A 72089-nucleotide genomic window follows, 5' to 3' on the forward strand; every position below is an offset into this window, starting at 1 on the left:
TAATGAAGCTATTTCTGGGGTTCATAGTATCTCCCCCATGTCAGGATATAGCTTATTTTATTACTAAAAATGAAAATCTTTTGTTTTTCCCACAAGGTTGAGGAAGCCCTTAAAGATTGATTTGTGTCATCCAAATTTCCCTTCTTGCCCCTTCCTCCAGTGTCAATTTACATTATTACCCAACTTGCACGACTGTTTCTTACCTGGTATAGCAGTATTTGGAAGAGGCCTTAAAAGCTGAGGGCCCTGGCAAGGAGGAAATGAGTGAGCCTTATTCTCCGAAACATCTTTTGCAACCTCCTGTGGTGAGCTCAGGGGTTGCTCTGTGCTTCTCAGTTCTCCTCGGGCCACTCTTGGCCAATGGGAAGCTGACTGTGCCCATGGTCACTAATGGTCCTTGACACGGTGTTTGTGATGAACTCTCCAGTGTACGCATGCATTGTTGGCTGTTATTGCTTGCGATGCACAGGTGCAGGAAATACCCAGGGGGCTTCCCCACAGATCTGTGCTATGCACATCTTCCATTCAATGACACCCTATACTCTTTCACACCCCGCCCGCCCCCTCAAGTCTTCCCTGATAATGCCAGGGCAGGGACATTCTGTTCTGAGCTCATTAGTCAAGAATATCACCAGACTGTCCTGAAGAGGGTTTTCTCTGGTGTGAGCTTTCTGTCATTTGGAAAGAAAATCTGAAAATCATGCTGTCTTTCCATGAGTCCACCTCAGGGTTGCATTCCCTTACCTGTGTCCAGCCACTAGAGAGATCCCCTTCAATTCACAAAAATGCCCAAATTAGTGGCTCCCTGACAGACAGAAGAGTTTAACTGGTCCCTGGAATAGTGATCCTTGAATTCATTTCTCCGAATGGTTCATGATTTCGCTTCATTTTTCTGGGAAATGTAGCCCTTCTAGTGCACTCATTTGGAGGAGGGTAACATTCATGCCTGCCTGCAGCCTGTTTTCAAGAATCTCTGGGAAAGCTATAGGGTCAAGCATTTGATTCATAAATATTTATCAAGTGTCTACCCTTTGCGCTGTTCTTCAGATAAGTGACTCTCAAATTTTGCTGCATTTTAGAATGCCTTGGGAGCTTAACAAAAATCCTGATGTCCAAGTTACAGTCCACACCAAGTAAGCCTCTGGGGATGGGACCCAGGCATCTGGATTTTTTGAAGCTCTCCAGGTGATTTCAATGTATACCCACACTTGGAACCTATGCTTTTTGACAGTGCTCCTCAACTTTAATATGAAAACAAGTTACCTGGGGATCTTGTTAAAATGCAAATTTTGATTCATTTGGTCTGGGATGTGGCCTGGGATTCAGCATTTCTCTAAAGCTCCCAGGGAATCCTGATGCTGCTGCTCTACAGACCACATTTTGAGTAACAAGCAATAAAGTTCCTTTATTCCCAGATGTGTCCAACTTTCCCAGCTCAGAGCCTCCAGACATGCTATTCTTTTTTCCCTGGAACTACCTCCCTGGAACTCCCAGCCAAGATGGCTCTCCATCCTTTTGTCCAGTTTTACCTCGCCACCCAATATAATCTCCACCTTCTTTCTCTATAATTCTGTATCACTATGTGCTTACTTGCTAGAATTATCACAACTCATAATTATTTATTCATTTTCTTATTTCCTTGTTTTCTCAATGATCTCTCCCACTAGTGCAAGTGCCAAGAAGCCAGGAACCATGTCTATTTTCTTCTCTACAAGTTCTGCTCAGTACCTAATTCAGTGACTAATACAGAGCAGGAATTTGACAGATGCCTGTTGAATGAATGACAATAGGGGATTGTGGACAGTTGGATTAATTTTTCCATTTAAGGTAAGACAAGTAAGGTAAGACAAGAAATCACCTGGAGAGCTTCAAAAAATCCTGATGCCTAGGTCCCATCCCCAGAGGCTTATTCGGTATGGACTGTAACTTGGTAATAAAAATAATAAAAGTAACAGAAGAGAGAATCTTTGAGCATGTCTTACCTGGCCCTTTTCCTGACATGAATGTTGACAGAAGTATGGTATAGCTCAAGAAGCTCAGACCCCTTTCTAAAAACAGAGCTTCAAGAAGAACACTAGTAAAATCTACTGCATTGCCTAGGGAAGGTGCCCTGTTCTTACGAAAGGATGAATCATTGGTTTCCCAGTGTTATCTTTTCAGGTCATTGCAGCTCACTCAAATAGCACCCAAGGTAAATAATCAACAGAAAAGTACCATAAATGTCTCAGCAATTGAGTTAACCTTGGAGCTGCTTCTCTACTAACCTGATACCATATCTGAGGCCTTAGCTCCCAAGGGCAGGATCTTATCCTTTGCCAAATCTGGGACTTAGATGTCAAGCACACCAAGAATCTTGTTTAACACTTCATTTTAAATTTAACTGGTGAAAATACACATACACAAAAAGTCGTACTGATTTTCCATGGTCAGTGCAGAGGTCAGATGTGATAGTCTAAGGCTTTGTGCATTACTGGCAAGGGACCACGACGAAGCCAACTGAAGTAATCTAGTGGGATTAAGAGAAGAGATACAACCTTTGTCAAGTCTCACAAAAGCCCAGAATGGGAGACAAGGTGCTATTCATGTGTGCCTTATTTTCGAGAAAACGAAGGCACAGAAGGACAGACCCATTGCCTAAAGTCACCCAGCGAGTTCAGGCTGGGAAGCTGGGAAGAATAGCACCAGAGCATCTCTGTCCCCATCAGAGGCTTCAAGCCACTCAGCCATACAGTTACCCTCTTCCTAAATTCAGCAAGCAATTTATGTATTATATTGTTTTTAATTTTTCTAAATGGGGTGTGATAGAATAACAGGTCTGTTTCAAACATATACATCCTGAAGATAAAGAATGTTTGCGTTTGCCTTGTGTATTTATTTAGTTTTCATTTAGAAAAATCGGCTGTTACCATTGACCTTCTCCTTGGTGCTGGGATGCCCACGGGCTGTGAATACTGATGTGTGCATGTTAGTGATGCCTCCCTTTGCACCTTGTAGTACAGTAAACAGAAAAATGGCCAGAAGGCATTGGGGTGGTATTTAGGGACAAGACACATGCCGTCTATGTGTTTGGTGATGCCATGTGTATCAGTGCCACAACATTATTTAATCTGATCCACACATGTCTAAGGAAACTTTTGGTGAGATTATCCATCTCTTGGTCACATTCCAGGGTCTGGAAGTCTCTATAATGTCTAGGGTGTAGATAAGCAAAAATATAAATCAGTAAGAGTAGATGAGTGCTGGAGAAAGTTTCACTTTGGCCAATCAGTTCTAACCCTAAGAAACGGGGATAAAATCCATTCTGTTGTGGGCTTCAGAAGAATCTATGAGGAACAGGAGTTTGATCAGGGTATAATATCTCACAGAGCTGGCAGAACTGAAGAAGCTGCCCTGAGAAATCACAGAAATCATAGGATCTCAGCTTTAGATACCACACGGGGGTTCTTCTCACCTAACACAGGTGTCCTTGGAGAGCATTCCTATAGCACTGTGATTGAGGGAGAGCTCAGACCTCTGGGAAGAGTTGTCCTTTGTTGGTTCTAATTTTAAAGTAGATCTTTCTTAATTTGAGCCTATGTCAGCATCACTGTAACCTCCACACATTTGTCTTAGTTCTCACCTCTAAAAGCAATCCTCCTTCTGGCCATTGCATGTTCCTTACAGCAGTAGAGCTGAATTAATAAGTTTAAAAAGAAAAGGCTCCTTCTTCGCAACAACAGTCCTCTGGAAGCTTAGACATAGATATTAAGAATGGATTTATTTAGTATGCTCTTCAATACTTGAAATATGAACATAACTGCTTGTTTCTCGTATGATATGGTTCTAGACCCCTCATGCTAGCTGTCCTTCATTCATTCACTTATTCATCACAAATTCATTGATTCACACAAAGCTTAGCGGATTTTCTGAAATATACAGAACATGGGAGGACTGTTACCTTCCTTGTGCCATCAACAAAGCTGGCTTATTGTGAGTTAGCTTCTTTATTAACAGCTGCATCACACAGTCCTGATCTGCTTCTAGCTGAGCCCACCTTTTGCTGGCTGTCAGCAGGAAGACATCTGCCAAAATACAGTTTTATAGTTATCTCCAAATACAGTTTAAGACTGTCTGGAAAGAGAGTGGCAGTAGATCCAATAGTAGCTGCTGGAAAGAAGCAGATTAACTCTGAGGAAACAGGCAAGGAGGTAGAGTTTGAAACAGGCAGTGGATTGTGCTGTGGGGTAGCAGGTTTCCCTTCACTGGAATTTTTCAGATGTTCAGGGTCTTTCCCCACTGGCAGCATGAACTACAAGATTTGATTCAATTCTTAAGAGTTTGTGGTTTTAGTGGTCCTTCTGTCTTTAGACTTGTACATTTTTTCCCCCGATAATTTGGTCTTGTTTTCACTAGGTGTAGGGAATAAGCCCTTCTATCTGCTACACCTCTAGGTAAAGTAAGCAGCCCATTCTTTGCCCCATGGAGCCATCCATGTATGACTGAGGCAGGGATTTTACTCAGTTCCATGTTCTAAGAGCTTCACGTGTCTTTAGTCTTGCTGTTCTTCTAATAGTTTTAGAGCTTTATGTCTTACGTTTATTTATTTGTTTAGAGACAAGATCTCACTCTCTCACCCAGACTGGAGTGCAGTGGCATGATGATGGCTCACTGCAGCATCAACCTCCTGAGCTCAAGCAATCCTCCCACCTCAGCCTGTTGAGTAGCTGGGACTATAGGTGCACTACACCTGGCTAATTTTTGTATGTTTTTTGGAGACGGGGTCCCACTATGTTGCCTAGGCTGGTCTCCAACTCCTGGGCTCAAGGGATCCTCTCACCTTGGCCTCCCAAAGTGCTGGGATTATAGGTACAAGCAACTGCATGCAGCCCATCTCCTGTGTTTAGGTCTTTGGTGCATTTGAGTTAATTTTTGCATGTGGTGTAAGGTAAGGGTCCTACTTCATTCTTTTGCACATGGATATCGAGTTTTTCTGATATTAATTGCTAAAGAGACTGTCCTTTACTGAATGGCCTTGGCATCCTTGTCAAAAATCATTCAACCCAATAGACAAAAGTTTGTTTCTGGGCCCTCTATTCCATTCCATTGGTCTATACATCTATTTTTATGCCAGTGCCACACTGTTTTTAGTACTGTAGCTTTGTGGTAAAATTTGAAATCAGGAAGTATGAGATTGCCAATATTGTTCTTTTTCAACATTGTTTTGGCTACTCAAAGTCCAGTGAGATTCCATATGAATTTTAGAATGAATTTTTCTAATTTTGCAAAAAAAATGCTACTGGGATTTTGTTAAGGTTTGCACTGAATCTATAGATTGCTTTGGGTGGTAGTGAGACTTTAACAATGTTAAATCTTCCAATCCATAAATATGGATATCTTTCCAATCCATTTGTGTCTTTAATTTCTTTCAGCATTTTTTTAAAAAATCATTTTCATTTTTTATAGAGATGGGATCTCACTATGTTGCCTAGGTTGGTCTTAAACTTCTGGCCTCAAGCAATCTTCCCACTTTGGCCTCTCAAAGTGCTAGGATCACAGGCGTGAGCTATTGTGCCAGGCCCTCACCAATATTTTGTAGAATTCAGTGTATTAGTCTTTTATCTCCTTGGTTAAGTTTATTCCTATTTTATTATTTTTGATGCTATTGTAATTCGAATTTTTTTCTAATATTGCTATTAATCCTCTTTTTTATAGATGAGCATACTGAAGCCCAGAGACATTAAGTAACTAGGCTCATTAGTAGTGACAGTGATGTTGCCACCAAACTGTAAAACCAGGATTTGGACTCAGGCACATGATCCCACAGTTGTATTTTTGAGTGCTCCACCGCAACATCACTACAGGAAGTTCACTAGATTCTCATGGGCCTTCAGGATGATGAAGAATTCTAGACGATTTACAGTGGAAAATCAGGATTACTGTGGTTTTTGCCTGCTCCTCCCTGTTCTTCCTTCTTTGTCGTTTAGACAAATTCTGAACGACAGACCTTCAGCTCTCAAATGCTAGAACCTTGACGAAGATTTATAGCCTATTCTCTTTAGAGTGCCGCTTTTCCTTCCTTTCTTAACTGGACTATGAATGGCTCTTATCTGCTTTTGTTCTTTTATTTTTTTCACATTTTACTCCAATTTCCTAGAATAATTTCATAAATAATTGGAAGCTGGTTTGGAGACACAGCAATAAATTTTTTTTAAATGATGCTTTGTAGCAGCAACTTAGGCATTTTCCTTATTATGGATATGTCTGGACTGTACAAGGATCCCTTTGTATAACTAACCTCAATAAACTGATGGATGAAACAGAGGCTTCATTTGTCTTTGGCACAGTGGCACTAACCTGCTTCAGAATTTTGACATCAATTGTTAGACATTAAGTAACTTGCCTCTTTCTCATGAGCCCAGTCATCAAAAAGGGACATGGAAATATCCTAATGTTTCACCTGTTTTATTACAGGGTTTTAATAACTTAGAGAACCTCCAAATGAGAGTACTGAAAAAATATCTATAGTGTAACACCCTCTGTGCAACCAGATGAAGAAATAATAGAGGAAAAAAACCAGTGTTTCTTCATTTCTCTTTCTCTCTCTTTCTCCATCCATCCACCCATCCATCTGAATAATGACTAAACTCTACTCATCCTTATCCCTACATGTCCCTACAATCCATTCATTTTTCATCTCTACTGCATTGCCTCCATTCAGATGTCATTATCATTTGTCTACGTTGCTACTGCAGCCTCCCAACTGGACCCTCTTCCTCCAGTCTTTCCCTTTCTATTCCATTCAACACTCTGCTACTAGGGTCACCCTCCTGAAAAAATTCTCATCAATGGATGTCCTCACCTGAAAACACTTGATTTTGAATCATTTTGCTTCCCCTTTCTCTCACCTCCTTCCACCATATTTCCTCCAGGTAGACTTACTTTTAGGACATTCTATTTTCCCTTCTTGGAGCACTAATCCTTTTTATCTGGTATATTAGTCTGCTCAAGTTTACTCCAAAAAATGGAAATGACTGTAGTTTCAGACAGTAAGAAATTTAATACAGGGAAGTGGTCACATAGATAATAGAAAAGCTGAGAAAGCAAGCAAGAGAACTGATGGGACTCAGAGACTGCCAAGAAGAATAAATCATTGCTACCCTTAGTCCTGGAGGGATGAAGGGAGGAGATGATGTTATTTAATCCCAGGAACCAGATACTAAAATCAGAGCAGGAGCCATGGACCAGCGAGAAAGGAGCTGTCCTGTGAGTTCTGGAGCCATGGAGGAGATTCAGCCATTGCTTGGGACCTCCTGAAACAAAAAGGAATGAGGGAGTGAAATATCCAGCTTTTCCCCTCCCCTTACCAGCCATTCTCCCACTGTGCTTTCCTTTGGCTGGATTGCATTGAAACTGGAGGATAAGGGGCCCATGAAATGCAGTCCCCTCTGATACATGGCAGGACAGAGCAAGGTAGGAAAGTGATCTGCATAGCCAACTAATTCCCTCTTTTCAGGATTCAGCTTAAATGATACTTCTGGAAAGCTTTTCCTGATGTTGCCATAGTATCCAGTAACAGCCCTCACTTTAAATGTATCACCTTTTGTCACAGATGCTCATTGAATTGTTGTGTTCTCAGCGCACCTGTAAGATTCCACAGAACATCATGGCCTCTATCACATAGTGACATGATAATAAATATTTGTTGAATGGGAAACTGATCTTGGTAATTGTCCCTTATAGAAAGTGTATCAGTTTACACTTGCTGAAGTGAAAAAAGTGCTTATTTCTCAACATCTTCACCATTGTTTATAAGTAAACTGCCTAATTCTTGTGAATCTGATAGTTGCAATTGGTATCTCAGGGAAATTTTTATTTGCATTCCTCTTATTGTGAGTGAGGTCTTTTCATATGTTTAAGAATCTGCAGTGACTAATTATATCATTTGTCCATTTCTTCCATTTGGTTGTTGATCTTGGTCATATTGATTTATAGGAACTTGTTGTATATCAAGAAAATTAACTCTTTGCTGAGTATGAGTTACAAATATTTTTTCTTAATTTGTTGTTCATTTGAGACTTAGATTATCATGCTTTACCAGGCAAAATTTTTCAGATTTGTCAATATTTTCTTTTATGATTTCTAATTCAATATGGGCTTTGATTTATTCTTAGGCATTTCTCACTCTAGTGATTGTATATATAAAAAAACCCCTGCTTTCTTTTGAGTATTTTATAGTTTTTGTTTTTTTTTATGTTTAGATCTGTATCAATCAAGAATGTATTTTGATAACAAGGAAAAAGGCATGGATGATATATTTTTTTTTTGAGACGGAGTTTCGCTCTCGTCACCCAGGCTGCAGTGCTATAGTGCAATCTCGACTCACTGCAACCTGCGCCTCCCGGATTCAAGAGATTCTCTTGCCTCAGCCTGCCGAGTAACTGGGATTACAGGTGCCCACCACTACGCCCAGCTAATTTTGGTATTGCTTAGTAGAGACGGGGTTTTGCCATGTTGTTCAGGCTGGTCTCGAACTCCTGACCTCAGGTGATCCACCTGCCTCAGCCTCCCAAAGTGCTGGGATTACAGGCATGAGCCAACATGCTTGGCCAGATGATACTTTTTTGTTTCCCTAGAGAGCCCCTCAGTTCTCCTGGTACTACTTACTTAATATGCATATTTTTTTCTACAAATTAAAAATGCTAATTTTATTATGTACTAAATGTGAATATCTCTTTGGGGTTATTTCTGGAATTCTATTATGTTCCACTGATTTGCCCCTAGATGCAGCAGTTCCTTAATGATTTAATGCTTATAATGATGAATTTTGATTACAGTGTTCAGAAGTTCTGGTTTAATGCCTATTGAAAATAAATGACAAATGATAAATTAGAAATAATAGCAGTAACAAAGTTTCATATTTGTGACTCCAAACTAAACCATGAAGACCTCTATAAAATTAAGTAAGATTGCTGCTTCCAGGCTGCATATGGTAGGTTGTTATAGGCTAACACTTTCACCAAAATAAAAACCTGAGTAAATTATAAAAACTGTGTTTTTAATAGTACCAAGGATTGTGTAAACAAGGAGAATTGAAAGTACTACTTTCCAGTGAGGGGAGGCAAAATGTTTCTGAGGGCCACTTATGATGTCCAGCCATTTTTCTGTTTTACACTAGGGGTGTTTTGCTAATTCTGGGCATAGATTAAAGATTGGGCTTAGATAGGCAGAGAGACTCTACTGAGAGAAAGAAAACCAGCAAAACTGTAGCAACCATGCAGAGCTGGTGTGACCGGGTAGGAAGTCACAGGGACATAAATACACCACTGGATTTCCCCCATGGGGCTTTTGATAACAAGGAAAAAGGCATGGATGATACTTTTTTTTTTTGAGATGGAGTTTTACTCTTGTCACCCAGGCTGGAGTGCAATGGCACAATCTCGGCTCACTGCAACCTGCACCTCCTGGATTCAAGAGATTCTCCTGCCTCAGCCTGCCAAGTAGCTGGGATTACAAGCGCCCACCACTATGCCCAGCTAATTTTTGTATTTTTTAGTAGAGACGGGGTTTTGCCATGTTGTTCAGGCTGGTCTCGAACTCCTGACCTCAGGTGATCCACATACCTCGGTCTGCCAAAGTGCTGGGATGGAGAAGACTGATGAACTAAGATGAAAGATTCCAAAAGGCAGAGTAAAATCTCTCACAGGCTTGTGCTTGGGAAACAAAGTGAGCAACTGACCTCACTACAAAGCCACTCTTCTCAAGATCTCAGATTTTGAAGACACATGGCACGGAAAGCTAGAGATCTAGGATGGAACTTGATGGGTCACAGAGCTAGGTCTCAAATCTTTTGGTACCAAGGACATGGAGATTCTTCAGGCTTTCAGTCAAAAAGCCAGAGGTCAGTGCTGTAGGGGCACAGGCAAACCAGAGAGGAACTGGTTCTCACCACACTGCAACTCAGCAGCAATCCAGCTCAATTTCTGACTAAATCGAATTGATCAAAACCTTGGTTTGTCTTCCTAACAGGACAGGAGGAATACTTTCTATTGGAAGGTAACATCGTCTAGAGTGACTACAGTTCTTTAGTACACACTATCTGGAAAACATTTTTTAAATTATTGTTCATGTAAGGAAGCAATATGACTAATAAGCAACAGAAAAATCATAAAATAGAGGCAGACCCGCAGGTGTTACCAAACCAGAGCTTTAGTAAAATTATGATTATTCTACTCAAGTAAATAGAACAAGAAGGACAAAGTAGATGAAAGCATGGATAATTTTAATAGATAATTCAAATTCATAAAAAGAAATTAGGTGGATATTTTGAAATAGAAAAATGTAGCAAATCCCAAACAGGATAAACACAAAGAGGTGAATTATAGTCAAATTGCTTCAAGTCAAAACTTAAAATCGTTAAAGCAGCTGAGGGGAGGGGCATCTATTACTTTTAAAGAAACAATGTTAAGTAACACTGAGAGGTATATCTCATCTGAAGTGACAAAAGCTAGAAGGCAACTGAATGTTTTTCAGTGGTTGAAAGAAAACAACTGCCAATCTGGAATTCTATATCCAGTAAAAATACCTTCAAAAATGGAGAAACATACATGTTTTCAAACAAAGGCAGAGTGAGAGAATTAATCAAAAACAAACTACACTAAAGAAAAAGCTAAAGAACAATGAGCCCAATCCTTCAGACCTAAGGAAAATGATTCCAGATGGAAACATGGAAATATTGGAGGAAAGAAAGAATAGTATAATAAGAAAATATATGGAAATTTCAACAAATGCCAACTGTACAAAACAATAATTTTAATGTCTGGTGGAGTTTAAATTATATGCAGAACTGAAAATGTATGACAATAATAATGCAGCAGTGACTGTGGGTAAATGGAATGTAAAGATTTCTGGCAATGTAAGTAAACTGGTAAAAGCAATCATTTATGTTAGTACTATAAGAAGTTAAGAATGCCTGTTATAATCACTAAGGGAACAATAAAATAATTTAACACTAACAATAGAAGAAAAAATTAAATAAAAAATCGATTACTTCCAAAAACGATAAGAAAAAAGGAGAACCATAGTAAGTCAAATGGAAAACAAACAAAAAGGTAGTTAATATTAATTCAAACTTATCCATAATTATATAAAATATAAATGAATTAAATACTCTGTCTTGGTTTGTTTTCTGCTTCTATAAAAGAATACCACTGATTGAGTAATTTGTGAAGAAAAAAAATTACTTCTTACAGTTCTAGAGTCTGGGAAGTCCAAGAGCATAGCTCTGGCACCTGGCAGGCGCTTTCATGCTCCATCCTGACATGGCAGGAGGGCAAGCCGGCACATGCCAGATAGAGAGAGGAAATCAGGCCAAACTCTTATTTTGTTTGTGTAATCAGAAACCCACTCCCATGAAAATGGCATTAATCCACTCATGAATACAGAGTTCTCATGACCTAATCATCTCTTTAAGATCCAGCTCCCATTACCATTACATTGGTAGTTAAATTTCAGTATCAGTTTTGGTGGGAACATTCAAACCATACCATACTCTCAATAAAACAATACTGTTGTCAGACTCCATAAGAAAATCAAAATAAAGTATATAATACTTACAAGAGCATAAAGTTTCAACATAAAGGGATATGAAAAGATATACTGTGCAAACATCAATCAAAAGGAAGCTGGGGCCAGGTGCAAGGGCTCCCATCTATAATTCCAGCACTTTGGGAGGTGGAGGCAGGTGGACCACTTGAAGTCAGGAGTTCAAGACAAGCCTGGCCAGCATGGTGAAACCCCATCTCTACTAAAAATAGAAAAAAATTAGCCAGGTGTGGTGACAGGTCTGGGACCTGTAATCCCAGCTACTAGGGAGGCTGAGGCAGGAGAATTGCTTGAACCCAGGAGACGGAGGCTGCAGTGAGCTGAGATCGCCCCACTGCACTCCAGCCTGGGCAACAGAGCAAGACTCCATTTCAAAAAAACAAACAAACAAAAAATGGAAGCTGAGGAGTCTATATTAATATCAGAAAAATAATTAGTTAGAAAAACATTTTACCATGATAAAGTGGTAAGTCTAGCAAGAAGAAATTGTAACTCTGAATATTTATGTGTACCAAAAATGTAATTTAAAATACATAAAGAAAAAAATAAATGGTAAAATAAACAAATCCAAAATCGTAATAAAGACACTAACACTTCTTTCTTAATACCTTTGGTGTCATTATGCTAATTAGGCCTCTTTGGGCAGGAAGTAGCAAGAGCAAGAAGGTTATGAAGCAGGTTCATGCCATGTATTACAAGCTGTCCTGACACTTGGGTCTTATGTTCTACCAGATCCAATAGTATTGGGAATATCTGTGGTTCTTAGAAGTTTCTGGAAAACTCCAGGAGGATATTCACAGACAAGTTCTAGATTTTAGAGTAAGGGCATGTCCTCTTCAGCCAACAATTCTTTATTTGAAAAGCAGCTCCAGATTATGCCTGATTGTGGGATACTAAATGACTGTGCAACCCAGACTTCTCCTGAACTCGGTATTACCTGATCCATTGAATTGCAGCATTTCATTGTCAAATAAAAATGAATATAAAAAACTAGACCTGAGCAGGTAAGGAGGCACAAGTATACTTATAAGCCGGCATCTCAGACTCCTAGGATACCTGTTCCTACTGCTTTGTAGGAACCCATACCCGCGACCCATGGGAGTTCCTTAAAACCAGCCAATGGATGAGGAAACCAAGTAGGCTAGGTTTATAGATGAAGCTGCCTATTATCTGCATAGAATTTGCCTTATAGTCCTATGTGGGGTGATCCCTGAATGATAATAATGAAGGGAAAAGCTCCCAGAGGGTCTAACTTCATGCACTATATATAGTTGTCCACATCATGTGGAAAGAGTGATGATCACAATTATGGATCTACCTTAATATTATGGGAGGTAGCTGATGAGTTGACCTGCTAAATAAAGACTTGGAAAGTTGCAAGAAGTTCTAGGGGAAATAGTAGATGGGCAACTTTTGGAATGGGCAAAGAGTATATAGATATTTGTATCCCCCTTAAATGCCCAGACAGTATTGATGTCAGAGAATCTGCTTAATAATCCAGTCATCAGGATAAGTCACCCTTATCCTGGATCTCAGTCAGTCTCCTTCTTTCACCACCCTGTGTTACTATACAATGGGGCATGAAGGACCATGCTTAGGACTTAGCAGATTCCCTGGAATATCTCTGAGTACTTCTCTTTTGCCCAACAATTATGGTAAAAGAACTGTAGCAACCCAGTAATCACAGGATGACTAAGCACTCAGATCCTACAAAAATGAAGATTTAGTTACACCCTCATAGGGAACACAGGCCAAGCTGAATGTCAGGAAACAAGAGATGGGTAAAAGAAGGCAGGTATGATGATCAACTTGTTCTCATGACCAGCTGTGAAGATGGAGCTATGTTTTATATTGTTTCTTTATCCCCTGCTACTTTATAGCTTATAGGAAGAACACTGACAATAATGTTTTAAGTTTTCAATGGGAATATGACTGAATTTATCCTGGGTGGATACCACTGAAAGAGTTTTGTGTGTCCCCTGTGTGGAAATCACAATATTTTCACCCAAACAACAAGTGTAGATCCCAAGGGGCAAAAGAGGAGGACTGGATCTTTTATTTTGCTCATTGAATCCACTCTCCACATTTTCCCATCTCATTCTGTACCTAAAATGGCTTATTTTTATGGACTCTATTAATGTGTTAATTTCCTTCTGCCTTCTTGTTGGGTTTGACTAATAGGAGGCTCAGGTGGGAGTCAGGAAGCCATGAAGAGAGAGTGATGTTAGGGTATTTATGCCCCTACACCCTCCCAGAGGATGGTGGTGTTGTTCTTAGACAAGTTCCTATTAGAAGACCCTCTGGCTTCCAGTGAGGACTCTCTCTCTATCTCCTTCAGGCCCAGGAATGGTAATGGCACTGCGCTGTTGCCTTGGGCTAATGCACTACCCCTTGCTGGTTTCCCTAAACTCTGCAGCACTTTTGTAATTAGTCTCTCCACTAAATCCCCCTTAATTACTCATTTGGGTGCTCAAGTGAGAGATAGTTCTCAAATCAAGGGTTCTTAACACAATAAAATAATTAGAGGTGATCGTTGTCCAGAAAAGATAACGTAAGACTCAACTTTGCTGCTGAAATGCTGGAAAAGTCACTACTTTGCAAAGCAGGTTGCTAGCATTCAGCACAGCAGCGTGGGCACCCTGATGGCCAAACGAATGGGACAACATTGTAGGACCACGATTGGTGATTTCTGTCCTCACATTTTCAATTGCCATTTCTCAGGCAGGCTCTTGAATAGGACATATAAACTACTTGCTGAGTTACACTTCCAAAATGTGAAGCTGATGTCATTGTTCTCCTCTTGAGTACAGCTAGAGGATACCTTTACTCTAGAGATACCAGCTAGTCTCACTGTTCTTCTCCCCTGCGCAACCCAAGGCAACTTGGCATCTCTTTCATCAGTATTTCTCCTTTGTATTTAGCATGGAACCCTGTAAAAGAGGTAGGTGTGGCACCATGGCTCCATTCTTCTCTGGGACACTTGTCTTCTCTAGAACTAACATACAGAGTATTTTCAGTTTCTCTTAAATTTGCTACAGTGCCTAAAAACAGACTGTAAAGGAGCTGTTTAGATCGTTTACAAGCTGCCACAACATGGTGTCTGCATAGGACACAAAGAATTAAGTGTTGAAACGTCCAAGCCTTTCTCTCTCTCTGAGGGGGTCTTCATGAGTGTTTTTACTCCCTCCTGTGAGAAGACACAAAGAGGTCTATGTGTAAAGCATAACCAGCCTTCCATACATCTGGACTGCTTCCACAATCGTTTGCACAGGCAGCTGGAGGAGATCCAATGTACCTTGGCTCTGCACTCCCCCAAAATGGCACGTCGCAGGGACTTCCCCGGGAGAAGTGCTGAGCTACCCATGCCTGTGGCTGCAGCTTCCATCCATTCAGCTGACGGAGATTTGTACAGGACTGAGACATCCTTCTCCTCAGGCTGCTCACCAGGCTGTGAACTGGGCAGGTGGCAGCTGGGTCACCCTGGGAGTTAGGGCTCAGTGGCTCTCCACCCAGCCTCCAGTTTCCTTTCTGTCTCCAATTTCTGTGTCCAAATTCGGTAGCTGAAATGCAAGTCTGAATTATGTCATCTTCCTGGTCCTCAGTGTCACCGTCCTGTCTGACAGTTCCCTTGAGGACTCCTTTTACCAGTTTATTCAGATCAGAGTCATTTCTCAGGTGTTGAGCTAAAATAAGCAGCCCAATTAGGAAATCTCTGCACTTTCACAAAAGGCCTTCAATCAATTATACCTTCTCTTGAAGAAGAGTGGTGGCTGGGGTCAGACTTGTAATGGTGTTCATTATAAGGTATCTTCAATAGATATACAAGCAGTTTTGGTTGGGATGGCCTAGGCTATTTCTCCTGTGAATGTTATCAGATGCGATCTACAAACCACTCCTCACTTAAACCAGGTAGCATGAAGCATGGTGTGGCCATTTCCATTGTTGCAGTGCGTTTAAATTCCCTGAAGGTTGAGGATGGGTTGAGTGTTCTTTATTTTCCTTACCTGTTTGATCACTTTATGCATTTGTTACTCTCATAAGATTAATGGCAACCTCAAAAAAAACAGAAAAACAAGTCTATCCCATGGAGGCTTGTTGCCTCCAATTCCCACAGAATTATTTGGTCATTACACCAAGACCTGCAGCTTATTTGGGCTTTTATAATTAAGTAGTCTCTGTCTTCATAGGTAAGAACTGGGTCTTGGTGGAGATTGTTCCACATTTGTATAATCACTGGATGTAAAAGCATTGCTTTTAGGGAATGGCCTGTATCTGGAATCTTGAGCACTAATCACCCCTCCACCCCGGCATAAAGTGTTTTAGCATTATGGATGTCTCTCTATTCTTAGCAAAACTCAAGTTTAACAAAAACAAGTCATGTTTATGCTACAACTTAATTCCAACTAAAACCTTTATCAGTATTTTTTTAAAATGTTACAATTTCTTAAGAAAATATCTGCCAGTCTTCTCTTGTGTGTTTTTTCGGATCAAGAGATTACATCAGCATCTATATTAAGTGAACATTCCTGCCCACTTTTTTTTTTTCTGTGACTGGAGTTTTCATTTCTGACAACTGTGGGATTTGTTTTCCAAGCCCATATTTACTTTTTACTTCAAAAACTCTGAACCATTTCTTTTTTCTGTCAAAACATCAGCAGCTACCATTGGTAAGAGTGACAAATCAATATCACTATAAACAGAGCTGATATGATTTACTAACAAGAATTAATTGTTGATCTTAAGCCTTCTGAAATATTTTTCATTGGCTTCACATTTTTAATATGAATATTAATTAATAATTCTTTAGAAAGAAAGACCTGCATGAAAGCACCGTGATATGTTATTTTACTGAGTATCAGAAAAACAAGATAAGAGGAGTTGGGTTAAAAATATGCAATGACTATTTCTTCTTGAAGTTTTCTTTGGTGAGTTAATTTTCTATTTAACAAAAAGTTTTCTACTTTCTAGATGTCCATTTTCCTCTTGGATACAGTTGTTTTTCATGGGCAGAACTCAGTCGTCCAAAATGATGACACATACTGATTTCTTTGATTGTTCTTTTCTTTCTTCTCTGATATGGTAACTTTAATAGTTAGTATAGCAGCCACAAAGGCAAAATTATGCAATTTCCTATTCCTTAAAATACTTTCTTCTAATTATTAAGACATTTATCTTGGATTTCTGTGTATAATAGTATTAGGACAAGTTGTATATTATATTGTAACCTGTAATATAATAGCTAATATTTATATAGCATTGTGGTAGGTAGAATAATCATTTCCCAAAAGATGTCTACATCCTAATCCCTGAAACTTGTAAGTATGTTATCTGATATGGTGAAAAGAACTTTGCATATGTGACTAAGCAAAGTATCTTGACGGGAAGATTATCCTGGTTATCCCACTGTGCTCAGTGTAATCACAAGGGTCCTTACTCCTGCAAGAGTGGCTGTAATTAAAAAGTCAAAAAACAATAGATGTTGGTATGGATGTGGTGAAAAGGGAACACTTTTGCACTGTGGTCCTTGCAAAAGAGCCATCTCTGAATGTTTCAGTTACAGGGGTTGAAAAGAGGAGATGTATTTTAGAGGTCTCCCTTGAAGATGATTAGGTTAGACTGCTTAGTAGGCACAGTAGAAGATCTTGTGTTGTGTTCAGCACACACACAATCTTAGACTTCCAAAGTTCCTAACTCATTCTGTCTGCTTCATTCACTCTTTGGGGTTGCCCTTACTTAGCTCTGAATAGAATCTGATTGGCAATATTTGGAAATTTGCTCCTTATCTGGGCTGCTCCCTTTTATTTTTAATTTTTTTTTTTTTTTGAGATAAGGTCTCGCTCTGTCACCCAAGCTGGAGTGCAGTGGCATGCTCCCGGCTCACTGCAGCCTCCACCTCCTGGGTTCAAGCAATCCTCCCAACTCAGCCTCCCAAGTAGCTGGACCACAGGTGCATGCCACCAAGCCTGGCTAATTTTTGTATTTTTTGAACAGAAGGGCTTTTGCCATGTTGTCCAGGCTGGTCTCGAACTCTTGGGCTCAAGTGATACATCCACTTTGGCCGCTCAAAGTGCTGAAATTATAGGTGCGAGCTGCAGCCACAGGCCTGGGCTGCTCCGTTTTAATTACCAGCTCTCCATGTGCTTCAAAGGGTTAATATAGTAGGTATTCTGGAGGCATATTATCTTTTATTACTCCCAATTATTCTAAGAGGTATATAATGTTATGATTTCCTTTCTGCTGTTGAAGAAATTAAGGATTAGAGAGGTTACCTTTGCTGCTGTCTTAGGGTTAGTGAATAGCTTTGATCTTACATCCGTTGGACCTAGGGTACATTTTTCTAACCATTAATCAAGGTTTTGAAACCAAGTGTGGACTGCAGGTGCTATCTGTTCTCATAAAATTTAAATTAATAAAGGAAAGGAGGGCCACTTACCTGTTTATTAAGTTTGTCCACTAGCCTATCTTCCAGAATAGCCACAGCAACCCCCTGAACAGATATATTTACTCTAGAAGTTTCCTGAATCACAACAGCCTGAGGTGCAATGGGATCATGATAAATAACAGCAATAAAACATGCATCTATGTTTTGGCACACAGCAGAAGAATCACTGGAATCCCAAGCTCCTTAGTGAACCTTCCTTGTGTGTGGGGTGGGGGGAGGGTGAGGGGGCGTTTCTGTGTCTTCCCACCTCTCAAGATGGCGCTTTCCCTCTACCTCTCAAGATGGCACTCTTCTTCCCCTTCTGGGAGGGGTCTGGCTTTTCTGCTTTCCCCAGCACTCCCTGCCAACTTCCACCCCCTGAGTTGGCATTTCCATGCACTTTCTGCACTGGTGATGACATCATTGTGGTCTTAGCTGCCTTTCCGTTCTGCTCACTGAAGGGGATGGATAATACGCTCATACTTTTGTCCTAGATCATTGAGCTGAGCTGAGTTCTTGGTTTCTCTGCATTTTATTTCCCATTTCTTCATGATCCCCTAGTTCCCATTCACCAGGCTCATTCTTCTAAGGACATTCTTAAAGATAACGCCATGCTCTGACTCACACTGAATGTAGAGCCGCAAGGAAGCTCATTCATCCTTGCCTTTCTCTTTCCATTAGGAGCCAGGCCTGGCATGTCAAGGAGTGTCCTCTGTACCATTGCTGTGCTCTGTTTCTGGGCTGCAGCCCTCAGCCTTCGTGTTTCCAGCCACTGCGTCTTTCCTGAGACCGCTTGGTCCTTCAGAGATGCACAGACATGCCTGAATTCTTGATGCTCACATGATTTAGGCCCTGGGAACTTTGCCTCCTACTTTTCATGACTTTTCCTGCTGTGTTTTCCCTTCAACAATCATCTGTTAGATCTTCTTAACACTCTGAAAGCCCTTCCCTTCACTCACCCAACTCCCATCCAATATGGTACCCTTATTTTTCTCTCTTTCATGACTAGTCTTTCTACACTATTACCCTTTCCTCAGTCACAGTACCATATCATGATGTCCAATAAAGTCGTCTACGTTCCTGAAATGAAGTCAAGCCAGTCTTCTGCCTCTGGAAGCTCTTTTGCTCTTATCAAAAGGGTTACAAATTGCGATATTCATACCCTCATGGATAAGCAGGGCAGTCTTTTGGTGGTAGAGGAAGAAACTATTGAGCTTCTGTTTATATTGATTTTTCATCTGAACAGTGGTAAAGAGTGCACTATATAGGTCTTTCCTCTGTGTCTTAACACGGTTGCAATGTGTCTGAATGACAAAAGGTGCTGCTGTATCACAGAGGGTCCCTGAGTGATTCTGAGGAAAAGATGTGCCGGGGCTTGGCAATCACTTGGCCGCTGGTTATCAGCAGAGTAGCACATACTGTAATGTGCGTTTGCCTGGTTACATGGATTACAGATTATACTCTCTGGCATTACTAAGTTAAATCTCATAAAATGTTTAAGTGGCATACAAAAATGGCTGCAAAGAGATCACTAAGGTGACGCTAATAATGATGACGAAGGGAAAGGGAAACAATGGCTCTCCTGTGCCCTGTAGAAACTCTCATCAACCAAGTTAGGAGCTAAAAACAATGAATATTTAATCCCATATGAGACAAGAAGTCCAAATAATCAAACAAAACTAACATATGGATTTAAAGTCATTATGGTTGAGAATAAATTGCATTTAAAGATATATACATATATCTGTGCTTTCAGATAGCAGCCATCACACAATTAGCAAGACATTTAAAAATTAAGAATCCAAAACATTAATAATATTTAAGTGGATTCTAAAAACTATTTTGCTACCATTAATAAATAGAAAATAAAACCATTAACAAAATGGTACCAATAAATAAAAATTCACTTTAAAAATATTTTTTACTTTTCTCTTATCCTTTTACACTTCAATTTTTCTGTGCATATCTTATATATATGATATAAACGTAAGTGTATTATTTATAAATAATGAACTGTTTTTATATATGTGTATTTCTCGAATATTTTTGAACACATGACCAAAAAAGATGCTGGAGTTAGTGTCTTTGAAAGGAAAAAGAAAGGCAGCACATTCTTAGATAAATGTGTATTCAGAACATTTTTAAATCATTACATGGGAATAAGAAAGAATTGATTTTCTTTGTATTTCCTCTCATTCTTTTCTAATTTCAATATCTCCTTTAAAATTGAAATGCCAGGCTGGGCATGGTAGCTCATGCCTATAATCCCAGCACTTTGGGAGGCCAAGGCAGGAGGATCACTTGAGCCCAGGAGTTCAAGATCAGGCAGGGCAACATAGTGAGACTCTATCTCTAAACAAACAAACAAACAAATAAAAATTAGCTGTGGTCCCAGCTACTCAGGAGGCTGAGGTGGGAGGATCACTTGAGCCAGGGAGGTTTAGGCTATAGTGAGCCATGATCTAAAAAAATTAAGAAAAAAAAAAAAATACAAGCCAAGCCAACTTCATTCTAACATTGTACTTCTGTGAAGTCCAACCATGTCACGCCTCCCTTTCACACCTTGTGCTGTCTTCCCATCTCAACATCCCTACCGCAGCCTTCAGAGCCCTGCAGGCTGTTCCTCACCCATCCCCTCCCAGCCTCCTCTCCTCCTCCTCCTTCAGCCTCCTCTTCCCAGCCTCCTCCTCAGGGCTTCAAGGACTCTGCTTCCTCTGCCTGTGCCCTTTGCTTTTCCAATATGTCAGGCCCCTCCTCTCTCAGTCTCCCAGATTTCCACAGGGTTGAAGCCCTGACCTACTTAAACCTTTTCTTAACAACTATTACTTCCTTGATGAGGCCTTCATTGGCCACCAAAACCACTTCTATCCTTTTCCCTTGCTTTATTTATCTTGTAAGCACTCATCCCCATGCAATATGCTCTCTATTTCTTTTGTCTGGTTTATGTCTGTCATCTTGCAGTAGAACATGAGTTCTATGAGGGCAGGCAATTTTGTTTATTTTCATTTCTAGTGCCTAAACACTGTCTGGCACATTACTCAGGCTTAATAAATAGTTATTAAATAAATGAACAAATGAATGGTCTGATATTATACTGTTATACAATTTAACTATTAATAGTTTTACAACATTTGAAAAGGGAGGTTTGGTTTACCCAAAGACTAGGACTTTTTGGAAGTGTTCAATATTATCATCTTGATGCACCTACATCAAGGGCAAAATACTTCAGGAGAAAAGAAGAGGGCAAAAGACCTCAGTAGAAATATTCTGGGCTTTCAACACATAAAGTATTTAATTTTGAAGACCTACGCATCTTTAAATTCCTAGGAAATGTATTTAGAGGAATTCTCTTTCGATAAATTTCTTTCTTAGATTATTAAAAGAACTCTATATAGAAAATGCATAGAAAGGGTAAGTTCAAGGATGTGGAATTAAAAATAGCATATTTAAGGAAGTGATTTCATTGACTCTATTGCATAGAAAAGTCACTAAAAGGGTCTATGGCCGTACTACCCTGAATGTACCCAATCTTGTCTGATCTTAGAAAAGTCACAAAAAGGAAATTCACCCATGGGATCTTCAAGGCTCCAGATCTTTGGAAAAATTAAGAGTCCATGGAATAATGCAGGGAGCAACATGACTGGGTGAGTTCATAGAGAAAAGAAGACAATTTTATGGGTAAGAGTGGAGAGGAGAAACAGCATTAGAATAACATCCACTTTTAGAAAGCAGTGAGTGTTGGGAATAATTTCCTTCTTACAAAACAGTCTGTCCATCTTTTGGAGGGGAGCTAACTGAGGGAATGACTGAAGAGCAGGGTTTAATTGGTAGAAGACAAATAACTTTTACAGAATTCTAATCAAAGTAATTACCAAACATCACAAAAATTTCTCACACTGAAGGGAATTGATGGCACAGGTCTTTTTCTTTCTTATGAATCTAAGTAATTCTGGCCTAAAGGTCATGGGGGAAATAAAAAGTCATGGTGCCTCTAAGTTATTTTATCCATTCCATTAGTAACACTCTTTTATCAGCAGGGCGGGCCTTCAGAAAAGGGGTCATGCACCAATTATCATCTGTTGCACACACAACTTGCAGGACATTCCTGACGTTCCACATTTCCAGGACAAAACTGAGATACTGCAAAAAACAAACCAGTTACTTTCCCTCTGCCATTAGAAGACCCCTTGCACAGCATCTTACTCTTCAACAGTTCCTATAGAAAATCAAGTTATCAATGAGCTACTAAATAATTGATATCACTTTTTATTGTTTCTGATTTTTCTCAGGTAGAGACACTAGTTATAGGATATACAATCTTTATTTTGATAGCATTGTTGGATTGACAGAAATTCAACTTGGTATTATGTCATGCATGTATTTGAATTTTTTTTAATTAAAAAAATTCTTAAATGTAATGATACCCTCATAATTCTGATGCAAGAGTCCTTTAAATTCTGTGTTAATGGAGAAGCATGACTGCCTTCTATGGTAATCCATCAATAATCAGTTGTTATATATCGAAATTTATTATGTGGAAAGAGTTTTCTTGCTAATTTTGATATCCTTGAAGGTAAGAGCTATGTTTAATTTCTCTTTCTTCCCTTACAACTTTGTGTTTGTACATGATAGATACTCAATAAATGTTTCTTAGTTAAATGATAGAATCAATCAATAAATGGAAGATTGAATTAGAGATGAGTATTAAAGACAGACTCTGTCTCTAAGAACTTTAGAATGTAAATGGGGAGACAAGGCATAGTTTAATAAAGACAGAAACATGGAATAATAAGTGTCAAGCAAGTGGTACAGATGATAACTTTTAATGAAGTCCAACAGAGGAAAGACCTCAGGGTAAAAGTTGAACTTGAACTATACATTAATAAATTAGTAGGAATTCAGTAACTGGAAAAGATGTTAGGATATTACTCACAGGTACTCCTAGTGATAGAAGAAAAAACCTAGAGATGAAGGAATATTAGATGTGTTCTTGGGATTGCGAAGAGATCGGTTTAGCAAAGGGAAGAAAAATAAAGGACTTGGATGAGAAAAAAGAGTGGAAGAAAAGACGAGTCAGACTGGGAAGTCTGCAACGCCAAAGGAGTCTGGACTTTATCCTATAGGCAAGGTTGAACTGTGTACAATTACAGAATTCATTCCATCATCAACAGATACTTAAGAATTCCAGGCAAGATGCTAGAGACACAAGTTAAGGACATACATAGACAGCGCATGACATGGAAGTGATAGGTCCAATGAATGTGTGATGAGAGTGTGGTAGTTGAATCTATCTATGCTGACTTAGCACGCAGGGCTGCTGGGACAAAGCCCTGCCTTTTGCTTTGGATATGCTCCACTGTGCCCAGATAAAGAAAATGATGGCAGCATGTAGACACTTTTTCCCCATTGGAGCTGAACTTCTACCAGAAAACCTTAGCAATGCTAATCATTAGTGTTTATGAAGGCTTCTAAATATACCATAAGACATGTAGGAAATTTCTAAATAATTTTCAAGTTCCTCAAAAATCACAGGGAAATGTTACCATATTCCTTAATACTTGACACATAGAACATTAATATTTTTTCTCCTTCAGTCAATACCTATGATAGAAACTAATTAAAGTTTCTTTATATCTTAGTGACTTAAAATGAAAATGAAAGTTTAACTGTTAAAATGAAAACATATACAGAAATTTCATTATTTTTACCCCATGTATGGCATGGCAAGAGCCAAAAAGTAACCAATTTAATTTTTGGCAATGTAAAGAATTATCACCGTATTTTAGTATATGTGCTGTTGAGGTGAGTACTATCACAGTATTTTAAATACACATAAAGACACATGCTTCTTCATAACTGTATGACCACAGTCTTTTAACTTTCAAGTAAGAGGAGACTAAATTCTACCGTGTTTGCAGAGGAGGTACCTTGGCCCTCACTAGAAATTTAATTTGCTTTAAACACGAACTTCAAGCAAACGAATCTATTCAGAATTTTAATTTGAGTGGTGGGGGGGTCCTTTGCTTTTGTAAGAGAGCTTGATAATCTTTCCCTGTTGAGCTCCTCAGTCTCCCAGGCTCTGTGGAGCAGCAGGATGTCATGCACCTGGACAGCAGCCACCTCAGAAAAATCTAAGCAGGCATAACTTGGTGTTAATGATTTTGGTAGCTTAGAGAAATAAAAACCAAGGAGCAGGTCCTCATGCGAGGCCTCCGGGGGCGAGGTGGTTTTCCTTTTTGCAGTAAGGTTTGCTCTTTGTAAGAATGCTCAGAGTTAGATTCCTGCTCCTGCTCCAACTGGTTCAGGCTGACAATTCTGAAATGCTTCCCTACCTGCCCTAATCGAAGGCCCACAACCAGGACCACAGAAGCAACCTCTGTTTGTGATGGACCCTTGTCTAAGGATCAGGTTTCCAGCATCATTTTCTACTTGCAGGTAGTTTTACCTGACTTTCTTCTTAGCTTTCCAGCATTTCCCGTGGTTGCGCCTCAGACACCTGTCTTCCCAATAACCTATGACTGACCTCCTTGGATCCCTGGTTTCTCCCTTGCTCTGAACTCTGCTAAATCCATATGCTGCAGATCTTTTACCTTGATTACCTGGCTCCTGACAGCTGGTTCATGCTTGCCTCAGCCAGGAGTGCAGGCTCATACAGTTGTCAGATTTGCTAGTTGGGATCTAGACTTTGATTTCCTTGCTGAGCTGCTCTCCACAGACACCATACAGCTGTAAGGCCTTATTCAGAAGGTTATGGAGTCACTTCCTTGGGAAGTTTTCATAAGAAAGGCTGAACAAACTTGCTTAGATAGTATGAGTCTAGCCTTAGACACAACAGCAGCCTTATAATTTTATGATCCTTACCAACACTCTTACTACAAACCATACCATGCCATACAAACAATTTCTGTGAGTTGCAAAAATTTCTGACAACCCTATCTCAGGTTCAATTCTAGGTCTCCCTCACATGAGATGTGTCATGTATGTATGGATATAGGTCTCACAAATACTAGAAGAAATGTCGATTTAGGGTAATATACAGAAGCCGAAGCAAAAGACACACAAACAATGAAGGACTTATATTCTTCTCTGTCAATATTTCTAGTTAGAAATCCCAATTGACAACCCTTATCATTCATTTTACCTTTGGAGAGATTTCTGAGTACTTCCAGTCACTTTTATTTAAATTATTTTGGCTTGCTTTTTATTTAAGGGATAGAAAAAAAAGGGGGGCATTCTGAATTAAGCCTTCCCACATACATCTGTGTGAGGGAGATAGGTATCAAACATTCCACAGGTGATTCTGTGGCCAAAAAGCTTCAAGAGGGGAGCATGTCTCAAAAACACAGACAAGATGAGTCAATATCAGACACGAGAGACCAGGAGGCCCCTGCTCATGAGCCCCAAGGCACTCCATGGTGGGATGTGAAGAAGCCCTCCCAGGTGAGGTGAGGCAGGCAGTGGGATTTGGCTGAAGGAAGCCTTTCTCTGTCTCCTAGTATGCTGACTTAGTGCACAGGGCTGCTGGGCCCAAGCCCTGCCTTTCATGTTGGACATTTTCCATTGTGCCCAGATAGAGAAAACAAACAATGGCGGCATGAAGAGGGGCCATCTGCAGGTAATTCATCTCACTTCCAACTGTCCAGGGTTCTCCCATCAGAGCTGAAATACTACCCGGCAGACTGGCCATCAGACAGCCGGACCTGGATATTTCCTTCAGCAGTGCTAATTCCTAGTGTCTTTACAGGAATCCTGACCCAGAAAGTCACCTCAATAGGTAAGAGGTTAAAAAAGCACAAACAGGGGAAACAAACTGGGTGATAAAAATTCTTGAGCCCTGGGGAGCTCAGAAAGGGGATTTGGAGCACAATTCACACTTGGGCCAGCCAACTCTGTTCACGCTGATAAGTCGTTTTTTGAGAAAAACAAATGAATTCATATCTGATAAACCAGCACACTGATAATACCGAATTCCTTTTGCCTTTCTAAGGCTCTGTCAGGGAGGAGGGATAGATTAGTTTTTGCTGTGCAGGGACAGAGGGTGGTAAGATTTACTGTAGATGCTACACAATGAAATATTTTTTGGTTTAATCAGTTTTGCAGGAATTGTACTGTTAAATGTCCCTTATTAAGAAATACCTTTATGTCCCCATAAGACTATTAGAATGACAGTTGATAAAATCTGTTTTAAAATGTTCATTGTTCCTAACACAAGTAAGAGCAGCTTGGTTGATCCCAGGAGAGTTTTGATAAATTTTTATGTTTTTGAGGGGGTAGACTAAGTGCTGATCCTCCTAAATGGTATTTTCTATTGTACACACATGTACATAAAAATTATTCTCCATGTCACCATCCTCAGACACCTAGCAACCAGTGATCCCCTCTCAAAAAACAAACAAACAAAAAAAAACCCCAAAAAAAACAGAGTCAATAAATTGGCCTGGAGCTGCATTCTGAATGGTAGCTCTCTAGGTTCTAGAACAACTTCTTCTGAAATCTGCACCTAGACTTAGCACCCACTTACACCCATCAGTACTTTACTACATTTGTTAAAAGGTAGAACACAAGTCAAAAATTCCTGAATAATCTACTGGCTGTAGCAGGACATATGGAGCAGAAAGAGAGACCAGTAGAATAATTTTTTCTTCTCTCTGGGTAATTTGAAAATTAGTTTCTATAAAAGATGATGTTTAAGCTGGGTCTTAAAAAGTGGATAGGAAATAGGCAAGTGGAAGTACTTTTCCAAATACACTTAGCACAGTGTCTGCGTGCTGAATTATTTAGTCATGCATTTATTCAGTCACTCATTAATTCATTCAGCGGAAAAGCTCAATACACACTGAAGATAGAATTCTTAGGCAGATAGACTTGATTGTTTTCATCACACAAGATGACGTAGTCACTTGGCTCCAGAGAAGTAGACAATTATAATACAGTGATCAATACTATTGAGGACAAAGAAAGAGGGGCAGGTGCTTCAGCAACAGAGAGTAGAAGGACAAAGAAAGGTAGGCTCTGTCTTCCACCCTGCCCCCTTTTTAGCCCTTCCTCTCTAAAACACAGAGGAATGTTCTCTTGTCATTGTTTTCATAGCCACATATCAACTTATTCCTTGGAGTCCCTTAGGAGACTATCTGATATGATTTTGGTCAAAATATTCAGAATCAAGGGTATATTAATCTACCTGTTTTATTCCCTTGAGTCTAAATTAATGGGTCTTTCTTAAAACATGAATTCGATTTTATTTCTACCACTGAATCCAGGCCCTGACACAGGCCCTGCTCAATCCTCATTGCTCAGGGCTGTGGGTTAATGACAGTTTTCAGAGTCCCAGGTACAGTCCTGCTGATTCGTGTTGGGATGTGGATGTCACCCCGTCTCACCTGCTGCCAGCCCATATAGAAATGAGGTGTCAGATGCCTCTCTGTGCCTCAGTTTCCCTTAATTTTAAATAAGAAGTTCAGATTAAAGGAACTCTAAGGTCCCTTCAATCCTTTTACGTTCAAAGTTTTCCCTTTCATTCATTTATTAAGAGATGAGTCTTTGAAATCAATGGTGCTTTTGCATCATTAGAGGGCAGACTTCCCTTGGAGTAGGAAATGAAGGAGAGTTTTAAGAAATTAAAATATTTGATATGAAGCATCGGATTCCTCTTCTGACTGGCGAGCACCAGAGAGATGAGGAATAGAGGAGCGAATGAAGATGATGAAGCAATTACCCACTAACCCTAGAGCAAATGTCCTCTACTAATCAAATTCTTATAGTATAGTGTGTTGAGCTACAAGTCCCATTGGAAGGTCGTGAAATCAGCATTAAAAAATCAAAGAAATTAAACAGAATAGAAAATAGGCTACATTTTACATGAGAAGAAGAGATACTGTTTCATGAAATTCTTTTTCTTATCCACTATGTGTGTGGGAGTGTGTTTACTAAATCACACTATAAAATTCATTTTTAAATGATTGTAGAGGTAACACACTTTAAAAATATTGAGCTAAGGGATTAAATGTTACTTTTAGGTTAAATATTCAAAATATTTATACGTTAATATGTAAATGGGAGATTTTGATCTTCTTGAAGCAAAGCAAGAATGCATAGATAAACCAGAGTAATAAGTATTGAAAACCTAGTAACCTTGAGTGAATAAAATACATTCTGTTTCATTGCAGATACCAACATCTACTGGGGAACTCCTAGCATGTTTCCTTAAAAGTCCTTTTTTAAAAAATAAATCTCATTAAACTGAGTATTGGCTTTGAAGACAGACAAGCCTGCATTTACAGCCCAATTTTACCATTCCCTAGACGTTTGACTTTGAGAAAATTACTTTGCCTCCTTCTATGCCTATCAGTTGCTTTATCTTTAAAATTATCGTAATCAGACTGGGTGCGGTGGCTCACGCCTGTAATATCAGCACTTTGAGAGGCTGCGGTGGGCGGATCACAAGGTCAAGAGTTCGAGACCAGCCTGGCAACAAAGTAAAACCCCATCTCTACTAAAAATACAGGCGTGGTGGTGCGCACCTATAATCCCAGCTACTCGAGAGGCTGAGGCAGGAGAATCACTTGAACCTGGGAGGTGAAGATTTCAGTGAGCCGAGATCGTGCCATTGCACTCCAGCCTGGGCAATAGAGTGAGACTCCGTCTCAAAAAAAAAAGAAATTTTTTGGTAATCATACTCTGCACAAATAGTTTTTTGGTTTTTTTTTTTTAAGGGGAACTGCTTCATGAAAATTGTCTGAGCAAGGATTTTTTTGGATAAGAACTGAAAAGCTCAGGCAACAAAAGCAAAAATAGACAAACAAGTTTATGTCAAACTAAAAAAGCTACACAGCAAAGAAAATAATTAACAGAGTGAAGAGACAACCTATAGAATGGGAGAAAATATTTGCAAATCATGCATCTGACAAAAGGTTAACGTCTAGAATATATAAGGAACTCAATTCAATAGAAAAAATATTCAGTTTAAAAATTGGCAAAAGATCTGAAGAGACATTTCTCAAAAGGAGACATACAAATTACCTACAGGTATGTATGAAAAAAATCTTCAACACTTCTAATCATCAGGGAAATGTAAATCAAAACCTCAATGAGATACTACTTTACTTCAGTGAGAATGGTTGTCATCAAAAAGACAAAAAATAACATATCCTGGTGAAGATGCAGAGAAAAGGGAACTCTTAAACACTGTTGTAGGAATGTAAATTAGTACAGAAAATACGGACAACCATATGGAGGTTCCTCAAAAAATTAAACATAGAACTACCATGTGAGCCAACAATCACACTATTGGGTTTATAGCCAAAGGAAATAAAATCAGTATGTTGAAGAGACATCTGCACTCCCATGTTTATTGCAGCTACGTACACAATAGCCAAGATATGGAATCAACCCACGTGTCCATCCATAGATGAATGAATTTAAAAATGTAGTACATTCACACAATGGAATATTGTTCACCATAAAGAACAATGAAATCCTATCATTTGCAACAACATGGATGAACCTAGAAGGACATTATGTTAAGTGACATAAGCCAAGCACAGAAGGACAAGTATCTAAAAAAGTTGATCTCAAAAAACTGGAGAGTAGAATACTGGTTACCAGAGGCTGGGGAGGGGGAAGAAAGACGGGGAAATGAAGAGAGGTTGGTCAATGGGTCCGAAGTTACAGTTAGAAAGGAGGAATAAGTTCTGGTGCTGTATATCACAGGAGAGCCATTGTAGTTAACAATAACGTCTTGTATATTTCAAAATAGCTAGAGGAGAATATTTTGAATGTTCCTACCACAAAGAAATGGCAAGTATTTTGAGGTGATGGATATGCTAATTACTCCAATTTTATTATCACATAAGGCATACATTACTCTGTACCCCATAAATATGTACAATTATTAGGTGTCAATTAAAAACACAATTTTACACATTTTATTTTATTTATAATTGACAACTGATACTTGTACATACACACAGTTGTTTTAACAATTAAATCAGCCCATGTATGTAAAGTGTTTAGCCCAGTCTCTTGCACATAGTACGCTCTCAATTAATGATAGTTTTCATGGTTGAAAGAAAGTTAAATAGTTTTTTACTCTCCTAATTAGGAAGCCCAAGCACAGGGCAAGCCGTGTGACAGCTGACAAAACGATGCAGAGCTCACCTCTGAGCAGGCTGAGTCTCTCTGCTCACCTGCCCCTGAGAAATGATGATGAATCAGGTGAGAATAATAAATTAGCACAGACAGCAAACAATAAAAGTTGATCTCAGCTCATATGCATTCCTTCAAACTGCCTCTTCAAGCTGGTTAAGAGACTACATCATTTATGGGCTATTTTCCAGTTGAAAAATCAAAGAACAGGCACTCTCTGTTCAGGGTGAGTAAGTGAACTGCTGACTTGGGACAATTTACTGCCCTAAGTGGGATCCTGCTTCTCACCTCTGTTTCTGGTCATGATCCTGAGGACTAACATAAAACATCATGTTTACATGCAGTAGCTTTTAGAATGTCCCATGACATAGGAGCAGCACATAGGTTATGCAGTTGTTTTTAAAATGAGTATCCAACAGCGACCAAGCTGAGAATCAAATCAAGAACTCAACCCCTTCTACAATAGCTGCAAAAACACACATACACACACACATCCGCACTCACACACACACACACACACACACACACACAAAACCCAAAAAAACAAACAAACAAAAAAACTTACAACTACCTAACCAAGGAGGCAAAAGACCTCTATAAGTGAAACTACAAAACACTGCTAAAAGAAATCATAGATGACACAAACGAATGGAAATACATCCCATGCTCATGGATTGGTAGAATCAATACTGAGAAAACGACCAGGCTGCCAAAAGCAATCTACAAATTCAATGCAATCCCTATCAAAATACCACCATCATTCTTCACAGAACTAGAGAAAACAATCCTAAAATTCACATGGAACCAAAAAAAAGCCTGCATAGCCAAAGCAAGACTAAGCAAAAAAAAAAAAAAAAAAAAAAATCTGGAGGCATTACATTACTTGATTTCAAACTATACTGTTAGGCCATAATCACCAAAACAGCATGGGACTCATATAAAAATAGGCACATAGACCAATGGAACAGAGTAGAGAATCCAGAAATAAACCCAAATACCTACAGCCAACTGATCTTCAACAAAGCAAACAAAAACATAAAGTGGGGAAAGGACACCCTATTCAATAAATGGTACTGGGATAATTGGCAAGCCACATGTAGGAGAATGAAACTGAATCCTCATCTCTCAGCTTATATAAAAATCAACTCAAGATGGACCAACAACTTAAATCTAAGATCTGGAAACTGTAAAAATTCTAGAAGATAACATTGGAAAACCTTCTAGACATTGGCTTAGGCAAGGATTTCATGACCAAGAACCCAAAAGCAAATGCAATAAAAATAAAGATAAATAGCTTGGATTTAATTAAACTAAAGAGCTTTTCCATGGCAAAAGGAACAGTCAGCAGAGTAAAGAGACAACCCACAGAGTGGGAGAAAATCTTCACAATCTATACATCTGACAAAGGATTAATATCCAGAATCTATAACAAATATGAATAGACAGTTCTCAAAAGAAGACATACAAATGTCCAACAAACATATGAAAAAATGCTCAATGTCACTAACGATCAGGGAAATGCAAATCAAAACCACAATGTGATACCTCCTTACTCCTGCAAGAATGGCCATAATCAAAAAATCAAAAAAATAATAGATTTTGGCATGGATGTGGTGATCCGGGAACACTTCTACACTGCTTGTGGGAATGTAAACTAGTACAGCCACTATGGAAAACAGTATGGAGATTCCTTAACGAACTAAAAGTAGAACTACCATTTATTCCAGTAATTCCACTACCGTTTATCTACCCAGAGGAAAAGAAGTCATTACATGAAAAAGATGCTTGCACATGTATGTTTTTAACAGCATAATTCACAATTGCAAAAATCTGGAACCAACCCAAATGCCCATCAATCAATGAGTGGATAAAGAAACTGTGGTATATGTATGATGGAATACTACTTAGCCATAAAAAGGAATGAATTAATGGCATTCACAGCAACCTAGATGAGATTGGAAACTATTATTCTAAGTGAAGTAACTCAGGAATGGAAAACCAAGCATTGTATGTTCTCACTGATAAGTGGGAGCTAAACTATGAGGATGCAAAGGCATAAGAATGACACAATGGGCTTTGGGGGCTCAGAGAAAAGGATGGGAAGGGTGTGAGGGATAAAATACTACAAATTGGGTGCAGTGTATACTGCTCAGCTGATGGGTGCACCAAAATCTCACAAATCACCACTAAAGAACTTACTCATGTAACCAAACACCACCTGTTCCCCAATAACCTATGGAAATAAAATAAATAAAAATAAAATAAAATGGGCATCTAAAAGTCTTTAATTATTTGTGAATATTGCCAACTGGAAGTGATTAAATTCATGTGACATTCATGAAATATAGAACACCTCTTTAAGGGAAATTCATTTTGAGCCTTTTCTTATGGTCAACAAACCTCGGGGATCTAGATTTGAAACTTTGCAGAGATTAAGCATCCAGTCTACAAATTTACATGTGCAGATGTATAGATCAATGGCTTGTCTAAAACACAAAATAGATCACATAATTTCGTTAATTGTAAGATGTTATAGAGATCATCGAGAACAAATCCTTCATTTTACAGACGTGGAAATAAATCCAGAGGTATTAGGCTGCCCAGTTTTGTCACATGGATAGTATGTGGCTCAGGACTTGAACTCAGACATTCTGTCTCCAAGCCCAGTACTCTTCCCTTGTATTCTAGATTCTCAACAATGGGTATGAAGTAAAGGCAGTTCGCATAGTTCAAGGTCGTGGAAGGACTATTTGGAGTCGCCTTCACAAAGCAAGCCAGCCAGTTCTCACTCAGCCTGGACATAGGACAGACTTTCCAAGAGAGGCAGGAAACTGGGCTTTCTGCCACCCAACATCCCATTTTTCTCTTGAAAATGCAAAAAGAGACTGGTTTCATTTCTGAAGGGCACTTGATTATATGATTTAAAAGCCCAGTAATTATTTTTGACCTTCAGCCCAATGATTCCACTCCTAGAAATTAATCATTAAAAAAAAGAACCTGGATGAGAGGAAGGATTTAGCTTCAAGAATGGTATAAAGTTGTTTTTATAATGACAAGATCCTGTACCCAAGAGAATTGTTTAAATAAGCTCTGATATATTTATATCATAGTTTATTTTATTTTACAGCCACAAAAATGATATTGCAAGAAAATAACGTCTAATAACCTGGGGAAATATTCTTGATATGTTGCTCAGGAAAGTATCTTATAAAACAGCATGTGCAAAATGATTCTAATTTTGTGACAAAAATCTATATTTATACCTATATTTGTTTAATAGAAGGACTCAGATAAAATATCCCAGTGTATCAAGAGTCAGCAATAGAATGTTTGGTCATTAATATTTTTGCCTTTAGAGTTTTGTTGTATTTTCCCAAGTTTTGAATATGAACATGCATTATTCTTATAATGAGGCTAAAAATATTGTTTAAAGCTAAAGTCTTATTTCTTCCCTCAATATGCCTCTCGGGGTAGTCCAGTAAGCTGAGGATGTAGGATAGCACTTCAGTCCTTTAATGGTGGTGACAATGAAGGGGACAGAGATAGATATAGTCTGAGGATTTATCACATATAGTACTTTCAATCCCTTGGGCTATTGTATCATCAAGCACAACATTTTTTTCTTAATGGTAGCTTCTATAGTGCTTGATAAGTCTCAAACATTTTTTAGACAAAGGCCAAGTTAAGCAGGAAAAAAGGTCCATGACCTACTCAGTCTGTCTATTCACACTTTCCACTAGGAAAATGAACACCTTGGTCTTATAAAATTGGAAAGAAACAAGATCAAACACATTACAGCAAACTTATTGGCAATGTGTAAGAATCACTAATCAATGTATGTGAAAAGCATCTGAGCTTACACACATGATTTCACGTTATGATGCTGTGTCACGTAAACCTGAAACTAACCCAGTAGTATTTTTATTTTTATTTTTTATTTTTTTATTTTTGAGACAGAGTCTTGCTCTGTTACCCAGGCTGGAGTCCCGTGGCACTATCTCGGCTCACTGCAAGTTCCGCCTCCTGGGTTCACGCCATTCTCCTGCCTCAGCCTCCAGAGTAGCTGGGACTACAGGCACCCGCCGCCACACCCGGCTAATTTTTTTGTATTTTTAGTAGAGACAGGGTTTCACCGTGTTAGCCAGGATGGTCTTCTCGATCTCCTGACCTCGTGATCCGCCCCCCTCGGCCTCCCAAAGTGCTGGGATTACAGGCATGAGCCACAGCGCCCAGTTGTGTTTTTATATTTATCTTGTTAATTTGCTGAAAATTACTTAAACGGAACACATATCTAGATGGCAGATGTCACCTGGAAGTGCTATAAGCACAGGTTGGGAGCTTATACTTGTGTTAGTGCAAGAGTGTGGGTGATTCATATTGGAACCATAACACACACATATCTTAGTTTAGTGATTGGGAAATTATAGGCCAAAAGTAAACTTCATGGAAAAGTAAATCACTACACACTATGGGGCTGACTAAATTGCTAATAAATGAAGCTAGACTAATAAATGAAGCTAGAATAATAATTTGTCATTAAAATGCCAGAATGACAGCCACCAAAAACTGCCCAATCAAGACAAAAAGTGCTGAAGCACTAATCTGAAAGTTACCTTCTCAAAAATTTCAGAATTCCAAATCTTGATGCCTATGCCTGTTTCACAGGAGCTGGGCAGTGCCACCAAGAAGCTCAAGTTTTTGTTGAGCATGGGATTAGAATCCTCAGTAAAATCCAACATGTGGCTTTTCTTGGCTCATGAGTAGGAAGTCTGCGTAACTTGTAAGACTTTACTTAGCAGGTTAGTACTAAGTGGCACTGTGTAAAATCGATAACCTTGCACCACCATCGGCCTGTAAGAAGTTAGGAAAGGACTCTTATTTTAGCATCAGTGCTTTCTGAGGACCACCAATGTCCCAGGTTCACACTTTAAATCACTGTGAGTTCAGAGCATTCTTGATCAATGTGAAGTCAGGACATGAGCAAGAGCCTAATTCATTGACTCACCCAGCGCTTCTGAACTCAGACTGCAGGGCCAGAGGGCAGGCTAAGAAGGCTGCTTTGGAAGAAATATGCAAAACTCCAGGACATTTTCCCCCATTTGCCTTTTGCTCTTTTGTCCTTTTCCATCTCCCACTCCCTGCTCATAGTCTAAGTCAAGACAGAAATGGAAAGTTGGTGGTGGAGGACATCCCAGTCCAGTGCTTTTCTTTTTTTTGCTGCTGATTTTTCATTTTCTTGGTTCTTTAACAAGCCATCTCTCGTCTCTGAGGAGTAACTTTCCTTTTCAGTTCCCTACACATCTGTATTTCACAGAAATAAAAGGGAAGCTTTAGGATTTTGCCAACAAAGAGATGATGTTGGAACCTCTTTAACAGCCTCCATCTTCAGGGGATTCGTGATTGTGAGAAAATTCCTAACTAGGCCCAAGGAGAAAACCTAGGAATTCTAACCACTAGGCAGACACCGTGGTGCCCAAGTCTTTGGAGTCTTTAAGAATTAGCTGGGATTTATGTAATGGGCGGAGGATATGAATTCCAGCATCTGAAAGGGCTTTGTATAACCTCCTCCCTTTAAAAATGGCTTGGCATGTCAGATGTCATCTGGCCCTGACAATTTACATGTCTCCCTCCAGAGTCAGAGAATAATGACAATAGTAGCAGTAGTCTGGGGGCCTCGTGGTCTTATGGACACTGAAAGGACAATGGGCCAATGGGCCGAGGCACCAGCTGTGTGGTGTCAGGGCCAGGCTCTGAGGCTAATTAGGGCTGCCAGACTTGAGGGCGCCCCTGTTGCTCCTGCTCTCTGCAGGGGCCCCACGGCTGCTGAAACTGCCTGGTCAGAGTGAGTCAAGCCTTGGCACCCTTAGACATTTGTGAATTTTGTCTTCTGGCCCCCTCTCTCCTTCTGTCTTGTCTGTTCTGTGCAGCCTTTTCAGTCTTTTCCAGATTTTTTGATGCTCCTCCTACCCAACTTGCTCTCAGTAAAGGTATGGATCTTCACCTGACATTTGAGGATAAACTTAGGTTGACCACTATCTTTCGAAATGGAAGGATCATTCTCATGTTTCCCTCAAGCGATGCAGAGATGATCATGTCCCCTAGAAAGGCTGGAGTTAATACTTTGGGATTTAGAAAGATTTCTCAAATTCCCTGAAATCACAGGATTGCTACTTCCTTAAATATGATTGACTCCAGGGGGAATTTTTGCAAGGTGTAAATTCAAACTGTAAACAATCACCAGCTGCCTCCAGCTGTCTGTAGAAGGGCTTTCTACAAAGAACTCTGATTTTTTTTCCCCAGAGAAGAAGCTGGGCCAATCCCGAAGTGCTTCTATCATGCCTTTATCTACACTGACCTGGGGAAGTACTTAGGCAAGTTACCTAAACTCACTGTGCCTCAGTTTTCCTCATTCATAAAATGGATATAATAGTAATAATAGCACCATCTTATAGGAGGGTTAAATGTAATAGTATACGTATAAAATCTTTGAAGAGGGCTTGACACACAGAAATTACTCTTAGGCCTAGTTACTGCTTACTTCTGAGGCTTGAGGAGTAAAGAATTGGGACCTAACTTTGGAATAGTGCTACAGGATGAGGCTTTTTGTTTTCTATTGTTTTAAAATCAAAAGGATAAAAATTAAGCAGCAGGCCCTCTTTTCTCACTTTGGGCATTTTGGGGCCCACGTGGTAGGAACCTATCTCTAGGAGCCCCTTTGGCCTCGAAGAGGTTCTCTTACTCGAGTAGAGTACATGTGGACACAGTCGCATTTAATTTACTGGCTTGATTTGCCATGTACATTTATATATTAATTTTAGTTTGCATTATTTCAACCACTGTTCTAAAACAAGAACTAAATTTTCTCTTGGCATACAGTACTTACAAAGAAAAAAAAAGAAAGATAAAAAGGAAAATGACGAAAGAGAGAAAGAAAAAAAGAGAGAGAAAAAGAAAGAATACATTTTGAGGACATGTAAATATGCTATTATTATGTTAATCCACAAAATCCTAATGAACCAAGACATGTTTTAGCCACTGCTGCTTCTGCTAAGGGATGTCTGTCTTAGTTAATTGAGTGTTGCTATAAATGAATTCTACAGGCTGGGTACTTAATTTTTAAAAAAGGTTTATTTGGCTCATGATTCTGATGGCTGGGAAGTTCAGGATTGGGCGTCTGCATCTGGTGAGGGATCAGGTTGCTTCCACTCATGGTAAAAGGCGAAGGGGATCCTGCATGTGTGGAGATCACATGGTGAGAGAGGAATCAAGAGGTGGGGGGAGATGTCAGGCTCTTTTAAACAACCAGCTCTCTTGGTATCTATTAGCATGAGTACTCACTCAACATCAAGGGAGGGCCTTAATCTACCCATAAGGGATCTGCCCCCATGACCCAAACATCTCCCATTAGAAGATTAAATTTCGTTATGAGGTTTAGAGGGGACAAACGTCTAGACCATAGCAGTGCCCTAGTGAAGATAACACTTCAATATTGCGATTACATGTTTATGTGCCTGCCTATCCTGCCAGATTTAGCTTCCTGAAGTCTCCTGTATCCTCTTTGTATCCCTTAAAGCCAGCACAGAAGGTATAACAGGTATGTGCAAACATCTTACCTAGTTATTGACTTAACCTTCAGTTACTGAGAGTAGTTGGAAGGGCTGAGGTGAGGGTTTATTCTAGGGATATACATTCTAATAGGAGAGAGAGGATCACGTGGTATTCAAGAAAAGAGGCCAGGTATGTCGGTGCCTTCTGGAGCGCAGGATGGTGTTGACACCAGATTGCATAGGTCTCCACTCTGATTTGTCTGTGATGCGGCTCATTTCTCTAATCTCTCTCTCTCTCTCTCTCTCTCTCTCGAAAAGCAGAAACTGCCAAATGCAACACCTAATTCTGGATGTGGAGTCCAGGAGTCTTGACTGCTGTATTTTGTCCTACAAATGAATGTTGTTTGGAAGTTCTAGTAGGAGCTACTTGTACACCTGTGAACAAGGAAAGGTCCTCCTCTATTGGGGAAGATCGTCTTCTTCGACCAAGCACACAGCTTCGGGAGGGATGCACATGGAGCTGTGTAGAAGGAAGGGGCCACCCACCTAGCCAGCCAGATCAGCCAAATCAACCCTGGGGATCAATGTGGTGACAAGTGTCACAGCCAGATCACCCTCACATCCTCCATCTCTTTCTGAAATGTCAACTTTGAATGCTGCCAACATCTTTCTGCACCCTCTACCTCTGCTTCCTCTGACCAAGTAGGATGTGCATGGACTGCTTCTGGGCCATGATATGGGTGGGGAAGGACCTGTGTGTCTGCTCCACCCAGGATCAGCAGCCCAGCATTTTTTCTGCTGTTTATCTGGTGCCTGAAGTGGATGGGAACAAACAAACAACACCATTTACTGATGGGGTCCCAATGGGACCTTTTTTTCTTCATGCCTATGCCATGGGATTAAACATCATCAGAGTTAGAATTTGAGACAAGGCTGTTTTTATGTTCACTCCAGTGACAAACTTTCAACAGATATAACAATGCCTGGAAACAATGCCTGGGACATGGAAAGTCACATCTCAAAGGAGCCAGCCAATATTTCAAAATCCAAGGGCCTGTCCCACTCCATCTATAACCATATTCATCTCTCTCATCCCTAATAAATCTCCAAGCAATCACACACTATTACTAGTGAGAAAAGCACAGAAATGTACACCCCAAGAGAAAGGATATCTTTAAGGCACTAACCAGAGCTGGTTTGAGTCACCTGGATACAGCACTGTATTTTTGTGGTTTTCTTTTTTCTCAACCTTTTAAATTCAGGGTTATCTCAAGATGGGGAGACAAGAAAGCAACAAGTAATCCACAAGGAGGGAAATCTAAAAAGAAGGAGATAAGTTGTGAGCAAAGGACAGTGAGTGACTGATTCTAAGGATGGTGAAGACCAAGAGCAGAAATGCTGTTTTAATAAGTAAAACATTTGCCACATATCCTATTAGAATCTTTGCCCTCCTTGCCTTTAACCCTGCCTCTTAGGGATGGAGAAAGGGAGGCACCATCTGCATGGGAAGTCACTCCTCAGTGCAGCTCTCCCTCCCTGAGCCTGGCCATTCCCTTCGCCCCCAGCTCCTGGTGGAAATCCGTTATCACAGTACTTGCCACGCTACATTGAAGTTGGCTCTTTCTCATGGAAACACATCAGTCCTCTCAAGCATAGGACCAACTTATTCATCTTTATACCTTCGGAGCCTAGTCCCTTGTTGAAGAAATATTGTTTGAAAAGAGCCGTAAAATTTCCTCCATAAAACACAGTAAAAAGATATTTTCCATTTGCCCAATTGCTTAAAATTTTTAAATTGGAAGCCGTGTATAGCTTCCTTTCTTCCTAATCCTGTAACCGCTGAGAGTGACAGTTCTTAATACAGATACAGCAAGAAAAGTTAAAGTTCACGCCATACCTGTAGTAGCAATAAGGTACAACACCAAAGTGCATTATTATTGTGGCTTAGCATGTTTCTCCCTTGCTAGGATGAAGTTTGCTGTTGACTGACAGGTCAATACTACCTGAAAACCCCCAGCAAGGCCAAGCCCAACATTAAGAGCTTCTTGTTATAAAGGAGCCGCTAGGGACCCAATCCTTCAGCATCAGAACAAACGGGGAAGATGGGTCCTTTGATATCAAAACCAAAATTCATCCTGATTTAAGAGTTCTTTATTCTTTCTGGGAGTGCAGTGGTGTGATCTTGGCTCACTGCAACCTCCGCCTCCCAGGTTCAAGAGATTCTCCTGCCTCAGCCTCCCGAGTAGCTGGGATTAGAGGCACGAGCCACCATACCCGGCTAATTTTTTGTATTTTAGTAGAGACAGGGTTTCACCATGTTGCCCAGGCTGTTCTCGAACTCCTGAGCTTAGGCAATCCACCCACCTTGACCTCCCAAAGTGCTGGGATTACAGCCATGAGCCACCGCACCCGGCCTCCCTTTTATATTTTTCTACAAGTTGTCACAAATCAGTTATGGTTGTTACAAGTGTTCCTGGAAGCTAATTGTTGGCCATCATATTAACAGCAACAATAGAAACTCTTAGGGTGGGTCGTTGTCTTTAGCACTACATATCTAAAGTAGATCTTATTTGAAATGGTTTAAAATGAATAGAGGAAATGAGATGGGCACAAGTTGCATAACATCTTTGTCACTGTCTCTGTGTTTCATCCTGACGCCCATGCCTCTGCATCACCTTCCTCCTGGGTACCCTCCCATTGTGCATGCCTGTATTCTTCTTAGGAGTATTTGGCGTTCTCTGTTCTGCTCAGAATAGCATGCGAAACGACTGCTTGTGGAGCTGCTCTCCATTGTTAGGGAGACAATAAAAGGATGTCTGATAAGCATCTTACGACAGATTTTTTCTACAGCTGAAGCATATTGGCGGCATAATTTTCCAAATTTGCATTCTACCTGTGGCTCCAAGGGGCTAACCTAGACTCCTTGCCAAGGGAGGACATTGTTCCTTCATTTCTAGAGGCTGCAGGCACTTACCGGATTATTATTGATATTGTCTTAGAGCTGGCTCACTCTCACACTACTAACCGGTAACTATGAATCTCTGGCTGCTGAGAAGACTTTTGCACTGTCTCAATGTTTCACGAAAACCTCTGTGAGAAGTACATGAGTGGGTACAATGTAGTCTGTGTTTTCAAATATGTATTTATATTTAAATATAACATATATTTAAGTAAACATGTAGAAAATCCAGATTGTTTTTTAAAAGATAGATTGAAAATGATGCCTTGCTCTATAGAAGAGTCACAAAAAGAGGACAGAAATTTTTCAGACTCTGATGTAATCGCTATGTTTACTCTGCTGGAGGTTTTCAACAGAGGCTCAACTCCCATTTTCAAGAACATTCTAGAAGGATATATGGTTATGTGAGTTGGAAACTACACTAGATTTTTTTTTTAATGCTTGTTCTAAGACCCAATTTTTCTCCAACTCCTTTAAATTAAAAAAATCCCTATATATTTAAAATATAATTAAATTAAAGAAATTTCAACATACATGCCAGTCTGTAGGAATGCTTGCTGGCTGAAACAAAACTGTTGTTTATGACTTTTTGATCAACTCTGTTTATTATGTGTGTGCAATGTGTAAGGCATGATACAAATATTTTGGATACCAAGAAGGTAAAGGCACCTCATTTCAATATGAACTAGCTATTGAGGAGACAGGTCAGAGGTCGATAGATAATTACTTTTTAAAATCCAAATGGTTGCTTAAAACTGTATGCAGGTGATTTGTGAGTTCTGATTAAGGAGAGAACATTCCAGACTACAATATTAAAAGCTTTCTTTAAAGAAGTGGAATTTAAACTGTCCTCTTTGAAGAATTCTTTTATCTATGTGTTTCTGCTGCTTCTTTTTAATCATATATTAATATTAATCATATATTAATAATAGTTTCTTTTATTGCTTTCTATGTCTCTCAGAAAATAAAAAAAGTAAAAGGATAGTTAGAATTTCAAATGGTAAACGTAATGGGGGAAGGCTGTTATTTATTGACAATTCACAGTTTTAAGAGTCTTTGTAATTATCTAGCATCTTGATTTCATTCCTTCAGTTTACACCTGTTTTCAGCAAAATCATGGCCAAAATAAGAAGAAACAGCAGGAGGCAAATTAATGTCTTAGAAACCCTAGGTCAGAATCATCAAAGGGACAATGATTGCAACATTTTAAAATTGTTGAAAATAGCTAGCGTGCTTCCTTCTAATACAATGTGAATAATGAGGAGGAATTTTAGGGATTAGATTGAATTTCTGCATTTTGCAACATTTGGTAAACATAAAGTTCTTCTATTTTCTGTTCACCATATGTGCCATATTTTCTATTAGCATAAAATTCCTGTGACCCTTAAATAATTCAGATTCAGTGACATAATATAATTAAGTTTCTGTTAAAGTTAAATAGATGAACAAAATTCTAGTCTTTTCACTTTGAAAGTAAAACAGCTTCTCTGGGCCACTCATATATAGAGATTTCTCTTTCTTGCAAATATTTTTAATAATACAAAATATTGTTTAGAAATCAAATGTTGGTTATGAACTTGCTTCATGATAGAATGATAGTTTCACTTGACCTGTTAATTATTTTAAACTTTTAAATAGAATTCATAAAACGTGCTTCCCACTTACTTCATCTGGTCCCCAAGTAATTGGGTTTCAGTCACTTTTTTGGTCTTGATTTTTTTGGTGAGCCAGAAGGAAGCAAAATCAATGTACAGGAAGCACCCAACTTCATCCACCTGGGGAAAATGAAACCGTTTACATGTATTTGCAGGACATGTACTCAGCCTGATGCTAATGACTCCTTTGTATATAAAGAAGTGAGCTTTGGTGCAGACCCTCAACGAGCTTCCCTTCTTACAAGGAAAAGAGGGCTCCCTGCAAGTGACCTAATTAACCAGTAAGAGTGAACTTGAGTGAGTCAGACTAACAATATTAGGAGTAAGGGATACACAACTGGGAATCAGAGCCATCAGGGAAATGCCCAGGAGAAAGTAGGACCTGAATTGATCTTTGAGATAAACCTCATTCTGGACAACCGTGAAATCAACAAACACTGGACAGAGGCCATGATGTTCATAGGCTGGTGAAAAACAATCACTTAAACAAACAGAAACAACATTAAAAACAAACAAACAAAAGGATCCTTCCTGACTGGAGCAGTGGTGCCCTTGGGGAATAGTGGACATAGGTGAGTCAGTAGCCAAGGGGTGGTCAGGTGATGGTGGGCTCTGAAATTTAAGCAGAAGAGCGACACAGTATGGTGGCCCCTAAACTCCCATAAGTTCTTTTGAGGAAACCTGGAGAACAATAGGCTGGACAAGGTATCGCACTAGAGTATCAGATAATCTGTTTGGTGTCTGAATTAATCATAGAAGTAGTTAGGAGGTAAGTTAGGAATAAGTCATCTCATTCTAAGTGGTGTTGGGATTTTTGTTTTTAACCCATAATTTTTCTTGAACTTTTGATAACTGTTGCTGATCGGCTTCTAGCTTGATTCTAAAAGACATTACGAGTGAAAGAGACAAACAATCATTTGGAATTTGAAAGCTTGTTTTTTGCTTTCTTTTTAAGGAAGACTGGAGCTTCAGGCCCTAGTATTTCATTACATCTATCACGTATTTATTACAGTCAGATATGGCAGTGTTCAGAGCAATGGCTAAGAACAAAGACCTTAGAGTCAGAGGCAGATTGGGACTGAATCCCAGGTCTACTTCTCAAAGGCATATCACCTTGAGGAAGTTATTTTATTTACCTGGGTCCCAGTTTCCTCATATACAAAATGGGTACAATGATGATAAAATAATAAAAATACCCACCTCATGGAACTACACGTGTATATTTATTATATTTATATTTATGTTTTTATGTAGTTACTAGAACAGTGCTTGGTACAGAAGAAGCAATCAATTAGGTATTAACTATGATTACTTTATAGTCACAAATGTCCTTAATATTGTACCATAATTAAGTACTTAACATTTTATTGTATCTACAGAGAACACTACAAACTCTAGGAATTAGATGAAAAGGTTTGAGAACCACCAAGCCAAAAATGGGAAGCAATTATAAGTTTTTGTTCAAAAAGTGACATGATGAAAATGATTTTTCAGGAGATTAGTTTGCTTTCTTCTCCTTCATTCCTTCTTGGCGTATACATTTTTCCTAAACAATCTTATCCATCTCCATGGTTTCATTTATAGTATTTCTTATATGCTGGCATGTAAATTTTTTATCTCCAAACCTGACCCTTTTCTCTAGCTCTTAACTTGCGTATTCAACGGCGTAACAGAAATTTATTACTTTTTTAAAGAACTCAGATGCAATGTTTCAATCAAACTCAGCTCTTGTCCAAATCTGTTGCACTGAAAATTCTGATGTACTGGTTTTCAGAATGTGATTTCTACCAGCAGCACCAGCATTAGCCGACAGTGTGTTAGAAATGCAAATCCTTGGACTCCACCACAGACCTGCTGAATCAGAAACTCAGGGCAAAGAAGGGGGCAACAATCTGTGTTTTAAAAAGCCCTGCAGGTGATTCTGATGCATGCCAGAGTTTCAGAACTACTGGTCTAGAACTAAGACTTAGTTATTTTGTTTTGTTTTGTTTTGTTTTGTTTTGTTTTAAGACAAGAGGTTCTCTCTTGTTGCCAGGCTAGAGTGCAATGGCACAATCTCAGGTCACTGCAGCCTCCACCTCCCTGGTTCAAGCGATTCTCCTGCCTCAGACTCCAGAGTAGCCAGGACTACAGGCACCCGCCCACCACACCTGGCTAAATTTTTTGTATTTTTAGTAGAGACGGGGTTTCGCCGTGTTTGCCAAGCTGGTCTCGAATTCCTGGCCTCAGATGATTCGTCCATCTCAGCCTCCCAAACTGTTGGGATTACAGGCGTGAGCCACCACGCCCGGCCAGATTTAGCTTTTTGTTCTGGGTGTATTTTGCAACTTCTTCACCCTTCACATAAAGAGTTCAGTTTTTCAAGTAGAAAAAGGTTAGTCTTGTGGACTAAGGGGATCATGGGTGGGAAGGGACAGGACTAGTATCAGCGATATCTACCTGGGGACTAATGAAAGAGTACAGATGAAGGCCTCACCCAGGGCAAGACAGTGGGGTGTTGTATGGCTAAAGCAAGACTGTTACAAGTTCTGTTCTTTCAAGTGCACTGCTATTTAATATTAACTTCCTCTTTTTTATGTATTCTTAATGAGCTTCAATATTTTTAGCAAAATGTTAAAATATTCTAACTATATATTATCATAAATTCTTTTGAAATGTTGAGAAAGGTGGCTCATTTACCAAAGTGGAAATAACTTGCGTAGATTTTCTGAATCATGAGACTTTGTGTTCATTAAAAATGACCTTCAACCTCTAAAAATAGGCTGGGTGGGGCAGGTGGGAAGATTATTTATATAATTGAGAAAACTGTATCCTTGGAATTTCTCCAAATATTTCTGAATGTATCTGCAAAGAGTTATACTTTAAAATCAATGTAAGAATTAGATTGTAAGATGAAATTAGGCTTTAAAAATGTTTATTTTTCATATTTCTAACACAAAAAAATAGCAGACATTCTAAAGTTCTGTTTTCTGCCTATTGATCCTGTTAGATGCCAATCTAAGCAAGCCATTGGCCAAATGATTTTCTCTTTGCAACAGAAATATAAGAACTTAAAAACCTATTTTTTTAAAAATACAGACTTTAATTAGAGCACCAGAAATATCTTCCAGAAAAACAATACGGAATATGGATCATTGTAATTTAAGTTAAACTACATTTTGTCTTCTAATATTCAGAGAAAAAAGGAATAATCAAAGGTAAGTTTCAAGTCAATCTGGTCATTTTCCAAAAGTATTTTTCCTAGTGCATATAGGAAGCTTGTGGGAAAATTATATCCAGTCATTTCATTTCATCTTTCCTTCATTATTTATAATAGTTTTTAACTTATTAAGTCTTAGCTATTGGGCCCATGTACTTTCAGGTCTCAGTGTGTTATGTAAAACGTAGCTATAAAAGGTAAACAAGACACAGTTTCTGCTTCCAAGGAACTCATCACCCAGAGGGAAAATAAGAGTATAAAACGAGTACAACATAAAAAATGTTATGTAAGAGTATATTTGGGCCAGGCACAGTGACTCACACCTGTAATCCCAGCACTTTGAGAGGCCAAGGAGAGGGGATTGCTTGAGCCCAGGAGTTCAAGACCAGCCTAAGCAACATAGCGAGACCTCATCTCTATAAAAAATAAAAAATTAGCTGGAATGTGTCTGTAGTCTCAACCACTTGGGTGGCTGAGGCCAGAAGATCACTTGGGCCCATGAGGTCAAGGCTGCAGTGAGCCATGATTGCACCCGGCATTCCAGCCTGGGCAACAGAGTGAGAACTTGTATTAAAAAAAAAAAAAAATCGGGCAGGGCATGATGGCTCACACCTGTAATCCCAGCACTTTGGGAAGCTGAAGCAGGAGGATCACCTGTGGTTGGGAGTTCAAGACCAGCCTGACCAACATGGAGAAACCCTGTCTCTACTAAAAACACAAAATTAACCAGGCATGGTGGCGCATGCCTGTAGTCCCAGCTACTTTAGAGGCTGAGGCAGAATCACTTGAACCCAGGAGGCGGAGGTTGTGGTGAGCCGAGAGCATGCCATTGCCACCAGCCTAGGCAACAAGAGCAAAACTCCATCTCAAAAAACAAACAAACAAAAACACACAATCATACAAAAAATATATAATCAATTTATTATGATAGTTGATACAAAGTACTGGCAAATTTCATAATGGGTTCAAACAGATATTTAAACAATGGCAAAGAAAATTCATGGTTTCTAACGTTAGACAATAAATAATCTTTCTTAAAAAATATAATCAGATAAGCAAGCATAACCAGACATTAATGAAAACCAACACCAAGAAAATAAATATTTATAAAAACAAATGGTACAAATGATATATGGAACAAATAATAGAAAAAAGAGATGATAGAACAGGGTTTTGCTTTTTGCATTTTACTTTAAGAGTGAAGGGGGATAATACTGCATTCTTAAACTATGAACGTAGTGCTGTGACCAAAAGGAGCACTCAGAAAACAAAAGTATCCTTGAAAAATAAAATATGATGATTAAATTTTTAAAAATTAAGAGAAGAACTGGAAAAAATAGGAAGATAGAGACATGCAAAATTTAAAAAATGATGAGAATTGAAAGATGAATTCAGTAAATCCAACATCTGTTTAGTAAACATTTCAAAAGTGAGAAGAGAGACAATGGGGGGAAGAAATAATCTAAGTAGAAGTTGTAATACTATCAAAGTCTTCAGAGTAAATACCGAGTTGGATAAATGAAAAAGAAAAGCTGAATGCTGACAAATCAACTTTACTTAGAAATGTGGCAATAAACAACAGATCTAAACACAAAAAGGTCAAAAATAGTTATCTCCTGGGAATAGGACTGGAGATCAGAGAAACTGAAGGAAGACTTCCTTTTTACTTAGGTTTATTCTAAAATGTTTGACATTTAAAAAAAAAGATGACTAATTCTGGAGAAAAGTTTTATAGAGATGTAATACTTAAGTTGCATTTTAATGGATAGTTAGGCTTTTTCCCCCTTGGGCATAAAAAAGGGTGGTTGTTCTAAGCAGAGGGATTGGGAAGAGGCACCGGCATAGGGCATGGCCTATTTTGGAAATGGCAAAGCATTCTGTAGATTGTAGCGTCCACCTGAGGGGAGAAGGGGTAGCAAGGAAATAAGACATCTGGGTGAAGTGGGGGCCTGAGCATAAAGGATCTTGGAAGCTCTGAAGTTTTTGTACAAGGTTTTTCATTTGAGAGCCTGGGAGATGGGTCTGTATTACCCATAACAGGGGATACTGGAGGCAAAGTAATCTCAAGACGACACAATGACAAAGTAATTCTTCAAATATTTAGAAAAAAGAGTCCCTAAAGTGCATGAATAAGTTCCCTGACTTCTTCAGTATGCAGCATACTGAATATATGACTATTACGCTTGGTAGGGGAACTCAGTAAATATTTGCCGATTACTTTGGCACACTAGTACCTTGAAAAGATTCAGTAAGATGATTTATCAGAAAACCTCCGCTTGTGCTATGCCTTCTAAAGAAAAGAGCTTTTACAAATTTCAGGTCTCAGTGTGTTTTGTAAAACATTGCCCTCATTCTTATTCAGCCCAGACCATCATTCTTGGCATTCTCAAAAATATATACAGGTCATTTTAACCTTGTATGTGATGGATAAACGTTCACATCACAGCAGCCAAAAATAACACCCATTTTGATCCTTGTAAATTCTGGGCCAGTTAATGGACCCTTCAGGCTACTAACAACTTTAGATCTTCTCTCTTCTCTGGATGGGGAACAAGGGGTGGGCTTGTGTATTTAACCACCCCATCACCTTCAAGTAGGATATGAGTTTACAGAATGGTTTCCTTTATGTGAAAGGTTCTGGGTTTGCTGAGTTTTGCAGTGTGGAAGGAAAGTTCCCAAAGTAAAATGGTGCTAGCAATGTGTGCTAATTTTTCATGTTTTAAAAGGATAAGAGGCAGAAATATGAATCCTTTTCTTGATTTGTAATTAAAGTAGATTCATGGTCCTACTTTCTTATCTAAATAACTGAGGGGTCAAAAGTTAAGAAGCAGAGATGCCAAGTATTCCAAATAAGGCAAAATGCTGGTCCAGTTGCACTACAATTACTGATACCTGACTCTTACCGAGGGAACTAGATGTCTTTTGATAGCTGGGCCAGCTGCCATCCAGATTCACACAGAACAAGAGGCAACTGAGGACATCTCTGGACAGACGTCTATTATCACACCTCTTCAATGACCCAAGATCTACAAGCATATCTTGTATCATATATCTTTTCTCTCTTATGAGTTGAATTATATGCACCCTCCCCCCACAAAAAAAAAAAAGATATGTTGAAGTCTTAAGCCCTAGTACCTCAGAATGTTACCTTCTATGGAAATTGGGTCATTGCTGATGTAATTAGTTAAAATGAAGTCATACTGGAATAGGTTGGGCTCTAGATTCAATACGACTGATGTTCTTCTAAGACAGCCACGTGAAGACACAGAAATATGGGGAGAAGCCCAAGCGAAGATGAAGGCAGAGACTGGATGATGCTGTCACAAGCTAAGGAATGCCAGAGGCTAACAGGAGCTGGAAGAGGCAAAGAAGGACCTTCCCCTAGAGACTTCAGAGAGAGGATATCTGAGCAGACATCTTGATTTCAGACTTCTAGCCTCCAGAACTGTGGGAGAACAGATTTCTGTGGTTTTAAACCACCCAGGTTGTGGTACTTTATTACAACAGCCCTAGGAAACTAATACACCTTTCTTGATCCCTAAATATAGATAAATGGGAATATAGAATTAACCATTTGGTTAAATTCAACAATGTCATTATTTATTAAAATAATTCTCAATATTTTTCAATATTTTCAATATTTTTATCAATAGTTTTTTTTGCAGATGTTATACTTAAGGGTTACATAATTCTTGCTTTATGGACACAGTAATTTATTTTAGAATTTCTCTGTTCAATATTTAACTTGCTCATATTTCATTCTTTTTTGTTTTCTGTTCTTGTGTTCTAAATACAGTTACACTGAATATCTTGATATGTTAATATTTGTCCACTTCCTTGACTAGAATTTTAGAATAAGTAAATAGAAATGGAGTTACTGGCTCAAAGGACATGACATTTTAAAATATTCCTAGTATATGTTATCAAATTGCTTCCCATGGATGTTGTAGCAATTTGTTACTTGAACTGACATATTAAAAACTGTCTTTTCCAGAACTGTATCCTAGCAAGAGGGTAGATCTTAAGTATTCTCACACCACACACACAAATGGTGACTGAGCTGAAAAATATGCTAATTTGCTTGATTGTGGTGGTAGTCCCCTCACAATGTATATGTATATAAAAACATCACATCTTATACCTTAAATATACACAATTTTTATTTGTTAATTATGCTTCAATAAAGCTGGGAAGGAGGAATTATTCTCTGCTAATGTGACTAGTGTGGGATTTGTTGCTTTAATTTTCATTACCTTGAATACTAATGTGAAATCTTTTTGCCCCAAAATGTTTATTAATGCTTAGTACGTATCTATGACACTTCTGCTATTGTTCTTCATTATTTTTTCTTAAATAGAGTCTTTGCATGAAATCTATCTGTTCTTTGCATATGGAGTATATTAACATTTTTTAGTGTCCTCATCTGTAATATGAAGGTAGTTAGAGTAAGCATCCTCTGGGATTGCAGTAAGAACTACATGTGCTGAATATACCATGTACCAGGCACCTAATAGGTTCTTAATAGTGGGAACAATTCATTATAATTTCATATGGGGCCTGCATATACTCTCACTTGCCTTCTTTCAGGTTTGGTAGCACAACTACTTTGACTTTTCAAATAAATCTCATTCTCATTTGTGCAGTCATCTTAGCCTTTTTCTTTTGCATTTTCTGTATACTTTGTTCAGGTTGAACCATGATGGAGGAGTTAGCTGGGCTGGAGACTCAGTGTGTAAAAATGCACAGAGGCATAGAAGAAAGTGTATTTTGGGGTAAAGGTTCAAATATTAACTCCATGTGCTGGTAAGTGGGTGTCTTAGAGAAGTCAACTCATCTTTTTATGCCTCGGTTTCCTGTTTTGTAAAATGGGAAATTAATAATGTTAACTATCTCTTAGGTTGTTGTGAAGAATGAAATAAATGCTATTCATGATCTATTGCTGCATACCACAGTATCTAAAATCCACCAGCTGCTTAAAAGAATAATAATCATTTATTATCTCACATAGTGTCTGCAGGTAAGGGATTCTGGAGAGGTTTAGCTAGGTGGTTCTAGTTTGAGGTTTCAGGAGGTTGTGGGCAAGTAGTCATCTGAGGCTGCAGTCATCTAAGGCTTGACTGAGATAGAAAGATTCACTTCCAACATAATGGCTCATGTGACTAGCAAGTCAGCACTAGTTCCTGGCAGGAAGTTTAAGTTCTTTGCCAGGTGAATCTCTTTCTAGAGCTACTTGAGCATCCTACCAACATGGCAGCTGGTCTCAGCATGACCTAAGAAAGAAAGCAAGGAGAAAGTTGAAATGCCTTTTTGAAATCTCAAAAGTCTCATACTGTCACTTCTGCCACTTTGTAATCATTAGAAGCAAGTCGCTATTGTGACCTATACTCAAGGGAAAGAGAATTAGGCCCCACCTCTTGAGAGAGGAGTGTCAAAGAATTTGCGGACTAATTTTCAAACAACCACATGACCTAATGCGTGTTACACACTTGTCTACTTTTTTTGACTAGTATTTTAGAATAAATATATAGAAATGGAGTTACTGGTTCAAAGGGCATGCCATTTAAAAAATATTCCTTGTATATGAGATAGCTTTTAGGAAGAAGTCAAAAGATATTGTCTATTGTGTCATCATACTTCAGAGCACTATCATTATCCATAGTACTATCGTTAAGGCACTGTAAGTTGTGCTGTAGTGGTGGCTTTGGATACATCTGTAGTATGATAGAAAAAGGATCTTTAAGTTACACAGGAGCTAAATAAAAAAGGGCCCAGCATGTCATGACACAATGCTTGCATTTTTTTTCAGTAAGTCCTTCCTTTTCAAACTGGGTTACTCCCAAGGCACGTAGGCACAGGGAACAAGTGCTACTTAAAGCAACAGAATAAACATACGTCATCTCTAGTAAAGTGCTATTTTATTTGAAAAACTTTATTTGAAAAAAAAAGAACTGGATGTATTAAAAAATAGACTGTAAAGTTGCTTATATTTTAAAGAGGAAACATTAGGTATTATCTTGGTCTTCTGGTGGCCTACTTTGGACAGTATCTCCTGATCCTGGGTAAATAATTAACTTTTCTTTCCATTTAGGGTACCTTAGTGGAGAAGTTTAGCGACTCAGTTAGTTGATGAGGAGAGGCTGAAGGATTTAAGGGAGGTTAAGAGTCTGATATTTTTAAAAGGTATCTCCATCAAGAATATTGAAAACACTTCTGGAAAAAGAAGAAAGATAAATATTTGAATTTACCCAATAGATATTAAAGGCATTGCAAAACCCTCATAATTAAGCATTTAAAACAAAACTAATAGAAAGATAAAGAAGCAATCCATTTATGAAAGTAGTTACATCAGAAATAAATGACAGTATATGCCTACAAATCTAATATATAACTAAGAAGTCGTCACTAATCAATGAGGGAAGGAATGGATTCAATGCTTGTTGGGGGAAAATTGAGCTCTTTGGGGAAAAAAAATCCATCTCAAGCCCTATCTTACATTACTTAGTAAGATAAACTCCAGATAAATGTGATGGGTGTAAAAATAAAATCATAAGAAACTTGAAGACAATTAGATGTGTACTTACTTGCTCTCCAGGCAGGAATGAATTTCTAAATGTAAAAGAAGGATTCTCTAGGGAAAGCAAATCAATCGCTGCATCTGAGTAAGTATTATACTTTTGTGTAATACATTAAACATTTAAAACAAACCACAAATACTGATGGATGGCATTCATTGTGTACCAACTATGTGCCAAACACCACACTTGGAGCTTTGCCTTTATTGCTTACCCTTAATCCTTACACACAAAAAAACCCACCACAGGCTCAGTCGTACTGCCTCCACTTAACAAATGAGAAAATCGAGACTGCGAGAGATTACATCAGTAATTTGCAATGCTGGCTGCACACTGAATCACGCAGAGAGCTTTACAAAGGCCCGTGCCTAGGCCTCATCCCAGAGCAGTTTAATCAGATTTGCTGGGAATGGCACCTGGGCATAAAATGCTTTGTCCAAAGTCACACAGCTGGTAACTGCAGAGACAGAGGCTTTTCTGTGTCCTCAACACCTAGGCTTTTCCTATGCCACGTGGAAATTTTCTTGAGGATATAAACAGGCACTTAGTTTTCAAAGGTAGTAAAAACCTGAACATAGGCTTAACTTAAAGCAGAAGTGATGTGAGATATGAGAGTCTATTTGTAGACCCACCTATAGCAGAGACTCCATAGTCTGTGTTTCTGGAATATAAGTGAAAAAAAGCCTCAGGGCTGGAATAGAAGGATAGCATTTTGATGGTCTAATAATTTTGAAACAATTGGCAATACTTAGACAACTTGAAAGGTGTTTTCATGAATCTAATTTCTTAGGCTTATTATCACCATCATAACTTCTTCTCTACCAATTGGTACATAACAATACAAATGAGTTACTTTATTGCATAGTTTTTAGGAGCACAGATTTTTGGAGACAAACCACCTAATTTTGATTTCCAAATGTATTCTTTATAGCTGAGTAATCTTAATTTACTTAACTTCTCCATGGCTCAGTTTTCTCAACTGTGAAATGGGAATAATAATAGTATTGTATTAATGCTGTATAACAAATCCCTGAAACCATAGTGGCTTAAGAGCTCTCCTGGTTTCTCTGGGTAGGAATTCAGGAACATCTCAGTCAGGCAGTTTCAGCTCGGGGTTTCTCTGAGCTGGGGCTACTGTCATCTGATGGCTTACCTAGGGCTGGAGGATCCACTTCTAAGGTTCACTCACATAAATGACAAAATGTTGCTTATTGTTGGCAGGAAGCTTAAGTTTCTCCCCACAAAGGCCAATAGAGATAGGACTGCTTGAGAGTCCACATTGCATGCCATCTGGCTTCCCCCAGAATAAGTGACCCAAGAGACCAAGGTGGCAATTGTAATGCTTTTTGTGGCTTAGCCTTGAGGTCACACATCATCACTTCTGCAGTATTTCATTGGTTCCACAGATCAACTCTGGTTCAGTGTGGCAGCCGAATACACCCTTGCACCAGAAAGCAGGGATCATTGGGAGCCATTTTGGACATGGCTATCACAAGTACCTAGTTTATTGGCTTGTTCCAAAGATACTTACAATTGACCCTTGAATAACACAGGCTTGAACTACATGGGTCCACTTTTATGCAGATTTTTTTCAGCCAAGTGTGGATTGAAAATACAATATCGGAGGGATGCAAAACCCTTATATACAGAGGGCAGAATTTTTGTATACTAGGGCTCCTCAGGGCTGATGTGGGGAACCTCAGCATACATGGATTTTGGTATATGCAGGGGTCCTGGAACCAGTCTTCTGCATATACCAAGGGATGACTGCATTAATACATATCTCTCTGTATGTGAATATATATAAAGCTATGTATACATACATCTCACACTTAGAATACTAGAACAGAGCTTACACCATAATTAATAATGATGTAACTAAATCAAAAATTCTGGGAGTGGGGTCTGAGCATTGGCATTAGTAGTTTAAAAATCACTGCATGTGATTAATATGCAGCCAGTTTTGAATATCATATTTCTATCCCAATACTTAGCTTCGTGGTGATCAGAAGCCCTGGAACCCTAGTTGAGAGGTTTTCAGCCTTAGTTGCATAGTAGAATCATCTGGATAGCTTTTAAAAATCCAGCTGTTCAGGCTGCACCCCAGACCAACTCTGTCAGAATCTCTGGGGCATAAGGGCACAGGTCACCAGTATTGTTTTTAAGCTTCTTAGGCAATCCCACTGCAGTCACGTTTGAGACCCACTACTCTAGTTATTTAACATAGATGACTGTATTACAGTCCCCTCATTTCCTCAGTGAGTTGAGCTCTACTCAGCATTATGTCCTAGGGACCCAGCGTCACTTGTTGAAAACAAAAGGAAGACCTTTGACTCGTCTTAATGTGCAGGGAAGGCTGAAGATGGGTAGGAATGTGCAGCATGGCGCCAGTTGTTCTCTGTCTGTGCTGTTTGTCTGGAGGATTCAAGCCTTCAGCATGTCAGCCAGGCTCCTTTGGCCAGAATGCGCCTTCGTGCAAGAGTAGAAACCTCCTAGGCATGTGATCGCTGAGCCAGGAAAATGTCACCCATTGCCAGAAAAAAAACCAGCTTTCCACGCAACTAGAGTGAATGGCACATGAAACCAATTTAGCCAGCGTGGTTGGAGAGGCATTGGAAGCATCAAAAGATGGCCGTTCTGGAAGCAATGTCTGAAGGGTGTACCTGGTAATGCCCACAGGTGCTGTGCAGGCACAGAACCTGCCTCAATTTTAAGAACATGGAGCTGTCTGCCTGCTGCTCTGAGTCTGCTTTTGTAAAGGAGCATTAGCTTGCTGCAGAGAACAATTGGTTACAATCTGGGAAAGACAAGCAAAAATGGCAGCTATATTTAAACCAGAAAAATAGTGGATGGATGACAATTTCTAGTGACTTATACCATCAAATTAGACTTAGAAAACTTGTGGTGTGTTGGGAAAAATCTCAATCCTTTTTGCAAATATTTGGGATTGAGGGAAGCTCTTAACAGACTTTGCCCATAGCTTTCTCTCCACAATTTTAAACCTATGTTTGTTTTAAGTAAAGCTTAATCCATGTGTTTCTGATTCCTTTAAGCATAACTCATCAAAGTCTTTATTTTGGAAAAAAAATCCATTTAACGTCTAAGATGCCTTTGTTTTTTAGCCTTTTAAAGCATTTTCCCCTGTTTGAAAAGGGGCTCAGATAGCACGTTTGCCAAGTTTAGAGCCCATTCAGTTGTTGTGAATGCAGATTTTTGACCACAGCGCAGGATTTAAATTTCTTCGCACTTGCCAAAAATGTGACTTCCTGTTTGTTTTTTTAATACCTAAATCCTTGTTAAAATTGAATTTGGAACTCTCAATGAACCCTGAATGCAGCAGATCTGCCCATCCTTAGACTTTTTTCTCTCTACTGTGGAGTTTGTTAATGCATTTATATTATAGTCTTTCTAGCTCTTCGGAACAATTTCTGTTTGTGTTGCTTAGTAACAAAAGAAAAATATTTTGAGCATGTGATAGCACCTTTTATCAAGGATCTAAAAGTTGGCTTCCAAACATGAGCAGAGAGCCATGACAACATGAGTCTTAGATGCCCCATGATGAATGCAGAACTTAATTTGGAGGAATAAGAAAATGAGAAGTAAGAATGTAAAAGGAGAATGTCTGAACTGAAAGCAGGCCAAATGGGTCTTTAGGAACCCAATAACTGTTTTCTCATAAATTGCTTAAGAAAACCAGTTAGATGTCTCTGTTTCCTCTGTATCTTTGAACAAGAGGAAAAGGGAACTGGATTTGTTAATGGGCTGAGTTAAGGTTGTATTGAAGTAATGAAAAACCACCTAATAAAAACTAAAGAAATATTAGTCATGCATGTCTGTCTGCATAGTGCCATATTACCTGCTATTTGCAATACCTTTCTTTATCTTTATTAATTTTATTAATTCTAGATGCCACATTCAGATAATCAGAAAGGGGAGAAATTTAAGCTCGAGAATTTTTCATCAATCATCTTCAGTAAGCTGAAATAAATATTATTTTCATGGATGCTGAAAACAGATATAAAATTTGACCCCTGGATGAGTAATTTGGTCAACAGCACCTTTTGTTCTTGATTGTTATTTGATGATGTGGGGGCATTTATACACGAAGTAAAGTCGTCGTTCTTGCCCTTGAAGAACTTACAATTAGGAGAGTTTGTAAAGTTTCACTACCAACTATAAAATACAGGAACAAGATATTCATCCATAAAAATGACAGATGTTCAAGCAACTCAGTATTTGTGGGGTTAAGGAGGAAGAATATTAGCAGATAAATTAAGAGCCAGGACACCCTGGTAAACAATAGGTATGATTTTTCACACAATAAAGTTTCACTTTTAGAAAAGCAAGATAGAATCTAAATCCTTTAATTTTATACAAATAGTCCCACATTTGACATTTAAAGAAAAAAACCAAATTGAATATCGCAGTGGAGAAAGGCACAGTATAAAAATTACTATTGGTAGTTTGAGTTTATTTTCTATAATAAGATTCAACTTCAACCATATCTACTTAAGTGGGACCAAAACATTTGTATTATACTGATCAATTTTTAAGTGAATGTTATATAGACCATTTATTAGAATGGTCTTTTGTTCGATACAATGTATAAATACATTTCCTTATTTTATTTTATTCTGTTTTATTTGAACAGATGATTTATCTCATGGCTGGGCCCTTAAAATGTCAGTGATTAGTACAAACTGCAGTTACCTCTTAAAGAATATGCAGCCACTTTATTAATGAAGAAGAAAATCAAATATTTTTAAGGGAAGACCCTGAGTATTTTTCTTGAGTGGCTAATCTTAATTCAGTTTGCCTTTCAGTTTCCTTTTCTACAAACCAGGGCTGTCACTTACCAGAAAAGACGTGTGGAAAGGATAAATGCTTGAAAAAGAAATTTGAACACCAGAGTCATCAGAATCATTATTCCTAAGAAATTGGTTGCCATTTGAACTCTGCATTGCCTGGCAAGACCAGGGAAGCGGATGCATCTCGCTTAACACAATAAGCGGTAACCAACATCATAGGAGATGTACATAGCTTCCCTAGGCCATTGTGCCTGTTGCCTACCACAGTCCTTTATGGCACCAGCCACATCTTAAACGAGAGCCACTGTGTAATTTTAACATGACCAGGGTCTACCTGTTGGGATGGGGCACTGTGTTCTTACACCTACCACCTTAGATACAGAGGGATTCCAGCACAAATGTACATCTTCCAGAAGAAAAAAAATATTAAGCAAGAAAAGAAAGGTAACATGTCAAATTTGGGTTTTAGTTTGCATCCATTCAAGTGATTAACAAATTCTTATTCAGTACTCATCAGATGCCAAGCACCATCCTAGGTGAAGCGGGTACATTGGAGGGCAAAGTTTCAGACCATATAAAACAAAATGATTTACTTAAAGTTTCTTTAATGAAATATGTGTTGGAGGAATATTGAACCAAGCCGAAGTCCTAAAAATAACTGCAACTAAGCCCAGTATATTTCTATTGCTCTATTCCTTACAGAAATTAAACATAAAATCATCACCTAATAAAGACATGTGTTGCAAAGCATAAATTAACTCATAAATTAGAAGTTAAAATTAAAGCTGTATTTTGAACAAGGCCATGTAGTATCAACTTGTTGTGGTCCAAAAAACCAGGTTCTATTTCTAGCTCTATTCAGTGAATTTAGGTGAGTCACTCGACGTCATGGAGCCTTCATTCAAAGTAAAATGCAAATAATTGCTGCCCATCAGCAGCAGACAGTGTTGATTTATCGCTTGCTCTCACTCCTTTTTTCTCATAGTTAGTGCCAAGCCTGGCTGGGAAAAGCATAGTTAGCTTTGACAGACTCTATAATAGAGACAGGCCAGGCTTGCAGCTAGAGGCGACCATGTCATGTAGCAAATAGATGTAAATAGCGATGTAGGTACCCAGTGAGATATAGGATATAAGTAGGTGTCTGCTTATATCCTATGAAGGGGTGGAGAATTCTGGAAAATATTTACTTTCCTGATAAAAGGAGAAACACGTTTTAACCATTTTTTCCTTCTCTCTTCCTTGAATGCAACTGTGATATCGAAAACATGACAACCATGTTGTGACCATGAGATGACAAGCAGGGGACAAAATCCGCGTGCTAAAGACGGCCAAATGTATCTGGGAAGATACTACTGAGCAACCGAGTTGACTCCAACAATGGCTGACCCTCCCCTCCCAATTTCCTGGCATGTGAGAAAAACGCCACCCACTCTCTATTTATTTAGGTGCATATTAGCCTGGGACTCTCTTTCTTGCCACCAAACAGACTGCCATGGGGTGACTCTTCCTGAGTTTGTTTTAAGGACTGCATACAGAAATGACATCAAGTGTGTATTTCACATTATTGATTTCATATTCTCATGTTACATGTGAAAAACCTTGGGCTCAAAAAGGGTTAAGTGACCAAGTAGCGTTATCCCAGGTCTTCCAAACTGAGATATGTCTTACGATCATGCTTTATGACTTGCTCCCTTTTGAAGCATCCAGAGTATGTCAAAGCTCTTAGAATAACTCTAAACATCTGTCTAATCCTTTAAAGTGTTCAATACATTTTCAAAAATTTCATCAAGTTTGATTCTCAGAGCAACCCAGTGAGGTAGATATTATTAGTATCACTGTTGCATACGATCATTTCCTTTCACTTCTTTCTCAGCCACTGCAGCCACTGGGTGCAGCAATCCTGCCATGACAAATGATCAGTTCCCACTTAGTATTCTTTTGATGAGCCCAAGCTCTTTCTTTGCTTCATGTTTCTGCCTTAGTCTGTCTCTACTCACCCCTTATAAAATTCTGTTTTAATTCAGTTGGGTACATAACCACAACATCAGAGCGGATTTTGGCTGTCTGAAGCCAAGGAGCTCTGGAAATCTCACTAGAGAGGCCGTCTACATTGCCAAATAAACTTAAGAAAGGAAAAAATGCTTATAGTATTAGGCATGAAATGTGATTAGAGTGGTCCTGGCCAGAAACCACTTTTACAAAGGCAGTGCCACAGATTCTGGAAGAACTGCAGCTCGCTATTTTTTTTTTTTCTATCAAACATGCTTACTTAGAGTAAACTTCTTTGCCTCATTTGAGCTAACTCAATTAAATCTTCCACTTGCACACAAAAACACACATTCACCCAAGTTGATGACTGTAAAGTAATGCCACATGCAAAAAATCAGCATTGGTTAGTCAGAAATAGATTCTACGTATAATGAAACTTGTCAATTCAATTTAGATATAGAGCAGAGAAGTAACTTTACTTAGAATCTATCCTATGAACTCTGGCTACTGCAACTGTGGTCTCTGGACCAGCAACATCAGTATTACCTTGGAGTTTGTTAGAAATGCAGAATCTCAAGCCCCACTCCAGACCTACAGAAGGAAATGTGAATTTCAACAAGAGCCCTGGGGATGTGTATGCATGTAGAAGTTTGAGAAGAGCTGCGTATCACATAGTTGCATTTGTTGTGAGTGCACACAACCCAGTCTTTGTAGAGTGCATCCTTATCATTTTTTCTGTACCTCGTCTGTGGCATCTGAGGAATTCCTGTAACAAAAATGCACTGCCTTCACCCTACATTTTTATTATTCAAAAGTGTTAATTTGGTGTAGTATTACTTGCTTTACAGTGAATAAGTTTGAATGCATCCACTTTGAACCCTGGTGGATGTTTCACTGTATTATTTGTCTTCCCTGGTTAGATTTGGATTTAAATTCATAACAGAATTTCTGAGATGACTGATCCTCAAGCACCACTCCAACTCGTAGTCAATTTAGAACATTATGTGAAAACGTGCAATATGGTGCCTATAACATAGCAGTATGTGAAAAAATGGCATTGGAAGTATTTTTGTTTGTCACATTTTATGATGTTATTGTTTGTACTCTTGAATCTACATTTCAGGAATGGTGGCAGGGCGGAGGGAGAAAGATGGACTATGGCAAATTTTCCTAATAATTTCTTATTAAATTTAATTAATTAATTAATTATTTTTTTTCTTGAGACAGAGTCTCGCTCTGTCACCCAGGATGGAGTGCAGTGGCTCTATCTTGGCTCACTGAAAACTCTGCCTTCCAGGTTCAAGCGATTCTCCTGCCTCAGCCTCCCAATTAGCTGGGATTACAGGTGCCTGCCACCGCGCCTGGCTAATTTTTTTTTTTTTTTTGTATTTTTAGTAGAGACAGAGTTTCACCATGTTGGTCAGGCTGGTCTTGAACTCCTGACCTCAAGTGATCGTCCCGCCTTGGCCTCCCAAAGTGCTGGGATTACAGGCATGAGCCACCACACCAGGCCATAATTTCTTCTTTTAACAGCTATGTACACGTTATCTACTAGGTTCCCACACTGGCCATAGGAGGAGCATATAAGGAGACACAGTCTCTGTCCTGAAGCTACAGATAGTCATGTGGTAACCACTTGTGTGCAGCTTGACTCCAATGACACCAGTCACACTCCAGTTTATGTGAGTGGTGCTTTCCAGAGATGCAGTCTTCCTGGAGATGGGCAACCCGCAGTCAATAGTGAATAAGGGCAAAAATGTACGAGGAGCTCTGGTAGCACAGTGGAGGGACACCTAATGTGTACTGAGTGAAGTGTGAGTGTGTGTGTGTATAATGTGTGTTTGTGCATGTGTGGGCATGGTATGGGATATATGTGTGTAGGACATGTGAGTCGTGTGCACACCCTTTGGGGTTGTGTGTGTGTGCATGAAGAGGGTGGGTATGGTATGGTATATAATATATGTGTGCATGGATCTGTGGGGTATGTGCACATTCTTTTGTGTGTATGTGTGTGTGTGCATAAAGTGTATGAATATGGTGTGGCATATATGTGTGCCTGAATCTATGAAGTGCATGCACACCCTTCTGTGTGCCTGTGTGTGTGTGTGCATAAAGTGTGTGGCTATGGTATGGTGAATATGTGTGTCTGAATATGTGAAATACGTGTGCATGTGTGTGTGTTGGACAGAGAAATGGGAGCTTTGGCTTCAGGCAAAGTTTCTGGAAGTAGTGATGCCTGAACTCGTTTTATTCTGCTCCAATCAGACATTCCTCCCCGTGTCCCAATGTAATTATACTTGCCAAGTCCCCATTGCCTTTGTCATTGTCACACCTGATGGCTGATACTTAGTCTTCACCGGATCTACCCACTGAATTCCCGTCTCGGGATATAGCAGCTGCTTCGCTCACTTGCTCAGACTGCTAACCTAGGATTTATTCTCGATGCTCTTTCTCTCACACTCCCCATCCCATCCATCCACAGGTCCTGCCAGTCTCACCTTCAGTATGTGTCCAGACCTGACCACCTCTCACAGCCTAAACTCCCACCACTGTCAACAGCTGTCTGTTGTCTGCCTTGACACTATCAGAACAACCTCCCAACTATTCTACCCACCCTTGCCTTCCTTGAGTCTGTTTTATACTCAGGCCCCAGAGTGGCCCCTTTAAAATCTAAATTTAATCATGTAATTCATCTACTCCGTATATTCCAGTGGTTTCCTCTTACGCGTAGAATAAAGTTCAAATTCCTTGCCTGTTTTCATCTAGGAGAAATCATTGTGTGAAACAAAGCCTTACCTTTGATTCTTCCTTTCCCTCAATTGCTTATTCAATAGGCCACTCAACTCCATAGCTGCTTCTTTCGTAACGCTTCTTGCATCCATATTCACCTTTCTCTGTCCACTGCTGTTACTTTGACCCAGGACTTTCATACCCCACGCCTGGTTAGTATGGCATTGAAGTTGAGAACCCAGGTTCTGAAGCTGGACCACCTACAACATTGAGTCCAAACTCTACTCTTTACTATGCGATAGTGAACATGCTATATAATCTGTCAGAGTCTCAGTTTTCTCATCTGTCAAATGGATATAATAATGATATCTATCTCATGGAGTTGCTGGAGGATTAAATGAATTAATATATGTAAAACACTTGGGATAGCCCTGCCACATTGTAAGCACTGTTATCAGCACTGGGTATTTTTATTATTAGTCTTTGCATAGCTTGCTATTGGTTCTGTCCGCCATCCAACTATTCTTTACAGCCTCCGACTACTTCTCCACAATCTTCCTAAAAATACTCGCATCACGTTACCTTCTTGCTGAAGGTCAATAATGGGTGCCATTTCCTCTCATTTACAGGAAAACTGCTCTACTTGGCTTTAGGGCCATCTGTAACTTGGTGCCATCCTGGGTGGTCACTCATTTCTCACCACTGCCAAATATCATCTATGCTTTAGTTTCTATTCCAAGCACAGTATGATGGAAAGAACTGTAAAAATAAAAAGAAACAAAAAAAGGAAGCATATCTTAACTGTCACAGAAGATCCAGTTTAGCTTCAGATACAACTGGATTCCAGTTCCAGATCTGTGGGACCTGGAGCAAGTGACTTGAAAATCTCTTCAAGCCTCAATTTCTTCATCTGTAAAAACTTGAGAATAATAGTTCTATACAGTGTTGTGATGAGTATGAAATAAAATGATATATGTTAGCTGCTTCTAATCCTTTTCGCAATGAGTCTGAATATAAATAAAATACGTTAATTAGGTAAAATATTATGAATGGAATGTAAAAAATGAGTTTGACACGTGGGCAAACAAATGGAATGTATGCAAAGGTACCTGGAATGTATGCAAACACCTGGGGTATATGCAAAGCGCCTGAAAGGCATGCAAGTTTATGAAATGTATGTGAAGAGTTGACACAAATTAGGCTAGCTCATTCCCATACCTTTCCTTAGAGAAAACGCTCCTTGCTTCAGGACATTCCTCTCAACCCTGCCTTCCCATCTTAAAAGTCCAACTCTGACTTTGACATTTGACGGATGTCTTTTTCAACTCAGAGTTCTCTCTCTCTCTTTTTTTTTCTTGTAATATCTACGACATGCATTGTCTAGACTATTAGTTTGGGGTTTATTATGAACTGCCCTGCATTGTCAGTTAAACTTTTTATGTTTGCATGTTTAGTTTATTTAACTAAACTAGTGTGCTTTGTGAGCACAGAAACTATGGCTTTACATTCCCTCAGCATATAGACCAGAACTTTGCAAACAGCAATCCCCAGGTTTATGTTTTTAATTTAATGTGCTGTGGAAAAAAGAACCTTTACGATGCTGACTTGTTATGTTAAGTGAATGACATGAACTCTTGGGCATCTCTGCTCCTCTGTTTAAGAAGTGTCATGCAACTCTGGACGGGACTGCTGGGCCTCTTGAAGCCATATTGCAAGTTCACCACCCAAGCCATTCCCAGCATTGTGCTCCTCTGAGTAAGTCTGGTGTACAACATGGAGCATGTGAAGCCTGATTGTTCTAGGCACAAATTATAACTGCCTCCTCTTCAGTGGGAGAATTTAGAGTGGGCTTACAAGAAAAATAGGATCCAGCAAGAGTAGGTCTCTCTATGAATAATAGATAAACCATTTTTTCAATAATCCCCAGAAACTGCCTGCTCTTTCCTCATCTGGCAACTTTGATTTGGGTTTATATGGATTTTATTAGTTTAAAATGATATGCATACATAAAGCCCTAACTTGCCTTGTTATTTACTTCAAGTGCAGACCACATAGGTTTTGATGTATTATAAGTAATCCTATTATAATGTTTAGGTGGCCTGAGCTAACTTAGGCTTTCCATCCAAACACATTACAGAAACAGCCCCTTCCTCAGCAAATGCTTAAATGCTGACAATGATGCCCGGGGCCAGACTCTTTGCCTAGCCCTTTGGGGAATAAAACAAGCTATTCTTGACATGCCTTGGAAATTATTCTATAACAAGATTTAATAGTTATTTCAAAAAGCCCAGAGCCGAGTGAGGGAATTTTGATACACAGACTAAGGAACTTGAGCAAAAGGATCCAACTGCTGCATCTTAGAGCTTAATACTTACCTGATTCAGTACTAGATCCCTGGTACTGATGCCCTGACTTTACAATGGCCTCACACACTGATCATTAAGTTGATGACTTAGCTCTTGACCTACTAGTTGGGGATGTGATAAAACTACACCGGTGGGTCAACAACTCCATAAAAATGATGATCATAAAAACAGAACTACCATTCAACTCAGCAATCCCATTACTGAATATATACCCAGAGGAATATGTCATTCTACCATAAAGACACATGCACATAAATGTTCATTGCAGCACTATTCACTATAGCAAAGACATGAAATCAACCTAAATGCCCATCAATGACAGATTGGATAAAGAAAATGCAGTACATATACACCATAGAATACTATGCAGCCATAAAAAAGAATGAGATTATGTCTTTTGTGGGAACATGGATGGAGCTGGAGGCTATTATCATCAGCAAACTAATGCAGGAACAGAAAAACAAATGTCAAATGTTCTCACTTATAAATGGGAGCTAACTGGTAAGAATTTATGACCACAAGGAAACAAAAGATACTAAGGTCTACTTGAGGGTGGTGCTTCTTCTTTTGTAATGTTTCTTGCATTTATATTCACCTTTCTCTTCCACTACTGTCAGTGGAAGGAGGAGGAACAGAAAAGGTAACTATTGGGTACTGGGCTTAATTCCTAGGTGATGAAATAATCTGTACAACAAACCCCCATGACATGAGTTTACCTTTATAACAAACCTTCACACATACCCCTGAACCTGAAATACAAATTTTTAAAAAAGACCTTAAAACTGAAAAAAGAAAAAAAATGGTGCTTATATGAATACCAGTAACAGCCACATTTATAGAACACTCTACCAAACACAATTCTTAGACTACATATTATATTGCCTTAGATTCAATTGCATGAGATTCTTAGGCCAAATATGATAACTGCCTAATGAAAATGTTTCTTGAAATAAGAAATGTTTTGGTGGCTGAGTCTTTGACTCATTGAGGACAAATGAATCCATATGATTTCAAGCATTTTTTTTTTACTTTGTTTACTTTGAAGAAAGTATTTCAGTAAAACCTCATAACAATGGATAACTTAGCCTTATGGTGGAATGAGTGTATAAATTTTTGGAAACTGATTTTAAAATGCTCTGGCTTTGTATTAATTACTTTTATGTGGAGTTGGGAGGGGCAAAGGGGTATTGGCTAGACAGGAGTACAGGGAGCAGAAATGTTTAATCTCTTGATTTTAGCCTCTTTGGTGGAAGCTTAGGTCCCCGATTCAAGATGTTTACAGTGTGGTGATTCCTCAGAGACCTAAAGACAGAAATACCATTCAACCCAGCAATCCCATTACTGGGTAAATACCCAAAGGAATATAAATCATCATATCATAAAGACACATGCATATATATGTTTATTGCAGCACTATTCAAAATAGAAAAGACATGGAACCAATCTAAATGCCTATTAGTGATAGACTGGATAAAGAAAATGTGATACATATATACCATGGAATACTATGCAGCCATAAAAAAGAATTAGATGATGTCCCTTGAAGGGACATGGATGGAGCAGGAGGCCATTATCCTTAGCAAACTAATGCAGAAACAGAAAACCTAATACCACATTTTCTCACTTATAAGTGGGGGCTAAATGATGAGAACACATGGACACATAGAGAGGAACAACACACAAAGGAACCTATTGGAGAGCAGACATTGGGAGGAGGGAGAGGATCAGGAAAAGTAACTAATGGGTACTAGGCTTAATTACCTGGGTGATAATCTGTACAATAAACCCCATGGTACAAGTTTACCTTTGTAACAAACCTGCACATGAACCCCTGAGCTTAAGATAAAAGTTAAAAAAGAGAAAAAAAGAAAGAAAAGATGTTTCTTTTCTAACATTTATGTATGTATGCTACAAATTTCCCTGAAGCATTGCTTTACCTGCATTTTCCACAATTTGATATCTTGTGTTATCGTTCTCATTTCATTTAAAATATTTTCCATTTCCTCTGTGAATTCAACACTAACCTGTGAACTACTTAGTGCTGTTTAACTTCTGAGTAATTGGAGATTTTCCAGATATCTTCCTATTATTAATTTCTAGTTTAATTCCATTGTGATCAGATAACATACATTTTATGCTTTCAATTTCTTTGAATGTGTTTTGGTCATTCCTTAAATGGCCCAGAATATGATCTGTGGTCTATATTTTGTGACTTGAAATGAATGTGTACTCTGCTGCTTCTGAGTGAAATGTTATACAGATATCAACTAGGTCAATTTGGTTGATAGTGCTGTTTAGGGCTTTTATATTCTTATTGAATATTATCTTCCTACTTTTTTTATCAGTTACTCAGAGTAAACTATTGAGCCTTCAACTATAATTGTGTATTTGGCTTTTTCTCCTTGTAGTTTTATCAGGTCTTCTTCATTTATTTTAAAGCTCTGCTAATAGGAGTGTTAGGTCTTTGTTATTAGTTGACCCTTTTATCATTAAGAAATGACCTTCTATATTACTTGTAATATTCTTTACTCAGAAATCTACTTTGTCTGATATTAGTACAGCCACTCCAGATTTCTCTTGATTAGAATTATTATGGTATATATTTTCCCATCTTTTACTGTTAACCCATTTGTCTTTATATTTAAAGTTAGTTTCTTGTCAGGTTTCACTTTTTTAAACCCAATCTGACAATCTGTATCTTTTAATTGCTATGTTTGAACCATTTATATTTAACGTAATTACAGATATAACTGGGTTTAAATCACCTACTTTGATATTTGTTTTCCGGTGATCTCATCTGTTCTTTTTATCCTTTCTCCTGGTTTACAGCCTGCTTTTAGGTTAAGTATTTTTATAATTCACTTTAATCTTCACTATTGGTTTATAATTTGTACATCTTTTAAAAATTATAAGTAATAGTTGCCTGAGGGTTTACAATATATATATTTAATCAATTAAAATTTACCATCAAGGTTGTTCAGCTTCAAGTAAGGTGTGAACTCTCTATAGCAATATATTTTGAATTCTACTTCTCATCTTCATGCTATTGTTGCCATATATTTTATATTTCTTATGGGGTAAACCCACAGTACATTGCTAGTATTTTTGAGCTAGACAGTAACATCTTTTAGAGTGATTAAAAATGTTTAATATCTTTTATATTAGTCTCCATTTAATCATTCCTAGAAATTTTTATTTTTTAGATCTAAATTTCTGTCTGCTATCATACTCATTCCACCACAATAACTGCCTTTCACATTTCTTGTAGTCAAGGTTTCCTGGAAATAAATTCTCTTAGTTTTGCTTACCCACAAATATTTATTTTACCTTCATGTTTGAAATATATTTTTACAGATTAAAGAAATCTAGATTGATGGCCTTTTTTAAAAACTCTTAACTTTTTAACGATGTAATTCCACTGTTTCCTGGCTTACATATTTTCTGACGAGAAGTCTCTGGTGATTCTGACCTTTGTTTCTTTGTTTGTAGTATGTCCATTTTCTCTGACTGCCTTCAGATTTGCTTTGAATTTTGGTTTCAGAAGTTTGAATATAGTATGCTTAGATACATGTATATGTGTGTGATGCTTTGTATTTATTCTTTTTGCAGTTCTCTGAGATTCTTAGATTGGTGGTTCATGTTTATTTGTTTGTTTCAGTTATTATGATCTCAATAAATGCCCACATTCTATCTCTTTGAATGGGCTTGGGTTTTTTGTTCGTTTTGTGTTTTTTTAAGATTTTGAACCAATTGGTTGCCTCAAGATAAATTATGACTTTATAGTTTATCTAAATTTTTCTTGTTGTTAGTATGGGAGCAACAACACTCTTTTTCAGAAAGAAGAGAGATTCTCATTATTTTTTTTTTTTTTCTTTTTTGAGACGGAGTCTTGCTCTTTCGCCCAGGCCGGACTGCAGTGGTGCTATCTCGGCTCACTGCAAACTCTGCCTCCCATATTCATGCCATCCTCCTGCCTCAGCCTCCCAAGTAGCTAGGACTACAGGCGCCCACCACTGTGCCCAGCTAATTTTTTGTATTTTTAGAAGAGACAGGGTTTCACCGTGTTAGCCAGGATGGTCTCGATCTCCTGACCTCGTGATCCGCCCGCCTCGGCCTCCCAAAGTGCTGGGATTACAGGCATTATTATTTAAATCAGAAATTTCCAGTCAGTATCTGGTGTATGAAATTGTCACAACCGTGAAGGGTCCCAGATTTTACTCTACTTGCAAGTTAACAAGGTAGCTAGCTTGCTACTATTTCAAGGATGCTGGTCAAAGACACGACACTCTTGGATCAGACAAGGTTTAGTTTGTTACTCACAGCAATAGGAGTATCCAGAGTATCATCATTTTGTTGTTCTTTTGCTAAGCACCATTTTCCAAAGGGCAACAAGAAAAGGACCAAATGACACCTGCAAATAGAGTGGATTATGTTATAGGGGAGCTCTGTGTTTAGGGAAATCAAATATTTTACCATGGGCAGTATATATGTCTTCCCTTTGCTGTGAAGGGAGACACTATTTCTCTCTTCTAATAATGATTGTTGTACAAACGCCCTTGATAGTGTGTTTACTGATAGATGGTCCAGAACAAAGGCAGTCACTGCCTGTGCTCCCACAACAAACAAAATATGAGAGATAATGAAGAATTGTCTCCCAGTGGAGACAGGATCTCATGGGCCATTCCATTTTATATCACATTTGGGTTTCTCTGTATTGATAACTGAACTCTGTGTTTTGTGTCCCAAGATGCATTTCCATTTATTCAGTGATGTTTATCGTGGATCTCTTATGTACCAGCAGATGTGCCAGATACTGGAGATATTATGGTGAACAAAACAGATATAGTCTCTATTTCGCTCCGCTGATAAATAAGATCAGTGGAGGTTTTCAGGCTTTTACCAAGCCATGCAAAGTCTCAATGAACTAAACTTGCAGTGATGGGAGAGTTTAGATACTCAGCCCGTAGTGCATGAATGCTGTTTACACTTTCACCACTTGCCTTATTATAATCCTTTCTCTGTTATGAATGTCTCTGTAGGAATGTTAATAGTTGACTCTGATGTTTTCAAATGCAAGAACTGCATTTGATGATGTTCTGTTTCCCTGGTGCTTTGCTATAACTTCTTATATAGGTTATTACTATGCAGGTGACATGAGAATTTGTGTGTGTTGTGTTTGCCTTTAAGGGTGTCTGCTAGGGTGCCTTTAAGGGTGCCCACGTTATTTCATTATGGAAGTTCATTCTGCTTTTCCATAGCATGATGAAATGACCAGATAATTTTTATCTGGGTGTTTGCCACATCAAAAAACCGAATCATTAGGCATAACATGCAAATTCTGATATCTTATCACCAGTGAATTTAACACTTCATAAAATAGAAATGGTGCTTCCTATTTCTGTAAATGAAGGTGAGAGATAACAAAACTGAAGGAAGTTTGGATTTGCAAATGACTTGGAACCACGACCACATCCTGAATACTGTTTCACCACGTGTTCTTTTCAAAACAGACAAAAAAAATGTGATATTTTCCTTTTTTTAATTGCCAGAAATAGGAATATGATGGCATTTCATTTCTGACAAAACATCCTAGGCTTACCTATTCCCTTCCCTGCTGCAAAATAATGCCTTTGACTTAGTTAAACCCAGCCAATGTTTTCTTAAAGTTTGCCCCTTGATTTTAAATTCTATAAATGTATTTTTATGTATATATATTCATACACACACAACATATAAACTATACTCTTTATTCATTTATCCCTAAGTTATATATGCCTTGAATAGATGTTTCTATGTTGTTTTCTAAGGTGCCCAAGGCGGCTTGTCAAGATGCCTTTGTAAGTGCTGACCTTTGAACCCAGGTATTATGTTTTACCAGCATTCAGCTGGGGAAGGGCCAAAGTTCAACTTTCAACTCTTACATGTGCTGCTTGATTTAAATTTGAAACTTGGCACTGTGTGTCCTCCTGTGCCTGGTTATTTTTCTTGGAATGCAAAAAAAGTACATGTTTTTGTAATTCTCTGAGGAGCTCCTCTATGGCTTTTCCAGAACCTAAGTCTTATTTGGTTCCAAGGGTGAAAACTCATTTTTTAGCAGCTCTCAGACAGATGGGTGCTATTTTTGAAATCCATACAGTCTTTCCTTCTTGCTAGGGTCTATTGAATGGTCTGTGTTACTACCACAGAAATACACTTAATGCATTTGTTCTTTCCTTGCTGCTTAGAGGTCTGTAATTTCCACCCAAAACGCTGAAGCAGCCCCAAAGAGGAAAGGGAGAGCTAACTCATTTGCAGGTGAACTTTAGTCAACAATTTTGAACCTCCACAGATTCCATTTCAACATTTGTTTGGAAGCTCAGGCATTATGAATAATAGGAATATGACACTTGCAACTACCTATATAGCCTAGGAGAAGAAAATAAAAGATGAAATAGATGCATATGCTACGATATTTACATCTGTTAAGTTCTTGAAAGACTATGGATAGATTAAGGTTTAGGAAATTAAATTGCATTTTAAATGCAACCTGAAAACATGTCAGAAAAACACTCTTGTGAAGTAAAAAATTCCTTCTTTATTTAAAGGACCACTTGATTTATATTTTGTGATTCATTGTTTTTAGAACTATAACCTTAGCTATCTGAAACTCACCTATTCTGTAACTCCTGTTATTCAGAACATAACCCAGCGACACAAAATAAGCAAAAGGTATTGCCGCAGGCTAAAAGCAATATCACAATGTTTGTGCACTAAAGCCCAGGAACTTGACTTCGAGGCCAGCCCATTTCAAGATCTGTTCATTATTAGTTCACACACATTTCCAAAAACTAGCTATTTTCATCTGTTATTTGTATTAGTTTTCTCCAGGCTGTTCTAACAAATACTATAGACTGGGTGAATTAAACAATATAAATTAATTTCTTCCCAGTTGTGGAGGCTAGAGGCCCAAGATCAGGGTGTTTGCAGGGTTGGTTTCACTCTGAGGCCATTTTCCTTGACAGCCTTCTTCCTGTGTATTCACGTGGTATTTATTCTATGCATGTACATGTCTGCGTCTAAATTTCCTCTTCTTATTAAGGACACTAGTCATGTTGGATTAGGGCCCACTCTAAAGATCTCATTTTAATTTAATTACCCCTTTAACGACCTTATTTCCAAATATGGCTATATGCTAAGGAACTGGGGGTAGAACTTCCACATATAAGTTTAGGAGGAAAGATACAGTTCAGGCCTGAATACAGCAGCTTTGAAGAAGAAAACAGAAGGAGTGACTGAAGAAAGGGCGTTAGTCATGTATGCTAGTAACAGCAATAAGCAATTTACCAAAGAAAAAAAAAGAGATAGCAAATTTAATTTAAACGCGTATATGAGTATACTGAAAAGCACAAAAACTGGTGTTAAATATCTTTGCATCTCTCAGCAGGTCCTAAGGTCATGTTGGTATAACTGCAGAATTAAAACTAAGACATCAAGTAAAGGTAAACTGTTCATCATATAGAAGTAGCAAGTTCTCATAGAATGACAGATGGGAGCTTAAGCTCCAACACTGTCACTTGGACGTCACCTAAACTCTCTGTTTGTTTTCTCATTCGTATCTTGAGAATAAAAATATCTGTGCAAATACCAGAGGTAAAGAAGTCACCTATGGGTACTTCATAAACATAAGCATTCTACAGAGAATAAGCTCTTAGATCCAAGAAGGCATGAAAATATGTATTACAATTAAATAAAATTTAGATTTGCATATCAAATTATCAAACAGGAAAAGTTTTTAATTTTTACTGAGTTATACCCTCAATTATCTGGAAAACTGATTTTTATAAATAAGCTGAGTCAATATCTAAGATTTCCCTAAACTAAGAACTTATTGCAAATAAATTTTTTAAGGCAGAGCATAATTACTTGTTAAAATAATCAAATGAGGTACTTCTGGCTATATCATCCTGTATCCAAATCCAAGAAATAGAAGATGTAGGAAGTAACATAGAGCTGAGAGAGCTCTGCTCTGTAAATCAAAGGAATTGGATTCTCACTGGAACATTGCAACTACTGTTAATTTTGTTTTTTCCGTGTCCTTTTCCATGCCTTTAAAATAAAGCTATAAAACCAGATGGTTTCC

This window comes from Pongo pygmaeus, chromosome 5 (genome assembly GCF_028885625.2).
Source record: "Pongo pygmaeus isolate AG05252 chromosome 5, NHGRI_mPonPyg2-v2.0_pri, whole genome shotgun sequence".
NCBI lineage: Eukaryota > Metazoa > Chordata > Mammalia > Primates > Hominidae > Pongo > Pongo pygmaeus.